A 72089-nucleotide genomic window follows, 5' to 3' on the forward strand; every position below is an offset into this window, starting at 1 on the left:
TGAGATGTTGGGAGCTATGAATCAAACCTTGGCCATGTTAACAGAAACTGCCATATAGCAAGTTAAGTTTCTACTTCCTTACCTAATATTCAACTACCAGAAACAAAGACTGCCATATAGCAAGTTAAGGTTCTACTTCCTTACCTAATATTCAACTACTAGGGGATCATACACTTGGCTGAATTCTCTCCAATGCTGCCGGTAGCTGATGAAGAAACAAAGGCATTGCAGCCCACCACTGAGTAGCAGGCCTCCCCCTCTTTTGTATAAAAGAAGGGAGGAGATGTCGGGAGCCATAGAGCAAAAGCCTCTCCATTTTTTGCCTGGGCCTGCTTATAAACTGACTCATTACTCAGAAAGCTGGTCCATCCAGCTTTCTGTTAGGTACTTCTGGAACCGGTCAGCAGACTACTTACAGAATCTCATCTTTTGCAAAAGGCCAGTTTATGGTCAGGATGTGAAGCCTGATGCAGTCAGGATGTTAAGCCAGTTACGCAAGATTAGATGAACACCTAATTAGATCTCTTCTAGGTTTCCTAATAACTCCTTGCCCTGGCCATGTCTCCTTCCCCCACAACTCATTGCCCTGACCACGTCCCCTTCCCCCTCCAAGCCTATATAAACCTACATGTAAGAATAAACTCTCGAGGCTGTGACAAATGTCTAGCATGGTCTCCTCCTTGTGTCTGTTTGCCTACTTTCATTCAGGTTGATTTTCACCTCGCTTCTTTGTTCGATTCCCTGCTGGCCGGGGCAACAAAGTAAACTTGTCAGTTGGTGTCTTCATTTAATTTAGGTTACATCAAAGTACAGTGCATACTGATAATCTTAATACATTGCAAATATCTTGTCAAAGGTCAAAGTTGCTTCCACACAACTGTCAATACAATTGGAAAACAGCAATACTGACTGAGGCTTTGTGAAGTTAAAAAGTCACTAGCCATGAAATAAACAAATGTCAATTTCTGAATGGAAGAAGTCATTTTACTGAAGCCTCCTTGTTGGGATGTGTTCTGTCTAGTTCTTACAGATTTTCTTGTCAGTTCAATATTTCTACTTCAGGGATTCCCATTAAGCCCTTGAGTTACAGCCTGTGTTTGAGTGCCTGTAATTATGATTGCAAAATGAGCTGTAGCTAACAATGTCATTCAGTTCCCATTAGCATTTCTATCATTGCAGTCAAGTTTGGAATTCCTGCTTTGGTGAGAACCTTTATAGTTTCAAAGTAGATTATAAATTAAGCTCTGATATTTTTCAGGCTGTGTAAATCAACTTGTATTTGTGGATTAAACAAAAGTAGGATTTATGACAATTAAGATTAAATAAAAGAAAGAAAGGAAACAATATCAAGAATAACAAAGTAAACATCCATGTGTACACTATCCAAATTTTTGTAAAATTTTACCCAATTGCTTAGCGATCTTTTTCATAAGATATATACTAAAGGAAGGAATTACATTGAATTTTAATGTTCATTGATCCTGGGGCCACCACCATCAAAACTGTGCTGTAAAGCCTTTGAATCCACTTTGTATTTATGTGGAGCTGGCTAAATACACAAGTATCTACTGTGGGGTTTAACATGAAGTATTTCCATGGGGCTCCTATTCCCATCAATCAGTGTTCTGGGTGTGAACTCTTCCTAACCAGGCAAAAATGCTGACCACATGTGTAAAAGGACTCTTAAAGATATTGAGAGGAACAATATGTTGCCTTAATATGGTAATTCAAACTTTCAGACTTGTAGGATCATTGTAGTTTTATGTAATGGACAAAACTTCAAGCTTGGGTTTATTTTAAAATTTCACCCCAACGCTAGTTTGGTCTAGGTCTAGGTCTACAAAAAGTATCTGAGGTTGAGTTGAGGGAAATACGTTTAACTTCCTTTCTCTATTTGCCTTGAGTTTCTAAAGGGTTTTCTGCAGTTTGTTTCTGAGACTTCCAGGGCTGAAGGAGGTTGCTTTAGCAGAAATTGTAATGAATGGGGAAAGGTCGAAATTAATGATGAATTAAAAGTTCCTGGCAGGAAATAAAACCCAGAGGGATGATTGCCAATAGTTTAATAAAATGAGTGTATTCAGTGGAAAAATAAAACATTTCATGGTAACTTATAGTGAAAAGCCACTGCCATCCCTAAGGTCACCTCTCATCAATGTGAGGGAAAAAAAATATAATAAATACACCCATTTCCTTCAGCCCATCTGCCACTATTTTGGTCATCTTCCTGTGTCTGAAACTAGCCCATGCCTACTTTGTAACATCCATGTAGGTCAATCTGCAGGAAAAGAGCAGATGTAAGCTTGTAAAGATCGTTTTCCTCTGTGAGCTTTGATAGGTATTTTAGTATTTTCCTTTTCTTCCCATCTAACCCATAGGGTCCTGTCCTCTGCGTTTTCGAGAATAGTAAGGATGTATTCAAGTATTTGCTTTTTTTTTTTTTTTTTTTTCTGACAGGTCTATCTCTGTCCAGGTTTTCATTCTGAACATACTTCTTCCTCTAGGATTGCCCTCTCTTTTACCTGGACTCCCCTGGTTCAAAGAAGTCACTAGCATTCTTGGCCATGAACAATGTTGAAAACATCTATCAAAAGGTACTAACACTGTCTGTCACCAGCACACTTTCAGGTTTGAATGGCCTCTTGTCTCATTCTTTTACAGCCCAGAAGTGGATGCCAAAGGTTTTGGATGCAAATGAGTTTCCTTCAGTGTTACTTGAAACATTTCTCTCTGAACTCACAGCGAACATGGAATCATTATCTTGCTGCTCCTTCCTTGCCATATGGTTTCCTTCCCACTTCTGTTAAATTTGCATATTTTAAGCATTCTTAGTCTGAATGTCAATTTTAGAATAACATAGTAATTCTGGTTTAGAATTATCTAGAATTCAGAAGTGGGAGTTTGTTACTTTTTGGATATGAATGAAGTTTCACAGATACTTACTTTCTATAGTAGTATCCAGGCTGAAGGAGTGATTTTAAATAGATGATGTCATGTTTGCCTTTGGTAGGCCTGGTATGCTTTATTGATGACAAAGCTTTAATTTTTAGTCCTTGGGTGTTTGCCTTGAGATTTACTACCACAAGGATTGCATTTGGGCCCAGCAGGGAAGTGCGGCAGGGACCTGATTCACATCTTGGCTGCTTTCTTTATTTTTACCTCTGTCTATAGGCATGTGGCAAAGCTCTTCATTGCATTTAAGAGCTGGCATGTGGAATTTTCCCACTGATTGGAAGAATAGAAAAACAGTTTGAGGTATCCTGCTTTAATCATGTACTACAGAGCCCTACCCCATGGCAAGGGAATGTTACTTAAGCTTATGGGTGCTCTCACCATTAGTTAACAATTCTGTATCTTTCAGTATTTTATTCTTAGCTTCTACACATTTTGTCTTATTTTCTCTGGCATTCCTCTGTTTTTATTATACATATAGCAAGTGACACATTCATAGAAGAGCAGTCATTCTACATTAAAATGATTTATCTGAATGTGAAAAAGTGGGAATATTAACCTTTATCTAATTTTAGTACTCAAAATTTCAATCATGTAGCACAGGTCACCAAATATCATAATTTTAAGAGTAATCCATTATACAATAACCCAAAATTTATACATGTATATCAAGGAAAGAAAATTTCATTTTTATGTTAATATGAATGTAGTCACACATGCCATATTTTTGACATATTGTATTCTACAAATGTAACTATATTCTGTAGTAAATAGTTACTGAAAAATCAATTACTTCCATTATACATAACAATGAAAACATGAGAAAATTTAAGATATTTTTTTATTTCATTTTGTTTTGATGTCAGAATAATAACTTAGTTCTTTCAAGAAATTGAAAAACATAGTAAAACTTTTATGTACAACATTTTTGGTCTTATTTTTATCACTTCTTTGACTGTGTAGTTTGAAATGTATGTGGAGCCACTATCAAAATTAATAAATGGGAAGCCAGTTTGAAATTTAAAAATAAAAGGAGTAGAATATGATATACTGGATGACTACTCATGAAGTACCATCTAATATCCCAAATTGGGAATTAATTACTATGGTTGGAGAAATAATAGGGCAACAGGAGCATTATCTCAACTACAGAAGTGTAGATGACCAGACTTAATCATTAGGGTCATGAATCCCATCACAGACTTTGCACACTTTCTTTCCACCATAAGGATAGTGCTGAATGGAAACCTGGTGACACACACTAAACCTGAGCATGGGTGATTATACTAATTCAGTGGCAAGTCCCATGAATAAAATCTTATAAATGTTTGTGCTTGAGCAAAACAAATATTCATATGTCCAATATAAGGATTGACATCATTTTCTTATCCATGTCTCAACATCTCAGATTTTGAAAAAGTGTAGTAAATTATCAATGAGACTTAGGTCACTACAGAGAGTGTAACATTATTGATCATATGTGTATATATACATATATATGTGTGTGTGTGTGTGTGTGTGTTTATATATGTATATACATATATATGCATTTATATATACATATATACAATTATATATATAACATATATTATGTGTATAGTAATAACATTATTATGTAGTAGTGTACTATTTATAAGAAAGTAGCAAATACTCTTGGTTATCCCATGCAGTTTTCTTTACCTGAAGATTATAGGAAGCTTTATTTGTAAAATATTTTTAATATATAAAATCAATAAACTTTTCTGAAGAATACTCTGTTTTGTCTATGACAATTAGTTTTTGAAATACAAGATAATTTCTAATAATAGCCCATGTTAAAATTATACTCAACTCTCTAAGCCATTTTAGTTTGAAAGATAAGAATGTTCTCTTTAGGTGTGTGTTGAAGAGATAAGTGAGCAGTGTTTAAGTGAGAGTGGTGTTAAGGGAAAGGAGGTGTAATTATCTTGGCACATTTCTCCTTCCCTCTCATGAAACATGTTTCTCTAGGTTAGAAGCCAATACATGCAGATGGTCAAATTTAGATCTTATCATTTCCTTTTAAAGATATTTTATTTAGGGCTAGAGAGATTGCTTGGTGTTTAAGGTGCTTGCCTGCAAAGCCAGAGGATCTCAGTTTAACTCTCCAGGACCCACATTAGCCAGATGCACAAGAGGGCACATGTGTCTGGAGTTTGTTTACAGTGGCTGGAGGACCTGGTATGCTCTCCCCCCGCTTCTTTCTCCCTCTCAAATAAATAAATAAAATATCAAAAATATTTTATTTATTATTTTGTTTCATTTTAAATTTGTTTCCTTTTTTAATGTTCATTTACTTGCAAGCAGAGAGATACAGAGAGTGAAAGAGAGACAGAGGACGGGGGTGTAAGGGCTTCTAGCAACTGGAAATGAATTCCAGATGCATGCACCAGTTTGTGTATCTAACTGACATGAGTACTGGGGAATTGAATTTGAGTTGTTAGGCTTTGCAGGCAAGCACCTTTAACTCTGAACCATCTCTCCAGCCCTTTAAGTTTGTTGATAAATATTTTGTCACCTCAATGAGAAAATTAACTAGTACTCTATACCAACATGGTATGGATAAAAGAATGGTAAGACTTTCTTCTTGGTTCAATAATTCATTTGCGGGCTGGAGAGATGGCTTAGCGGTTAAGCGCTTGCCTGTGAAGTCTAAGGACCCCGGTTCGAGGCTCGGTTCCCCAGGTCCCACGTTAGCCAGATGCACAAGGGGGCGCATGCGTCTGGAGTTCGTTTGCAGAGGCTGGAAGCCCTGGCGCGCCCATTCTCTCTCTCTCTCCCTCTATCTGTCTTTCTCTCTGTGTCTGTTGCTCTCAAATAAATAAATAAAAAATTTTTTAAAAAATAATTCATTTGCATTTAAATATTTGCCCAAAGGCTTTGCTGTGATGGGGAAGAGGGTTGGGCAAAACATGGATATGTCTGGAGACCCAGCTGCTTCTGTTGCATAATCACTGTAACTCAGTTCTGAGATTTTAATAAATCTGTGGGAAGGACAAGGATTGAGTTTTGTATTATGTGATTGGAACAGGTGGCTTCTGATAATGGTAACTTGTTAGTGTACTGTGGATCTTTAAGTCTTGTTATTAGTCCATGTGTAAGGGAGTCATGATTACCTGCTTGTCCTTCCTCAGTACACAGAGCTCTTCAGATTCTCTGACATAGAATTTCCTTACCACTTTTTATCCTCACTCACTGTGGTCATTGAGGAGTTTTGCGACCATACAGCTTAGCTTTAAAAAAATATGTTATTTTTATTTATAGGAGAGAGAGAGAGAGAGAGGGAGGGAGGAAGAGAGAGAGAGAGAGAGAGAGAGAGAGAGGTGCCAGGGCATCAGCCACTGCTAATGAACTGAACTCTGGACACATGTGCCACTTTGTGTATCTAGCTTATGTGGTCTTGGGGAATTGAACCTGGGTCCTTTGGCTCTGCAGACAAGTGCCTTAACCACTAAGCAATCTCTTCAGTCCCAGCTCAGCTTTTATATTTAAATTTAGTTTTATTTTATTATTAGATATGGATGTATTTTATATGTAAACATCACATGTTGGTACCAACCTTTCCCTGCTCCCTGCCTCTTTTCTGAACAGGACTTCCTCATTGGGGATGCAGGTCAACCCCATGGGCATTATGGGTCCTGCATTGTAGGGGGGGGGGTAGAGGTATGTCTCTGTAAAATTTCCCAATTTGTGACTCTAACATTATTTCCTCCCCATCTTCTGCAAAATCCCTGAGATATGCTGGGGGCATTTTAAGTCTACTTCAGTGATGGGTACTTAGGAGCATCTGAATCACTAGTTTGTAGGTGTTGAGTGTCCTCAGTATCTTTCTTCATCACCCTTGGGCTGATATCAGCTTAACTAAGAAAGGAACATTCTTGATCATTTCTCCAATTCCTCTGTTGTTTCAGCTGGGGCCATGATGGAGTGTGCTTGGTCATTTATCTCCTCATGTCCTGTTCCCATGTGGAAAAAGAGAAGCAGGTTCTCCAACAGAAAGTGAAGTCAGTGCTGGTTAAATGAATAACCATTAGTAATTAAGAGAAAGTTTAAAAGGGTTTAGAAACCTTTATAGCCTAAGGTTAGTGGGAGCTTTACAATGGAAAGCAGAATCATCTGAATACAATTCTGACTTGTTTCCCAGTTCCAGGGTGGCCTTGAACTCACAGTGATCCTCTTACCTCTGCCTCCCAAATGCTATGAGTAAAGGTGTGTGCCACCACACCTGGCTTTTAGGGGGAGAATTTGATTAACTTTTTCAGTCTCCATGGATGTGATAGGTTTGTTTAGGAGATTAATCTGCTCTAAGTTTAGTTTTGGTAGGTGGTATGTATCTAGGAATTCATCCATTTTTTTCCAGATTATCCAATTTTGTGGAATAGAAGTTTTGGAAGTATGCCCTTTATGCCCTGATGGTTCTTCCAACTTCATTGATACCTGTAATGATCTCTCCTTTTTCATGTATGATTTTGTTAATTTGAGACTTATTTTTTGTTTAATTTTGCTTGGTCAGTTTAGCCAGGGGTTTGTCAACCTTGTCTATTTTTTCAAAGAACCATCTCTTTGTTTCAATGATTTTTAAATTATTTATTTTCTTAGTTTCCAATTCACTAATTTCTGCTCTAATCTTGATTATTTCTTTCCATCTGGAGCTCTTTGGGTTGGATTCTTCTTGTTTTACCAGTGCCTTTAGGTGGACAGTCAAGTTCTTGATTTGTGATCTCTCTGTCTTTGTAATTAAGGTATTTACGCCTATTAATTTTCTCCTTAGGATTACCTTCATTGTGTCCCACAAGTTTTGGTAGGGTGTGTTTTCATTATCATTCAATTATAGGAATTTTACAATTTCTTTTTTTCCCATGATCCATTCATTATTTAAAAGTGTGTATTATTTAGTCTCCAGGAGTGGATGGATTTCTGGATTTTTTTTCTTGTTGTTAATTTCTAGTTTTAAAGCATTGTGATGTGACATGATGAGGGAAGTTACTTCAGCTTTACTGACTTTATGAAGGCATGCTTTATGGCCTAATATATGGTTGATTTTGATGTAGATTCCATTGGTTGCTGAGAAGAATGTATATTCTGTATAGTTGGTGTGGAAAGTTCTGTAGCTATATGTTAGGTCTCATTGCTCTCTCATGTTGTTGAGGTCTATTATTTCCCTGTTGATTTTCTGCTTGGATTGATGATAGTGGAATATTGAAGTGTCAGACTATGATGGCCTTGGTGTTTATTTATGTTTTATTATTGAGTAGATTTTGTTTTATAAACTGTGGTGCCCCTGTGTTTGGCACGTGTATATTTATGATTGTAATGTGCTCATGGTGGATCATTCCTTTGATGAATAAGAAGTGGCCTTCTTTGTACTTTTAGATTACTTTTGGTTTGAAGTCTGTTTTATCAAGTATTGATATAGCAACACCAGCTTTTTTTTATTTCCAATTGCTTGTAATATCATTTTCCATGCAACTTTTCACCCTGAGGAGGTGCCCAACTTTAGTGGTGAGGTGGGTTTCCCGAAGACAACAGATAGAAGAGTCCAATTTTTTGATCCATCCTGATGACCTGTGTCTTTGATGGGTGAGTTAAGACCATTAATATTTAAGGTTATTACTGTGACGTGTTTTATAAAGTTTGGTGCTTCCTTGTGTTATGTAATGTTTTGAGACTGGTTTGTTTTGGTTACTGTGAAGTTCTTTTTTTTTTAATTTATTTATTTGAGAGCGACAGACATAGAGAGAAAACAGTTAGAGGGAGAGAGAGAGAGAATGGGCGCGCCAGGGCTTCCAGCCTCTGCAAACAAACTCCAGACATGTGCGCCCCCTTGTGCATCTGGCTAACATGGGACCTGGGGAACTGAGCCTTGAACTGGGGTCCTTAGGCTTCACAGGCAAGCGCTTAACCGCTAAGCCATATCTCCAGCCCTACTGTGAAGTTCTTATTGGCTTTTGAGATTGGCTATTTGACTATTCTGCATGGAGTATTCCCTCAAGTATTCTCTGTAGGTTTGGCTTGTGTTCATATAATCATAAAGTTGACTTTTTTCATGGAAAGTGTTTCTTTCACCATTTATTATGAGGGATACTTCTGCTGGGTAAAGTGGCTTGCGTTGGAATCCATAGTTTTTCAGATGTTGAAGTGTTCCATTCCAGGCCCTTCTGGCTTTTAGGGTTTCCATTGAGAAATATGATGTTATTCTAATGGGATTGCCTTGTATGTTGTGAATTGCTTCTCTCTTGCTGTGTTTAACACTCTCTTTTTGTTGTTATTGTTGAGTTTTAAGTATGATATGACTTGGAAAGTTTCTACTTTGGTCGTGCCTGTTTGATTGTTTGATGTTCAGTGTCTTTTCTATCCAGTCAAGTCTCCTTTTTGCAGGATTTGGAATTTTTTCTTCAATAAATTTGTTGAGTATGTTTTCTATTCCTCTGGTCTGATTGCCTCTCCTTCTGGTATACCCATGATCTGGATGTTTGGTCATTTTACTGTGTCCCACAGTTCCCTCATATTCTGCTTAGTACATTTTTTGAACTTAGCAATATTTTTGGCCTCCTGATCGATTTATTCTGTCTTATCTTTCTGGTCAGAGGTTCTGTCTTCCACATGAGTAACTCTGTTGATGAGTGGTTCTAAAGACGTTTTTACAATTTCTATTAGATTTTTGTTTTCTGTGTTACATTATTTTTCATTGTATCCATCTCTTTTTTGAGGTAATATTTCAATTTGAGTTCTGATTTTCTTGATGCTTCCTGTAGTTTATTCATGCATTTGATCAATTCTTCATTAAACTTAATAAACTGGTTGTTGAGGTCTTCCATTTCCTGACTTGCCTTTAATTTATCCATATCTCTTTGGAGGGTTATAAGTTTTCTCCAATCAAGTTGAGCCTACTGTCAAAGGCTGAATGCTCTAGGAGATGATTCTGTTCAATTTTATTGATATGATTGTTGGTTCTTTGATAATTTGCTTCTAGTTCAGTGATTTTTTTTTTTTTAAATCAGGGTCTCATTGGTTGTTTTTTTTTTTTTTTTTTTTTTTTCATTTTGGGAATGGATCTTTGTGGATTTCTCTATGATTTCATTGGAGGCTTCCATAGAGAGACAAGGCATCCTTGGTGGAGATCTCTCAGTTTTTTGACTTTCATTGGCATTTTTGCATTGTTGTCTATCCGTTTTAATAAGACTCCTTATTTTATTGGGGAGGAAGCAAGTTTTTGTACTTTGGTCCATTCACTCAGGGGAACCAGGTTGTTGGTACCTAGTGGACAGTGAGGATACCAGAGCAAAAGACTTGATTACACATCTCACACATGGGGCAGGCCTCCCAGAGTATGGCACAATATGACTTACCCAGGACTGGGGTCTAGGAGGAGTAAGGGAACAGGGATCTGGCCTACTTTGTGCTGTGCCCTCCAGGACACAGACCAGTGCAGGCAACCCAGACTGGGGAGGTAGTAATAGCTCAGATATAGGGGTCTGGCCTACTCATTCCAGACCACCACACTCACCAATTATCTGTACAAGGTACTCTGAAAAGGGAGGTAGGAGGAGTCCATAAATGGGTTCAACATACTCACTCCAGACCACCGTACTTGCCCATACACTGACCATGCAAGAAACTCCTATTTTATTTATTGTTGATTTGTAAGCAGAGAGCTATAGGCAGGAAGGGAAGAATGGGAGGAAGAAAAGGAAGAACAGAGAGAAAGAGAGTGAGAGTATGGGAACTTCAGGGATTCTTGTCATTATATACAAACACCACACACATGTGCCACTTAGTACATCTTGGATTTATGTAGATAATGTGAATTTGAACCCCAGGCCATCATGCTATTCAAACAAGAGCATTTATCCATTGAACCCTTTCTATAGCTCATTTCTTTACTTCTCACAGTACCTACACACGTTAGGTTATTACACAGAACCATGTCAAACTCATTATTTCTAGGTATATCTTCTGTCAGAGAGAAGAGAGAGAGGATCAGTATGCCAGGATCTACAGCCACTGCAAACAAATTCCAGATGCATACCCATCTTGTGCATCTGACATCTGGCTTTATGTTGTTAGTGGGACATATAACCCAGGTCGATAGGCTTCACATGCATGTGCATTAACTGCTGAGCAATCTCCCCAGCCTTTAAATATTATTTTATGTATAGTACAGAAGGTTATAAACTTCCATTTCCTTGGCCTGGACATGCTGTGGGCCTCCCTCGTGTTATCATGGTATCTACTGTGGGGCACAGAGGTCTCAGTCATTGTAGGGTATCTGGGGAACCATGTTTCAGGGTATTCTTTCCCACTCTGTGGCTCTTGCAGTCTTCCCATTCCCTCTCTCAGAATATTCTCTGAGCCATGGAGGGCCTGTTGGCAGTCTGATTTAGAGTTGAATTCTTTGTAGCCTCTGGATTTTTACTTTGATAGGTTTTGATTGATCACCATGCTGGACATCATCAGCCCAGAGCTGGTTGTCAGGATAGTAACTCTATAAGATATAGCCTTCCGTGTTTTATGACTTAGTGAATACATGTTAGTACATTTCTTAGTTGATCATTCATCTTCTTTCAGTGAAATAAACTCACACTCCAATCATGATATCAGTGATTCCACACTGTTTTGAAGTTAGCTTTCTAATTCACATTGAATCCTCATTCTCTATCTTGAATTTTCAATTTCATTATTAATTAAAGACTCAGTCAAAAGTAAAAGAGAAGTATTAATTCTTTTGCAGTTTAATTCCTAACCCTACTAGTCAGCAAAGAACTGTGATTGCTTTAATAGATATGGAAAAATAACTTGATGGGATACAATATTTTAATGAAAATACTAGAAAACTAGGACTACAGGCAATAATCTTTAACTTGTTACTAGAAAACACAGGTTTCCTCTCTTGTAACTGCCAAGCAAACAGTTTTAAAATTAATAAGGATATGGAACAATGCTATCTAATAAAATATAATGTAAACTATATAGGTAATATAAATATATAATTATATGTTGCTCATATGTTGTTTAAAATTTTCCTATGGTAGCAATATTGAAGAAGGGATAATAATTAGGTGAAATGAAAAATGCATTTTAAATGGCACATATATGAAAGGAAAATATTGAGAGAAAGGTCAAATGTTACAAACCTGAATGATAATGAAAATCAGAATATCTGAACCTGTGGCATGCAGCTGGGTGAGTCACAGGAGAAAAGCCTTGGTTATATATTGCCTGTATGCCTCAATTCAGCAAAAAAGTGTATAAATGAATGCTTGGATTTGGTTTAAAATGAGAATTGTTCAAGAACACATAAGTGTACCAAGAAAGTGTCAAGAGCTACAATGTCCAAACGCAATACTCATTCTGGATAGAATCTACTGATCTAGTAGAAAAAACAGGTAGGCAATATGTTGTGAAGTATTCACTTTATAAATATGCAAGAGGGATATTAGATTATATTAGAATGTTTGATATTTGTATATTATAAGCATGGGAAAAATCTCATTTTAAAATATGATTCTTGTTTATTGTCAAATATCTGTGACTTACTTTCAATTGATATTTGTTTGCATGTGTGGAGGGAATGGCAAAAGAGAAAGAAAAACTTGACATGTGTCAGTAATGATCAAATATGGCATCTGATGATGTTATTCCTCTTGCTTCTAACAAATTGTTTATCTAATACAAATTTTATCATATATATTATAATGAATTGTTATAAATATATGATTTAAATACTATATTCCAAATTTATTTTACAATACATTCATAGTAATGAAATCAAAACACATTTATTAAAATTTTAAGATGAAGGTGACTGGGCTGAGGAGATGGCTCTGCAGTTAAAGTCACCGCTTGCAAAGCCTGACCAGTCTAGGTTTAGTCCCTAGTACTTATGTAGATCATGATATAAAAAGTACATATGCATCTGGAATTGCAGTGGCAAGAGTTCCTGGTGTGCCCAGTCTCCTCTCTGCTTAAAAGTACAATATCCAATATATAAAAGATAAAGGTGAGCAAGAAGGACTACTGAGTAACGATGGTAACTTGCAAATTCTTTAGTGCAGGTATTCTTCCATTTGTCGAGGCCCTCTGATGATTTGTTTTGGCTCAAGGTAGGTTGCTTTCAGGAATAATTATTTGGCATTACTAGACTTGGTCCTATAGTGAGCTTAAGTGTCAAAGAATTGTGAGGCAGAACTGGAGAGCTTGACGTTGGTCCAAACATTCAATGCTATGTCATGGTGCTGCCAGGATTAGGCTAGTTCCTCTTCTGCTTTGATATTCGGATTTTTCAACACTCATCTATCACCCATGATGGAGGGTTGATGGCCCAATACTATGCGAGTCTTGTGCAGGTAAGAGCAGCCACTGTGAGGTCATGGATGCCAGAAGCACTTTGTGTCCAGAAGAGAGGATTCCAAAGCGCTCTTCCCCATCCCCTGTCCCTTACATTTTTCTACTCCATCTTCCTCAATATTCTCTGTTCTATGAAGAAAAAGATACAGATGTCTCACTCAGCACTAAATATTCAGTCACTTATTCTAAGCACTTTTGGGAGTTTTGAGTCTCCTCAAAAGTCACTGCCAATGTCAAAATCACACTTCTCTTACTAAAGGTGAGAATGGCAACAATTTATAAAAGCCACATTTCCCACTTACACAGAGCACTTTTGTTCAAAAGTTTTAAAAATGCATTTGCACAGTGGTATGTGTGTGTGTGTGTGTGTGTGTGTGTGTGTGTGTGTGTTGGATGTGGAATGCCATGTGCTCCAGTGGCCTTGCCTGCTATGTCCACATGAAAACATAAGGTGACCCCCTTCATCACTCACCTGCCTGTTTTTCATTGCATCAGAGTTTCTTACTAATTTTAGAACTTGCTGTTTGCAGCAATTCAGTCTTCTTTCCCATAGAACTGAGGTTACACCATTTGTGGTCACTCTCAGCAGCTGTGTGGGATCTGGAAATTGAAACTTGGGCAGTCTCAGTCCCCCGCAGGTCCTCATGCTTGAACAGGAAGCACACTGCTCAGCTGAGCCATCTCTCCAGCCATAAACTATTTTGGTAAGTTATAGTTTTTGAAATATAGGTTTTAAAATGTAGGTTTCTATATAGCTTTTTCACATATCACAAAGAAAACTCTTCCTGCTTGGGTTATTTATTCTGTGGTATGGCAAATGCAGAAGCAGAAATTCCATTTTGATTGTATTTCTAAGGCAGATACTAATGTAAATAAAACTCATCATAACTGTGGAACTAGCTGACACAGATGAGAGAAACCTGACAGTCAACACATACTGAAGCAGAAATCCAGAGGCTCCTAAGAGCTCCTCACTGAAGTAGACTTAAAACACATCCATCAAAGCTCATGGAATTTTGTGTAAGAGGGAGCAGAAAGATTGTAAGAGCCACAGGCTAAGACATCTTGTCCAAAGGCATTGCTTCCCCCTAATAACCAACTGCTGCTCCCACAAGCCCATGAAGAATAACAGCAACTCCACTGAGCAGGGCCCTTGCAGAATAGGGGCATGGAGGAAGGAAAAGATTTTACCAATACATGATGTATCCATACAAAGCATGTTCTTAATAAAAAAAGAAGGAAAAAATATTTAAAGACAAAATGGTAAGGGCTGTTTAGATGAGTCAGAAGTTAAAGTCATTTGCATGCAAAACTGTTGACATAAGAGTCATCTTTCTTGGTGCCCATTTAAGGCCAGATAGAAAGGGGTCCACACTATAATCCTAACATGCCAATGACAATGAGAAACAGGGATATGAATATCTGGAAGCTCATAAGCAGCAGTTGAAGAAAGATGCTCTCAAAATAAGCCGAAAGAAGAGGAGAAACACCCCAAGGTTATCCTGTGACCTCCAGGTTCATGCTATGATATATGTGCATCCATACACACACACACAACACACACAATCACAAAGCCAGATGCTCAAGGTAGCACATCCATATGGAGTTTCTTTGAAATGGGTGGAGGCCCTGGTGTGCCTATTCTCTCTATATACCTACCTTTTACTCTGTGTCTTTCACAAATAAATAAGTTAATTAATCAAAAAATTTTTAAATAAAAAAGAATAAATGTAAAACTTATTAACTATATGTCTTACCTAAGAATGTGAGAAATAGAAAGAACCTTAGATAAATGATCTATATGATTTCTAGCACTATGAAAAATGCTATAATTTCTCCCTAGTTCAACTTTTGTTGGGCTTTTGTTTTTGTTTTTGGACATAGGGTCTCACTCGAGCCCAGGCTGACTTGGAACTCACTATGTAGTCTCAGGGTGGCCTCCAACTCACAGCAATCCTCCTACCTCTGCCTTCTGAGTACTGGGATTAAAGGTGTGCACCACCACACCTGGCCCTTAATTCAATTTTTACCTGTGTAAAGGTGTTAAAATAGAAATAATAACATACTCACAATGCTACTTTTACTCTTTTTCTCAACCATTATGCTAAAACTCTTTTCTGTTAATATTTGTCTGGATTGCTACAGCTTTGTTTCATTGAAAAAAGGCCTATATATTGAGTAAACCCAAATTTAAAAAAATCTAAAATAGCTTATCCCTTAAATCCTTTGTGCTTCTATTGAACATTTTACAAAAAATATCTTCTTGAAATTTTGAGCTGTGTTATACTGAATGTATACATTAATTCATGGCAAACTCATATCTTAATAATTTAAGTTTTTCATCTGTATCAATATGATATAGCTGTACATTAATTTAGAACTTAATTTCTCCCAGCAAAATTTTGTAGTTGACATATACCTTGAAGATAGCAATATTTATTCCTACACATCATGATTTTTGGAGCTATTTTAAAGAAACAATTGTAACTTTCCTTTTCTAGTATGTTACTATGCAGTCTTTGCATTGGATTACCTCTACTACTTCAATTCCTATGGGTGGTTATCATTAGTATTCTTTATTGTCTTATTCTCTGGATAGATCTTTCAGTATTATGCTGAGTGGTTGTGTTTTATAACTAGCATTAAGGGGAAAGTGATCCATATATCTCTGTGCCATATATCAGGTAGCTCTTGGTCAACTTCCATTCTAGCCTCAGTTTTCTGATAGTTTTCATTTTTAAAGCATGGTAATATTTGTCAAATAATCCTTTTTCACCCATTGAGAATAGAAAATATTTTGTCTCAATTATCTTGTCAGTGTAGTAACAAAATATTTTTTTAAAGAAAAGCAGCTTTTTATTCCTGGGATGAATTTGACAAGGTCATGATCTCATATGCATGTTTAACTCTAGGATTTAATTTGCTAATATTTTGAGACTACTGATATACTATAACTTATGATAGAGCTATGTCAAGATAAATTTCTTGTAGACTTCCATTTAAGATGGCGGCGTAGGTACCATGCCAAAGCAGCCTGGGGAGTGGGGGGGGGGAGACCAAAAAACTCAACAAAATATACACTTTTACTAAAAAGTGAAGTGTATAGGAAATTGAAGTGGCAGCGGAGAAGTAGAAGAGATCCAGAGCATCCAGAGCCCGCACAGGCCGGCAAAAGCAGCCCCGGCAGCTCTGCCAACCACAGCAGCTGTGGCAGCACACCAAAAAACCGCCAGGATTGGCTTGAGATGCAGGAAAAGCCAGGTGAGGGGAGCTTCTGCTCACACTGGAGCTCTCCACAACTCAAGAAACGTGAAAGGAGAGTGAGCAACAGAGGAGCAGACCACGAGGTAGAAGAACATGTGGAACAGCGAGAGAACAAGAGCCGCTCTCTCCCCTCCCCCACCGCCTGAGCCCAGCACCAGCAAACAGAGCAGTGGTCCTGGGACCCAGCCACGCCAACTTGAGCTGATAGTGGGACCCAAGCAGGAGCAGAATCTGGCAGCAACATCAACAGTGCTGGCACTGGTAACAACGGCCACAGCAGCAGCAGATCCAGTAGCAGCAGCATTGACAGAGCCAGCAGGAGCAGCTTCAGAAGCAGCAGCAGCAGATCAAGCAACAGCAGCTTCAGTGGCAGCAGCAGCAGTGGACCCAGCAGCAGCATCTTCAGCAGGAGCAGTGGCTCCATCAGTGGCAGCTACAGCAGCAGCAGCAGAGGCAGCAACAGTGGTGGACACAGGGAAGCAGCTTCAGCAGCAGCGGTGACAGACCCAGCAGCGGCAGATTTAGCAGCAGGAGTTCCAACAGCAGGGGTGCTGAACTGCAGGGCGACACTTTCCAGCCTCAGTTTGCCCTGCAGGAAAAGCCATTGCCCAACTCCAGAAATCAGAGCAGCAGCTGACGACCCATGCAGCAACTTAACTGAGACCAAAATCATCCAAGGTAACTGGGATTACACCAGGGAAGGGTCTCACTTGGTCACAAGCTGACTTGGATCCGTCAACAGAACAGAAATCTTAACCAATTTGTTGATAGAGGATCTGGTTGTTATAATAACTACTCTTGCATACATACTTGGTGCTGTTTTTGATTGAATGTGTACAGTGTTTAGATAAATTTTAGAATCTACCTGTATTTTATTCCACTCAGCCTGCTTGAATACTCCCATAGCAGGGAAACTCAACCCCTAGGAACACCTTTGTAGATACTCTGAGAGTCTTAAGAGCCACACCTAACACCATAAGCTCCTACCCTGAAAATATATAACATCAAATCAATTGATACAGCTAAGAATACCCAGCTAGCTAGAAAATCCAAGGATTAACTTAATCCAATATGCAAAAATATATACATTATAACACAACAAACACTAAAAAGCAAGATGATATAAATCCACCTAAAAGTATTAATGCATCAGAAATGTCCTCCAGTGAGAACGAGTTAGAGGAAATGCCTGAAAAGAGTTCAAAAGAATGATTATAAATATGTTCAAAGAGGTCAAAGAACAAATCAAAAGAATCAAAGCAGAAATCAAAGAGGAAATCAAAGGAATCAAAGAAGATGCAGGACACCAATTTAATGAAATAAAGAAGGCAATACAAGACATAAATAAGGAAATAGAAATAATAAAGAAAAACCAGTCAGAATTACTAGCAATGAAGAACACAGTTAATGAACTAAAAAACTCTGTAGAAAATCTCACCAGTAGGATGGATGAGGGAGAGGACAGAATATCTAAGCTAGAAGACCTGGTGGCAGATCTAATACAGGCCAACAAAGATAAAGACAAACTTCTAGAAAAGTATGAGTGGGAATTTCAAGATATTTGGGAAACTATGAAAAGATCAAATATAAGAATTCAGGGCATAGTAGAAGGAGAAGAATTCCACTCCAAGGGCCTAGTAGGCATCTTCAATAAACTCATAGAAGAAAATTTCCCCCAAATTGGGAAAGAGGTGCCAATGCAAATACAGGAAGCCTTTAGAACTCCAGCCAGACAAAACCTAGAAAGAAGCTCTCCTCGCCATATTATAATCAAACTTCCAAACACACAAACCAAAGAAAAAATATTGAAAGAAGTTAGAGAGAAAAATCAAGTTACCTACAGAGGCAAGCCCATCAGGATTACAGCAGACTATTCAACACAAACTTTAAAAGCCAGAAGGTCTTGGAGTGATATATTCCAAGTTCTGAAAGATAACAACTGTCAACCAAGGTTACTATATCCTGCAGAGCTATCCATTCCAATAGATGGAGAAATAAGTACATTCCATGACAAAAGCATCTTAAAGGAGTATTTGAAGACAAAATCAGCTCTACAGAAAATACTTGATAGAATCCTCCATGCAGAAGAAAAGGAAAAGCACACATATAAGGAACCTAGAAAAAACTAGCAATACTCAAATAAAAGTTAACACAAGAGAGCACAGATAGATCCGGAACCACAAAAAATAAATAAATAAATAAAAATACAAAAGGCAAACATAAATACACACCTTTCCCTGGTATCCCTTAATATCAACAGCCTCAATGCCCCAAACAAAAGACATAGGTTTGCAGACTAAGATAAAAACAGGATCCTACAATTTGTTGTCTCCAAGAAACTCACCTTTCTACAAAGCATAGACATTATCTTAGGGTGAAAGTTTGGAAAATGGTGTGAAATAATTCCTTGCATTCTATCTGACCACAATGGAATTAAACTACAAATCAGTAGCAAGAAAGGGTATAGAGCATACACAAAATCATGGAAACTAAACAATACACTACTAAATGATGAATCGGTCATGAAGAAATCAAGAAGGAAATCAAAAAAATTATAGAGTCAAATGATAATGAAAACACAACATATCAAAATCTCTAGGACAAAATGTAAGCAGTTCTAAGAGGTAAATTTATAGCCTTAAGTGCCTATATTAAGAAATTAGACAGGTCGTAAGTAAACGACCTAATGCTTCACCTTAAAGCCTTGGAAAAAGAAGAACAAGGCACACCAGAAATCTGTAGACAAGAAGAAATGATAAAGATTAGGGCACAAATTAATGAACGAGAAACAAAACAAAACAAAAAACATTCCAAAGAATTAATGAAACAAAGAGTTGGTTCTTTGAAAGGATAAACAAGATTGATAAACCCTTAGCAAATCTGACAAAAAGAAAGAGTGAAGAGACACAAATTAATAAAATCAGAGATGAATAAGGTAACATCACAACAGATTCCAGAGAAATTAAAAAAAAAATCATAGGGACATACTATAAAAGCATATACTCCACAAAGTATGAAAATCTGAAAGAAATGGATGATTTCTTTGATTTGTATGACCTACAAAATGAGATTAATCACTTAAATAGACCTTAACAAACATGGAGTTCCACACAGTTATCAATAATCTCCCAACTAAAAAAAGCCGAGACCCAGCTGGATTCACTGCTAAATTTTACCAGACCTTTATGGAAGAGCTAACACCATTGCTTCTTAAGCTTTTCCAGGAAATAGAAAAATAAGGAGTTCTACCAAACTCCTTCTATGAGGCCAGCATCACCCTGATACCAAAACCAGGCAAAGATAAAAAACAAACAAACAAGAAAATTACAGCCCAATCTCGCTCATGAACATAGATGCAAGAATTCTCAACAAAATATTGGCAAACAGAGTACAAGTGTATATCAAAAAGATCATTCACCCTGACCAAATAGGCTTTATCCCAGAGATGCAGGGATGGTTCAACATATGCAAATCTATAAATGTAATACATAATATAAATGGGTTGAAGGACAAAAATCACATGAACATCTCATTAGATGCAGGAAAGCATTTGATAAAATCCAACATCCCTTCATGATAAAAGTCCTACAGAAACTGGGAATAGAAGGACCGTATCTCAATATAATAAAAGCTATTTATGACAAGCCTACAGCCAACATATTACTAAATGGAAAAACTGGAAGCTTTTCTACTAAAATCAGGAACAAGACAAAGGTGTCCACTGTCCCCACTTTTATTTAATATAGGTTTGGAAGTCTTAGCCATAGCAATAAGGCAAGAGACACACATAAAAGGAATACAAATTGGAAAGGAAGAGATCAAGTTTTCATTATTTGCAGATGACATGATACTATACATAAAGGACCCTAAAGACCTTACCAGCAAACTATTAGAGCTGATAAACACCTACAGCCAGGTAACAGGATATAAAATAAATACACAGTAATCAGTAGCCTTCATATATGCTAACAAGAAGCACACAGAGGATGAAATCAGAGAATCACTCCCATTCACAATTGCATCAATGAAAACGAAATACCTTGGAATAAACCTAACCAAGGAAGTAAAGAATCTCTACAATGAGAACTTTAAAACAGTCAAGTGAGAAATTGCAGACGACACTAGAAAGTTCCTGGATTGGAAGAATCAATATTGTGAAAATGGCAATCTTACCTAAAGCAATCTACACATTTAATGCAATCCCTATCAAAATTCCAAAGGCATTCTTCATGGAAATAGAAAAAACAATCCAAAAATTCATTTGGAATCACAAAAAACCTCAAATATCTAAAATAATACTGAGCAACAAAAATAAGGCTGTTGGTATCATCATACCTGATTTTAACCTATACTACAGAGCCATAGTATCAAAAACAGCATGGTGCTGGCACAAAAACACACATGTAGATCAGTGGAACAGAATACAGGTCCCAGATGTAAGTCCAGGTAGCTATAGCCACCTGATATTCCATAAAAATGCCCAAAATACTCATTGGAGAAAAGACAGCCTCATCAGCAAATGGTGTGGGGAAAACTGGATATATATCTGCAAAAGGATGAAAATAGATTCCTCTATCTTGCTATGCATAAGAATTAAGTCCAAATGGATTAAATACCTTAACATCAGACCTTAAACTCTGAAACTGCTAGAGGAAAAAGTAGGGGAAACCCTTCAACATATTGGTCTTGGCCAAGACCTTCTGAATATAACCCCAATTGCTCAGGCAATAAAACCACAGATTAATCGCTGGGACCTCATGAAATTACAGATATTGCACTGCAAAGGACACAGTTAAAAAAAGCAAAGATGCAACCTACAGAATGGGAAAAAATCTTTGTCAGCTATATATCTGATAGAGAATTCATATCTAGGATATACAAAGAACTCAAGAAGTTAAATAATAATGAATTAAACAAGCCAATCAAAAAATGGGGTAAGGAGCTAAATAGAGAGTCTTCAAAGGAAGAAATACAAATGGCTTATAAGCATCTAAAAAATGTTCTATGTCACTAGTCTACAAGGAAATGCAGATTAAAACTACATTGAGAATCCATCTCACTCCTGTCAGAGTGGCCCCCATCATGAAAACAAATGATCATAAATGTTGGCGGGGATGTGAAAAAACAGGAACCCTTCTACACTGCTGGTGGGAATGCAATCTTTTTCAGCCATTGTGGAAATAAGTATGGCCGTTCCTAAAACAGCTAAAGATTGATCTACCATATGACCCAGCTATAGCACTCCTAGGCATATATCTGAGGGACTCATTTCATTTCCTTAGAAGTACATGCTCAACCATGTTTATTGCTGCTCAATTTATAGTAGCTTGGAAATGGAACCAGCCTTGATGTCCCTCGACAGATGAATGGATAATGAAGATGTGGCATTTATACAGTGGAGGTCTATTCAGCATTAAAGGAAAATGATGTTATGAAATTTATAGAAAAATGGATGGACCTGTAAAGGATTATAGTGTGAAGTAACCCACGCCCAGAAAGCCAAGCGCCACATGTTCTTTCTCATATGTGGATCCTAGCTACAGATGATTGGGCTTCTGCATGAGAAAGAAAATACTTAGTAGCAGAGGCCAATAAGTTAAAAAGGAGATATAAAGGGAAGAGAAAGGAAGGGAGGAGGGTACTTAATAGGTTGGTATTGTTTACATGTAAGTACAATGATTAAGATGGGGACGTACTATGATGGAGAATGAAATTTCAAAGGGGAAAGTGTGGGGGTGGGGAGGGAGGGAATTACCATGGGATACTTTTTATAATCATGGAAAATATTAATAAAAATTTAAAAATTAAAAAGTAAAATAAAATAAAATAATATTTTCCCTAAAAAAAAATTCTTATAAAATTCAATACCCTAAACAAAAAAAGCATGTAATACAACTGACCTACTGAACCACACAGATCATAGCCAGTAGTTGGCTTATACTCCTGATCACTGAACATTAGCAAGCAAATAAAGAGCTTTTCAAGTTGCTATTTCTTATTAGTTAATGTTGATATTTTTCTGTTCAAGAAATTTGTCATATGAAGACTATCAAGTTATAACTATAACATTATTTATAATTTTTCCTTTGCTTTTTTAATGCCATCAAAATCTGGAAGAATATTCTTGCTGCTTATTGTTTGGCAGTCTGTATCTTCCCTTTTGTTTATTAACCAGAAATTTTATCAATTTCATTAATTTCTCAAAGAACCATCATTTTTCATGATAGTTATACTATTTGGTTTCATTTTATTGTTCTCATTTTCGGCATTTCCTGTTTTCTATTTGCTTGTATTTGTTATCTCATATTTTTCTAGCTTCTGAATGTATAAATTAATATAATTGGTTTTAGGTTACTTTTCCATTGTCTTTAAAACTACATATTGGATTTTAACATTGGCTTTGGTTTTATTCAACAATTGTGATTCATTTTAAAGAATTCTTGTTTCTTAGCTTTTTGTCTAAGACTAATTATAAAGAATTCTTGTTGAATTATATTTTTTACTATTATGAAATATTTAATCTATGATAAGGCATTTATATATTTAATATTTATATATTGAAATCTTTTTTGGCTGATACCAGTGTATTCATTTGTTATTTCTTGTAATTAGGACACAAAATTTAATTTTAACCCATCAATATCTTTAAGCATTACATTTGTATCATGTATATGTTCTGCATTTTTAGTTTTATTTACTTGACAACTTTTACCATTTAAGATTCTTTATATTTATCATATTCATATTCACCAATAGATGTAAGCTTGATTTGGTTATGATACTATTTATCTTTAATTTATATTTGTACTTTCTTTTTTCTTCCTCTAATATTTATTTTCATATTAAGTATCTGTTATTTAATTTCATAGCTGCAATTAACTGTTTAGTTATACCCTTCATGTCATTTTGAGGCTTATATATACACATTTAATATATCAAAGTTTGATTTTGTAATCACATTTTAGTAATTCATATGTGATTTAATATTCTTATAACAATGTACTTGTTATCTATACCTATGCAAATTTTATGTTATGTATTGTTATCTAGTCCCATGACATTTCTATGTTGTTCTGTGTTGAGATATTAAATTAAATACCCTCCCTCACCCACTTTCCCCTTTGAAACTCCATTCTCCATCATACCCCCTCATCTCAATCAGTCTCTCTTTTAATTTTGATGTCATGATCTTTTCCTCCTCTTATGATGGTCTTGTGCAGGTAGTGTCAGGCACTGTGAGGTCAAAGATATCCAGGCCATTTTGTGTCTGGTGGGAGCACATTGTGAGTTCTACCCTTCCTTTGGCTCTTACATTCTTTCCGCCACCTCTTCAGCATTAGACATTAAACCTTGGAAGGTGTGATAGAGATATTGCAGTACTGAGCACTGCGGTCATTTCTTTCCATCACCATGATACCTCTGCCATATGAAAAGAGAAGATTCTCTACCAAACATGTAGTGGTTTGATTCAGGTGTCCCCCATAAACTTAGGTGTTCTGAATGCTAGGTTTCCAGCCAGTTTTCCTTTGCCAGTGTTTGGCACACCCTCCTGTTGCTGTGGTCCATCTTATGTTGGCCAGGGGGTGATGTCCACCCTTTGCTCATGCCATCGTTTTCCCCTGCCATCGTGAAGCTTCCCTTCGAGCCTGTATTCCAAAATAAAACTCTTTTTCCCAGAAGCTGCTCTTGGTTAGGTGATTTCTACCAGCAATGCGAACCAGACTGCAACAAAATGTGAGAGTAGCATTATTATAAGGGTATGAACATTAAAAGGAGTGCTTACTGGGCAATTTGATAAGCATAGCTTGTACATTTACCCAGACAATATCAGACATTACAATCCTAGGGCTCATGACTATCCCTGTTTTACGTTTTCAGTATCAGGGGTGCATTGCCTCCCATAGAGCAGGCCTCCAGTTCAATTAGAGGGCAGATGGTTCCCCCCATAAGAGACATGCCACTATTGCACCTGTAGGCAAATAAAGAGAGATGAAGAAAAGAGAGAAAGAGAGAATGCGCATGTCAGGGCCTCCAGCTGTTGCAAATGAACTCTAGATGCATGCATTTCTTTGTGCATCTGGCTTATGTGAATACTGGAGAATCAAACCTGGATCATTTGGCTTTGCAGCCCATGCCTTAACTGTTAAACCATCTCTCCAGCCCTGTAGCAATTCTTTATATAGCTGATTTTACAGTTTATTTTTAAATTGATTTTCAGTGATTTAACTTTGGCATGCATATATTCATGAAATGCTTGCTTTTGCTTCATTTCCTTTCTTTCTGAACTTAATCACTAAAAATTAGAACATTTTTCTATTGTGCTTTGATTTTTTTCCATATATAACCTCCTAAATTCTTGTTACACATGCCAGACATAAATTTTGCTCCATTGAATATTTATTTTACCAGTGGTTTTTTTTTTTATGTGTGGCTCAATGTAGTTGGCTTTTGATATGATTTTTGAGTTTCTTAATAATTTTTTCTCTCTTATGTTGACTTAGGTTGAGAATGGTGCATTTTTTATTTATAGTATGCCAACATTTAGTTCTATACATTGGGTTTGATTCTGTCTCATATCTCTTATTTCTTTACTGATTATATTAATAATATAATCATATGATAACATTTTCAAAGATCTCAGGCAATTCAATCATGTTGACAGTTTGATTTTTTTCTATTAGCTTTTATTTTTCCCATTTCTAGATATATCCAGCTTCTTCACATGGGTGACAATTGTTTGTAGATGTTTATTAATAAGAATATCACATGGTTTATATCTCTATTTGCTTATCATTTTAAAGAGGGTTAAATTTTGTGGTGGGTAGTCATTATATACCTGTGGGTCAATTTATATGTTTTGAGAGTTGGCTTTAAATTTTTATATGACAAGTATCTATTTGTTTTTAACAACTATCAAATTTCATGTTATTTTTAAAGCATGATCATTTAGAATCTTCTTGAACTTACTGGATATTTCACAAGATCTATGCATTCTGTCACATAAGAAGTTATGAGTTAGTGCATTACAGCTCTAGCAATTTTCAGTCAGGATTCTCACAGGGAATTGGTTTCTTTGTCATGTGCTCCCATCAGGATGGAATGTGCCCAAGGCCCAATGAGCACATGGTTAAGCTACCATGGAATGACACTCAAGCTAAATAAATATCTCATTACTTTAAGGTGATTTATTATGGTTATTTGTAATACAAAGTAAACAGATAATGTGCCCTTATAATGTATTTTCAGTGCATTGAACAGAATGTAAAATACTAAAGCAGGTTATAAAAGAAGGCTTTACATCTGAGGTCAATAAAAACAAATGTAATTAAGTGAATACACTAGTACAAAGTGTAAAAGTGTTTTTATTAGTGTCAGTGAATAAGTACTGTTAGCAAAGACAAAAAGAGGGAAAACAAATAAAAGATGGTGAGATAAATATGTGAAAATATTTGTAATATGCAGTGGGTATCTTTTTATCCAAGAGCTTTCAGTTTCTGTTGCTTAAATCTTTATTTTCATTCTGGTAAGCATTCCAGTAGACCTGTGAATTTATATCATCTCCAATCTGTTTCCTATAGAAATGTTCCATTTATAAGGAAAATAAACCAAAATGGCTTGGAATTCTGGATGGTAGTCCCCAGTCTCTGAGAGGCCCTAATGACATCCAATTTACATTGTCCATTGATACAAAGAAAGTAGGGCTGAACCTTTCCTAATTTCTCCCTGAGTGACACAGAGGAAGTTTTATGAGACATGATGAAATACTAATGCAGTAAGTTGTAAAACAAACTAGGTACATATGATTAAATTAGAGATCATGATCTGTAGAGGAGTGGGTGTGCCTCACAAACAATGTTTACTAATGGTGATTATGGCCTGGACTCTATCCTAAACACGGCATGTATAAATATTCATTTATCCCTGCAACTACTTAGAAAGCAGTTACTAGTGTACTTTCCTATTCAATATATAGGTAAACAAAATCAGAAAGAAATCAAATAACTTTTTCAAAGCTACTAAGTAGATTTCCATTTAGTTATTATTATTATTATTATTATTATTATTATTATTTTGTGAGAGGTCTCATGTAGCCCAAGCTGGTCTTGAATTCACTATGTACCCAAGGATGATCTTGAACTCCTGACCCACCTGCCTCCACTTCCCAAGTGCAGGGATTATAATGTCTGGCAACATTACAGAATTACATACAATATGTAAAGGAAATTGCTTAGTGCCAAGTCTGATAATTCCATCTTTATTCTCTACAACCAGAGGTTTAAACAAAACACACAAAAAGCAAATATTGCATTCTCCAATTTCACAACCAATTAATAAATTTATTGTGCAAGCAGGAAACCTTGTCCAGTTTGTGGAACATTGCAGTTCAATATTGCCATAGAATTCCTTGCAGAAAACAACCAGCTAAGAAGACTCCAAAAGTTTAAATTGGGTGAAGCAGTAAATATATAGAAATGTTTTCTTTCTTTTTTTTTTTTTTACTTTTGTATATTCATGTAGCAATAACAGAATTACACCTAGAATAATGACAAACACATGGTTTGTGCCAGTTGAATTCCTATAGGACTTGGCATTGGTTGCAAGGAAGATCCTTTCATGGGGCAGCCATATCCAAGGACTGAATGAGTAATAAAACCATTACCTTTGTGCAAGCCAGGGCAAACATGGAGGTCCTTTTTAGGTCAACAGAACCATGCAGAATGGTGGAGGTGCTGCTGGGAATGACTCACAATTAAATTTAATCTGCCTGGGCTTGCTTGTTTCACCATCTCATGCACGTGTGTTAATTTCAAGAAAATACCATTTTAAAAAGAAAAAGATAAACTACTACTGATAAAGGCTAAATATATGAAACATCTATGACTTCTGACAATTTTGAAACAGTGCTTACTCCAAAAATGACATGGGAGGCTGAAACTTGGCATAGAATATGTTTGAAAATAGTGCAGAAGAAGCAGAATCTGATGTGCACTTATTCTTTAAGATTTAACTCATGGCTGCTGATGCTTAAAGGATAAATTAAAGAAAACCCATAGCCTATAATTTATGCAAATGCTTAATATGTTTGGAAGAATGTTTCAGAAAATGTGTCTAAATGAATGTAGTTTGATGAATGAGCTAATATGTTAGACGACTTGGACTTTACTGAAGAAGGCAGTATAAATCTTAATATTTGTGAGGAAGGTAAATTATTCTTACAATTATTCTTACAGAGGTATAGTCAGTTACAAAAAGAACTTCACTGTCAACAAACTCAGGAATTGAAGCTTTACATCTTAGCAAGTGACTTTTTTTAATGCTTGGATGAAATAATGATTGCACAGTTATACTTTCTGTAATCCTGGTGAAATGAACGATGCAGTTGTATCCAGGTCACCTAGGGGAAGGGAGTTCTCCCATCCCAGTGTTTAAGAAGCACACTGATTACAATGCATGTCAGCCTCAAGAACCAGAGATCCATGTTTTCATCCTCTGCCTTACTCTCTATAGACAATCACAGAAACACACATAATCAAGGTCTAGTTTTGCAGTTGTAGCATTTCAGGAAACACAAAATCCTTATGCAACTTCCTAATCAGTAATCAGTTGATGACTGATTTCATTCCCTGAAATTAGCAAAGTAATTTTATGCAGTTGAGAGTAAAATTGCCAATTTTATGTTGGTCATTATTTGTACAAATACTAAATTCCAAGGATTTTGATGCAATAAACCATTTTGTCAATTGACTTCTTTGAAAACATTTTTTAGCCTGACAATTTTTACATGTTTTTAAGTTTTTTGTTGTTTATATGAAAGTGTCTGATGAACAATTTACCTTTACACATGATAAATATAAGAGAAAAATATTGAACAGTGGTAACAGATTTAGTTTCTAGTTTTCTAGTATCTTCCTTCAAAAACTATCCATGCTGTACATGTGGCAGTTGGTATAGTGTTCAGTAAAACTTGTATGTTTAAGAGACATTGGTATCAATTCTTTATTTCGATTATGTTTCATGATGAAGTTCTTAAATTTGCTCTAATCAGAAGTTTCATTATTGTCATACATTTGTTTCTAGTTCCTTCAAATTTAATATGCAGAACTTTTTGAGTGCATTGTTCTGTAATCATTGTATACTGAATGGTATGATATCTGAATTTATACTGAAATGTAATTTCAAATAATTCAAGTTCTAGGATCATTTCATTATTACCTGAGAAAGTGGAATCATTTTTTTTTTTTTAGTGGTTAAACATTTACTCCTTGGAATGTTATGGAAATTAAATAGTGATTTTTGCATAAAAATCCTGCCCAGTGATATTTAGCATGTACTCAACAAAATTTATCTTCATTGTCTACTTTTCTATACTCTTTATCTATTTCTTCAGTTATGAACAAATTTTTCTAGAGACCTATAGGCGATGAATTACTCATTCCTATTTATGGATTCACAAATGTCATAGTAAAAGTAATTGTTCCCACTGCCCCATATGGCCTGATAACAAAAAAATCAGAGAATAATAATAATAATAATAATAATAATAATAATAATAATGAACTGAGAATTCTAACTACAAACACCACTGCCCTCAGGATAGCTTTGGTAAGTCCCTTATAATTCAGTATTTATTTAAGCAAGTGAACTTGCTATTGTACAGTGATTCCCTCACACCTGGAATCTATAAGGTTTCTTCCCTTGTTAAAGTTCAATTGAAACATTGAGGGGTAAATAATTTAAAAATAACAACTTCTTGAGCAGGAAATTTCCTACAGTGTGTATATGTAGCAACTAGAGAACAAGAGGAGCATATAATGTGCTTGTTCAAGCCTGAGAATTATGCTCCATGTATGAAGGAAACAAATGGGTTTCCAGTTGCTTAAAACCTATTAGAAGACTTTGGAGAACCTCCAATGCCAAAACATCAGAATTACTGATTTCTGACAGGAGACAATAGGTGATCTCCATATTTGTTTTGAGGCTTTCTTTCAAGGGCATTCTCACAACTGAGTTGCAGAAGGAAGAAAAAAAAGTTTGCTTGAGAAGACAGACCAGTTTTTTTTTTTTTTTCGAGTTTAAGTGGTGAATTCTAGAAGTACAGCATGAGCTAAATATTAACCTGCATGTGTATATAAAAAAAATCACCAACTACAGCGAAATAGAATGTGGCATCTGGGATGTTGAAAGCAGAACAAGGGGTTTTAGCATGCCTCCTATGTCATGGAAACAGTTTAAGTCCAACAATCTCAAAGATTGAGGGGAGGCCTTTATACACAATAGAGACTTTCTGACAAGATTCTAGAAAGTGGTATACACTGGCTGAAAGTTCCCACAATGAATAACGTCATATTCTAAAAGAGAAATGATCTAAAGAAAGGCTCAGTGTTTGGCCAGGAGATACTTGAACTCTTAACAACGAAGGTTATTTCTATAGGGAGATAACTTGAAGAGCCTTTATGAGTTTTTATGATGCAATCAACAAATGAAATTAGTAAAAATATTATATATATTATGGTTCATTGCTATATTATGCATTTTGAGTTATAGTTACATAACCTGTCATATCCATCACTTCATATGATTTTGTTGGGGGCAAGATCTACACTTATAGAAAATTTCAAGTATAAAACAGAGTATTATTAAATATATTCACTGTGTTATGTATGAAGTCCTGATGATCCAGTTATGTGAATCTTGGTCTACAGATAGATGAAGATCTTTCAATTTCCTTTATGCAATATGCTTCTGACAGCCACCATTCTTTTCTCTGTCCCTGTGATTATAACGTCTGAGATTCCACATGTAAGTCAGGTCAAGTAATAATGTCTTTCTGAGTCTGCATTATTTCACTTGGCCAGTGTCTTGTAGGTTAATCCATGTTGTCTCAAAAGATAGCATTTCCTTCATTCTTAAGAATTAATATAACTCTTCTATATACATACACATCACATTTCTTCCTTCCCTCCCTCCCATTCTCCCTCCTTTCTTTGTTTCCTTCCTTCCCTTCCTTCCTTTCCTTCCCTTTCTTCCCTCCCTCCCTCCCTTCCTTACATCCATCCATCCTTCCTTCCTTCCTTTCTTCCTTCCTCCTTTTCTCCCTCCCTCCTTTCCTTCCTTCCTTAGTACTCCCTTCTATCCTTTCTAAGCACTCATGTTCCTCATATTGCTGCATGATCTTTTCTTGGGGAGATACAAACACATGTTGAATTGTCCCACATAGGGCACCAAACTACAGTATGATTATATCAAAATCCAGCATGGTGCAGCACTGAGTTTATTGGGATCAGTTACAAGAATATGAGTGACTAAAAGGCAGCTGCATAACCACAAAATCTCACCCCATCTTGAATGGTGAGTGCATTTAAGTTGCTTCGTGGAGTCTCTCTTTCAGTTAATTTTATGCTTCCTATAGCTCTAGCATCACCAAGATCACTTGCAGCTGGGGACAGAAAGCAGGAGGGAACAATAGCTTCAATCTCAGCTGAGAGTCTTGTGACTCTCCCTCTTCTTTCCTTCTACTGGCAAGTGTTAATAGCTCTATAACATGTCTATCTCTGTATTTCTCTACTTCAAAGTTGTCATGGCTACCAGGCCAAGATGTGTTCTATTTCAAGATGGCATTCTGTTATCCTGGGAGAAAAAACACCATACAATAAATGCCTCGTGTATTTGTTTTTGTTTTTGTGTTTCTCAATTTTTATTAACATTTTCCATGATTATAAAATATATCTCATGGTAATACCTTCCCTCCCCCCACTTCCCCTTTGAGATTCCATTCTCCATCATATCCCCTTCCCATCTCTTTTTTATTTTGATGTCATGATCTTTTCCTCCTCTTATGATGGTCTTATTTAGGTAGTGTCAGACACTATGAGGTCATGGATATCCAGGCCATTTTATGTCTGGGGGGAGCATGTTGTAAGGAGTCCTACCCTTCTTTTGGTTCTTACATTCTTTCTGCCACCTCTTCCACATTAGACCCTGAGCCTTGGAAGGTGTGATCAAGATGTTACTCAGTACTTCAGAAACTTCTTTTCAGCACTATGATACCATCTGAGTCATCCTAAGGTCACTGCCATATGGAAAGAGAAGATTCTCTTCCCAAAGTGACAGTAGTATTAATATAAGGATATAAATAATAAGAGAAATGCTTACTGGGCAGCTTGATAAGCATAGTATATATGTTTTTCCAGACATCAGCATGCAGATGTTACATGCCTAGGGCTCATGACTATGGCTGTTTTAAGTTTTCAGTATCAGGGATGTATTCCCCCCCATGGAGTGAGCCTCCAGTCCAATGGGAGGGCAGTTGGTTTCCACCATAACAGATGTGCCACTATTGTACCCGTTGGCTCATTTGGCCTGGCTAGCCAACTATAAGGTGTGCAGTGTCCACTGTTGAGTATCTTCCCTGGTGGTATCTCTTTCTCCCATTGAACTACATGTAGAATGGCTTCTTCCAGCTTTCTGTCAGCTGGTCTACATGGAGGAGGTTATCAGCTCAGTTCCAGCATGATTTCTCAGGGGCTTTGCAGCCCAAGTATGTAGAATCTTCAGTAATAGGGTCTAACTATCTATTCCTAGTGGGAAACCAGGGACCTCAGCAATGGCAGATGATGTTTTGGAGGCATCAGAGACCTCCCTGGCCAACAACTCACTAGAGGCATCCTATCCCTGTCACTGCAAATTTTCTAATGATCTATGTCCCCTGAGAGTTCATTGTCCAACACCAGAGATTTCCATATGATTTATTTGCATCCTCTTAGATTTTGATTAGCCCTCCATCCACATTTCCTTTATTCAATCTCTTCCCCTGACCTCATTTTGGGCCTTTACATCCCCATTAATCTATTCTTCTACTTACATATATACAATACCAACCTATTAAGTACCCTCCTCCCTTCCTTTCTCTTGCCTTTGTATCTCTTTTATAGCTTACTGGCCTCTGCTACTGAGTTTTTTTCTTCTCACACAGAAGCCCAAACATCTGTAGCTAGGATCCACATATGAGGGAGAACATGTGGTGCTTGGCTTTCTGGGCCTGGGTTACCTCACACAATATAATCCTTTCCAGATACATCCATTTCCCTGCAAATTTCATAACTTCATTTTTCATCATGGCTGAGTAGAATTCCATTGTATAAATGTGTCACATCTTCATTATCCACTCATCAGTTGAGGGACATATAGGCTGGTTCCATTTTCCAGCTATTATGAATTGAGCAGCAATAAATATGGTTGAGCATGTACTTATAAGGAAATGGGATGAGTCCTTAGTAAATATGCCTAGGATTGCTATAGCTGGGTCATATGGTAGATCAATTTTTAGCTGTCTTAGGAACCTACACACAAATTTCCACAATGGCTGGACCAGATTGCATTCCCACCAACAGTGTAGAAGTGTTCCTGCTTTTCTACAACCCCACCAGCATTTATGATCATTTGTTTTCACGATGGTAGCCAATCTGACAGGAGTGAGATGGAATCTCAATGTACTTTTAATCTGCGTTTCCATGATGATTAGGGACATAGAACATTTTTTTTTAGATGCTTATATGCCATCCATATTTCTTCTTTTGAGAACTCTCTATTTAGCTCCATAGCCCATTTTTTTATTTGGATTGTTTGAATTCTTATTATTTAACTTTTTGAGTTCTTTGTATATCCTAGATATTAATCTTCTATCAGATATATAGCTGGAGAAGATTTTTTACAATTCTATAGATTGCCTCTTTGCTTTATTCACAGTGTTATTGCAATACAAAATCTTTGTAATTTCATGAGGTCTCAGCAGTTAAACTGTGGTTTTATTGCCTGAGCAATTTGGGTTAAATTCAGAAATTCTTTGCCAAGACCAATGTGTTGAAGGATTTCCCCTACTTTTACCGCTAGCAATTTCATAGTTTCAGGTCTGATGTTAAGGTCTTTAGTCCATTTGGATTTAATTCTTTTGTGTGGCTAGAGAGAAGAATCTATTTTCATTATTCTACAGATATATATCCAGTTTTCCCAGCACCATTTCCTGAAGAATCTGTCTTTTCTCCAGTGAGTATTTTTGGCATTTTTATCAAATGTCAGGTGGCTACAGTTACCTGGACTTATGTCTGGGTCCTCTATTCTGTTCCACTGATCTGCAGATCTGCTTTTGTGCTAGTACCATGCTGTTTTTGTTACTATGGTTCTGTAGTATAGGTTACAATCAGGTATGGTGATACCACCCACATTATTTTTGTTGCTCAGTATTATTTTATATATTCGAGAGTTTTTTTGTGATTCCAAATGAATTTTTGGATTGTTTTTTTCTATTTCCATGAAGAATGCCTTTGGAATTTTGATGAAGATTGCATTAAATGTATAGATTGCTTTTGGTAAGATTGCCATTTTCACAATATTGATTTTCCCAATCCAGGAACAAGGGATTTTTTTCCCATTACCTACTGTCTTCTGCAAGTTATCACTTGAATGTTTTATAGTTTTCATTGTAGAGATCCTTTACTTCCTTGGTTAGGTTTATTCCAAGGTACTTCGTTTTCTTTGATGCAATTGTGAATGGGAGTGATTCTCTGATTTAATCCTCTTTGTGTTTGTTGTTAGTATATAGGAATGCTACTGATTTCTGTGTGTTTATTTTGTATCCTGCTACATGACTGTAAGTGTTTATCAGTTCTACCAGTTTTCTCACTTGAATGTTTTATAGTTTTCATTGTAGAGATCCTTTACTTCCTTGGTTAGGTTTATTCCAAGGTATTTCGTTTTCTTTGATGCAATTGTGAATGGGAGTGATTCTCTGATTTAATCCTCTTTGTGTTTGTTGTTAGCATATAGGAATGCTACTGATTTCTGTGTATTTATTTTGTATCCTGCTATATGACTGTAAGTATCAGCTCTACCAGTTTTCTGGTACAGTCCTTAGGGTCCTTTATATATAGAATCATATCATCTGCAAATAATTTGTATCCCCTTTATGTGCGTCTCTTGCCTTATAGCTATGGCTAAGACTTCCAGTACTATATTAAATAAAATTTGGGACAGTGGACTCCCTTGTCTTGTTCCTGATTTTAATGGAAAATCTTCCAGTTTTTCCCCATTTAGTAATACGTTGGCCATTAGGCTTGTCATAAATAGCATTTATTATATTGAGATATGTTCCTTCTATTCCCAGTCTCTGTAGGACTTTTTCATGAAGGGATGCTGGACTTTGTCAAATGCTTTCTATGCATCTAATGAGATGATCATATGATTTTTGTTCTCCAGTCCATTTATATAATGTATTATATTACATTTATTGATTTATGTATGTTGAATCATCCCAGCCTCTCTGGAATAAAGCGTACTTATTCAGGGTGCATGATCTTTCTGATATATTCTCATATTCTGTTTGCCAATATTTTGTTGAAAATTTTTGCATCTCATGTTCATGAGGGAGTTTACTCTGTAATTTTCTGTGTTTGCTCTATCTTTGCCTGGTTCAGAAGGAATTCGGTTGGATTCTTTCTTTTTCTATTTTATGGAAAACCTAAAGAAGCAACGGTGTTAGTTATTCCCTGAAAGTCTGGTAAAATTCAGCACTGAATCCATGTGCGCCTAGACTTTTTTTAGTTAGGAGATTGTTAATAATTCCTTGGATCTCCATTCTTGTTATCTATTTAAGTGATTAATTTCATCTTGATTTAATTTAGGTCAGTCATATAAATCAAGGAAACCATCTATTTCTTTAATATTTTCATACTTTGTGGAGTATATGCTTTTATAGTATGTTCCTACAATTTTTTTTTTAATTTCTCTGTCATCTGTTGTGATGTTACCTTTTTCATCTCTAATTTTATTAATTTGTGTCTCTTCTCTCTTTCTTTTGGCCAGATTTGCTAAGGGTTTATAAATGTTGTTGATACTTTCAAAGAACCAATCTGTTTAATTGAAACTTTGGATTTTTTTTTTTTTGTTTCTCTTTCATTAATTTCTGCTCTAATCTTTATTATTTCTTCCCATCTGCTGATTTTGGGTTTCCCTTGTTCTTCTTTTTCCAAGGCTTTTAGGTGAAGCATTAGGTCATTTAGTTGTGTCCTTTCTAATTTCTTAATATAGGCACTTAAATCTATAAATTTACCCCTTAGGACTGCCTTCATTGTGTCCCAGAGATTTTGGTATGTTGTGTTCTTATTATCATTTGACTATAATTTCTTTCATTTTCTTCTTGATTTCTTCATTGGCCCATTCATCATTTAGTACTGCGTTGTTTAATTTCCATGATTTTGTGTATGCTCTATAGCATTTCTTGCTACTGATGTGCAGTTTGATTCCATTGTGGTCAGACAGAATGCAAGGAATTGTTTCAATTTTCCTGTATTTGTTAAGATTTGCTTTTGTGTTCTAATACATGGTCTATTTTAGAGAATGTTCCATGTGCAGCTGAAAAGAATGTATAGTTTGCAGCATTTGGACAGAATGTCCTGTAGATATCTATTAGGTCCATTCCTTCTATGACCTCATTTAGTCCATATGCCTCTCTGTTTATTTTTTCCCAGGATGACCTGTCAATTGATGAGAGTGGGGTGTTGATGTCACCCACTACCACTGTGTTTGGTGTTATCTGTGAACTTAGTTCTAATAGTGTTTGTTTGATGAATTTGGGGGCCCCCATGTTAGGTGCATATATGTTTAGGATTGTAATGTCCTCCTGTTGGAGGGTGCCTTTAATCAACATAATGTGACCTTCCTTATCTTTCTTGACTAACGTTGGACTGAAGTCTACCTTGTCAGATATTAGTATAGCAACCCCTGTTGCTTTCTTCCATTTGCTTGAAATAGCATTTTCCAATTTTTCACCCTAAAATAGTGTCCATACTTTGTAGAAAGGTGCGTTCCTTGGAGGCAACAAATTGAAGGATCCTGCTTTTTAACCCTGTCTGCAAAATTATGCCTTTTGTTTGGGGCATTGAGGCCGTTGATGTTAAGGGATAATATTGAAAGGTTTGTATTCATTTTTGCCATTTACTTGTGGTTCTTCCAGTTTTATCTTTGCTCTCTTGTGTTAGCTAGTATTTGAGTATTTTTGTTTGTTTGTTTGTTTGTTTTTTTTCCTGGTTCCTTATATGTGTGCCTTTCTTTTTCCTCAGCATGGAGGATTCTTTCAAGTATTTTCTATAGACCTGGTTCGGTCTTCAAATACTCTTTTGCAGTCAGGTTTTACCACTGACCTGTGGTGGGTCTTCAGGTACTCTGACAGAAATCTGTCTTCTTTTGGGAAACCTTGTAGGTCTCTGATCAGTAGCTCATTGTGGATGATAACCATATGCTGATACTGGGAGTTACACATCAGCACCCAAGAAGAGAAGGAAAAATGCGATGTATTTCACTCGCTGTTTTGCATATGTTGAATAATGCTTGCATACTTGAATAAAGCTCATTGGGTCATGGTGAATGATATTTTTGTTATGTGGTTGAATTTCAGTACAGTTTGTTAGTAATTAATTGAGAATATTCTATCTGATCATTGGGGAAATTGACCTATAATTTTCTTCCTGTTTTGTAGTGTTTGTGTCTCAGCATAAAAGTTTTAAAATTTGGTAATATTCTACCCTTTATATAGTATGGAATATTTTGAGAAGTCCAAGTATTAGATCTTTAGAGAGCTATTAAAATGCTGGAGCATTTTTTTTTTTTAGTTATAATACTTTAATACTCTTTTAATCTCATTACTTGTTATAGATCTTTTGAAGTCATTTACATGTTTTGGTAGGTTATATTTCTCTAGAAATGTATCCACTTTTCTTTAATTTTCAAGCTTATTTGAATTTAGTTTTTCCAGCTGTGTTCTAGTGATCCTTTTAATGTTTCACCTTTTAATCCAATTCCATAAATTTGATCATTGAGTTATTTCTTTCAGTTAGTTTGGCTAATGTCTTGTCAACATTTTTCATCTTTTGAGAGAGAAAGAAAAATATTTCAGTAAGTTTTGTACTGTGCTTTTCATTTCCATTACATTAATTTCCACCCTGATCTTTATTCCTTCTCTTTGTTCAATAGTATGGGTTTGGCTTGTTCTTATATTTCTAAATCCTTAAGGTGAATCATCTAGTTATTTATTTGGAATAAATCTCTTGTTTTATAATATTGGCATTTTTAGTTATATGTTTTTATATCAAAACTGATTTTATTTTATTAGTAGCATATGGTATATTCTATTTTCATTTCATTCTATTCTTGGGAGTTTTTAAAAAATAATTTCCCAAAGAAAGACAGTTTCTTCTGTTTAAATTTTCTGTTAATATTTTTAAATATTTTGTTCATTTTTATTTATTAATTTGAGAGCAACAGACAGAGAAAGAAAGAGGGAGATGGAGAGAGAGAGAGAATGGATGCGCCAGGTCCTCCAGCCACTGCAAATAAACTCCAGATGTGTGCTCCCTTGTGCATCTGGCTAACATGGGTTCTGGGGAATAGAGCCTCAATCCAGGGTCAGTAGGCTTCATAGGCAAGTGCCTGTGACATTTTCATCATTCTATATTTCCTACAGTCTTTCTATTTATTTTTAGTTTATTATAGTTACAAAAACAAACAGATTACAAAAAGGTTCTTTCAATTTTCTTGTAGTTGTTAAGATTTGCTTACTTTCTTACAATATTTCCTATTTCAGAGAGATTTCCATGAAATTCTTGGAAGAATGTTTATTCTACAATATTTGCTATAATATGTAGGAATCTGTTATGTCCATTTCACTCTGACATTTCTGTGTTGATTTGTGGTCTGTTAGTGAAAGCAGGGTTGTTGAATACCTTCTATTAATGTGTTGAGGTCAATTTATGACTTTACATCCATTAGAATTTGTTTTATGAAATTAAGAACATTGATATTTGGTATCTGTTTTGATTTATAGACTCTTGATGGATAGTTCCCTTAATGAATATAGAGACACTTTATCTTTCTTCACTCAATTTCCTTTGAAGTCTATTTTGCCAGGTGTTTGTATAACTAGGACTCCTTGCTTTTGAGTATTGCTTGCTTAGACTGCCTTTTACTTCACAACTGTTTTTCACTGTCAGTGACGTGTGCATGAAAATGTTACAGATGAGTCTCATTTTTGTGGTCCAATCTGTCAGTTGGTTTGATTTGGGAAGTTAAGCCATTAACATTTCAAGTTGTTACTAAATGATATATATTAATTTCTGTGATGTCATTGTTATTTTATAATGCTTAACATTTTCCCACTCTCCTTTTGCTTATCTAACTTGTAGCATATTTATTCATTTCCATGACCTTGTGAATGTATGTGCCTTTATTTTAGTGTGCAAAATTTCTTCAAGTATCTTTTGTAATGCTGACTTAGTGGCCAAGGATTGTTTTCATATGTGTTGATAAGAGAATGATATTCATTCTTCTTAAATTCTGAAAGATTCCTTTCAGGATATATTCATCTGAGCTGTCAGTTGTTGTCCTTCAGAGCTTGAAATACATTATTCAGTGGATTGTTCTTTTAGCATTTTGCTTGAGAAATCTGCTGCTTTTCTGATGTGTTTGCCTTTATACATAACTTTGTATGTATATTTCATAGCTTACACTATTCTTTTGTTTTTGGTATACTTAGTGATTTAACTACAAAATGATGTGAGGAGGCTATTTTCTGGTTTTTGCTGTTTGTTATTATAAATGGCTCCATTTATTTACTTATTGAAGTTTTAACTCAAATCTAATTTTTTTGTCAGCATTTCTACATTTGTAATCCTTTTTTTATCTTGTATTGATATTTTAACTTTTTTATTTATTTGAAAGCAGAGAGAAAGAGAGAGAGAGTGAAATTATGGGCACTCTAAGGCCTCTTGCCAGTGCAAACTCTAGACACACACGTCACTTCATGCACCTCTTTCTACATGGGCAATTGAGAATCGAATCCTGCCTGACAGGCTTTGCAAACAAGCACCTTTAACTGCTGATTCATCTCCCCAGCCCCTGTATAAAATTCTTTATTTCATTCATCTATCTATTGTATTTTTATTTTATTCATTAGTTTTTTCATGCCTTTGAATTACTTGAAAAATCTTATGATCATTCTTTTAAATCCTTTATCTAGGGTTTCATCTAATTCACTACCTTTAGAATCTATTACTCTGGAATTTGTAGTTTTTGATGGATTCACATTGTCTGATTTTTCATGTTTCTTGTGTTTCTTTCTTGGGATTTATGCATTTTGGATTATGTCATTGGTTGTATTTTTGTTTAATCATCCATATTCTTTCATTTGGAGTATTTTAGTGTTCAAGTAGAGCTAAGCTGTAGTGTCTAGGTGATGTTTCTTCCCATAGTAGGACTGTAGCTCAGCTACTAAATTTTCATCCTATATATAATCAGCGCACCAGGCTTTATCTCCAACAATACTCTGAGTGTAGAATACTAACTGCAGAAGCAACCACATCTGATTATAAGTCCACTATGAAGATAATGCCCATTTAAAAACAATTGCTTCTCAACTTTAATAACTTTTTAGATTTAAAGGAACAAAGATGATGTGCATATAATAACATATAAATTACTTAGAGTAGAAATGTATGGAAAATATTCAGCATAAGACTACCAATTCTTATTAGACTAATAAAACATGGAGGAGGGAAAAGTAAATAGAGGGAAAGAAAATGAGAAAGGAGGAGACAAGGAATCTCCAGGTAATAGACAGAGTTAAAAAAGAAAGAGGTGAAGAGATACAATCAGAGGACCTACAATAATCTCACAGGTTTTGTGGGGAGACTATGAGACAAAAGCCAACCTACGTCATATAAGAGATCCTGTCTCAAAAGCACGAGGATAGGAAGAGTAAATCAAAACAAAGATGGTTCAAAACTTAGATATTAAATAATAGATGTGTTAAAGTGAAGGAAAGAGACCTGAGTAGACATGGAGATCATACCTCTGCACACAAGTGTTTCAGCACTTGTGCAGGTCTGGAGTTTGTTTCTTTGTTCTCTTGCTTTCCTTTCTCTATTTAGTTCCTGTCTTCTGATGAAAACATTTTGCTTTCTGTATTTATCTTAGTGTTATTTGGCCTCAACCAGTTTATGGGGTTCATGGGTCATGCAGTGGATATTACTACTCTAGGTGTGTTTCAATCTATAAATACTGAATAAAACTGTTGGTAAGCTTTTCATTGTCATGTCTTAGGTATTGGAACCTTTAAGTACCTTGCCATAGCTCATAACACTTCTGGGGATCTTGTGAGTCTCACTACAGTATATGTGAAAGATCAAATTTGTACCATATGAAACTCCTCACACTTTTGACTCACAGATTTCTCCCTCTGGATAGAGGGATTCAGCAAAAGATCTGAGTATCATGACACTGAGTAGAATCACTGGATACATTCCATGGGTTCCCAAGAAAGGAGAGGATTACCCATCACTTATATGGCATTAAAACATGAAGAGTCTCATCTGGTTAGACTGCAAATCTGCTTTGATGAAACCAATTTTGAATGCGTTTTTGAGTATTACCTTTTAACTTTGATTTCTGACTGTCCCTGTGCTTGCTTGGCTATTATTTTTTATCTCTATGTATATCTCTCTCCTTCTGCCTTTCCCTCTCCCTCTATTCTTCTTACTCTCTCCTTCCATAAGCCCTCATTAATTTATCTGGTACTGAAATTACAATCAATATATTCTGCAAATTTTTCTTTGTTTTAAGCTATAGGTCACTTGATTGCAGTTTCCTTGACTTTGTACTTGGAGAAGAACATTCCTGCTTGTGGCTGAACCCTCTGGAACAGATTCTGTATTCTCTTTTTGCTTGTATTTCTAGTTTCTTTCTTTGCCACTGAAACTCCTCTCTTCTGACCATTGCTCTATTCATACAATAGCCTGTGGTTCAATTATCTCTTATTTGTTCCCAGAGATTCTACCAGTTATACATAGGGGTCATCCACAATCTGCCCACCTTATTCAGTCTTTGCACCATTGGAAGTGGCATGAAAACTAAGCCCCCAGTGGGATTTGGTAATGTTTTCTGTGAGTAATAGTCCTCACTCATTGTGCTGTACAATGTATCACTGCTGCTGGGGAAGGGTATTGCTTAACTGCCACAGAACATTTGTAGTATCAGTACTGCACAACCTACTTCCTGGAGAAGCAGCCAGGAATCACCATCTGCTTTCAGCATGTTAAAGGTAGAATATAAGCTTTTCAATTGGTCAGCTGATGCTGTTTGTTCAAGCAGTTGGAGTATTGTCAGGTTAGACCAGATGGAAGATAAATTAGCTCCCCACAAATCACTTGGGGGAATTGGAGATCCCCTGCATGGTTCTGTGGAGATAAGTCTAGTTGACTATAGAATATAGAATCAGTTATTTGTTTACCTGAAGACTTTTTTTTTTTTTTTTTTTTTTTGAGGTAGAGTCTCACTCTGGCTCAGGCTGACCTGGAATTAATAATGTAGCCTCAGGGCTGCCTTGAAGGATCCTCCTACTTTGCCCCCCCACCCTCCACGTGCTGGGATTAAAGGTATGCACCACCACACCTGACTAATTTACCTGAGGTTTTGTAGAATAATACAGTTTGATGTTTGACTAAGGTAGAAGGGTTAGTGTCAAAAAGATAGCATATGTAGGTCAGAGTTTCTGTAACAGGAAGAGAGTCTAGGAAAAAATGGGGCTATTCCACCATGGCTGCATACCAACTTATCATGATATTTTAAAATCTTGTTCTAGAATCAGAGGAAATTATTAACATATATGCTATTAAGCATGTTCCTTTTTGTAAGTTCACTTTTATCTGAATAACTAATTTCTCAAATTACCGAGAGATTTGATAATAAAGACTGAAATTTATCCTGTGGTTTTTCTGACGGGATTAAAAAAAAAAAAATCACATAGTGTCTCTTCCTTGTCCTGATAAGAAAATGATTTATATTGATAGGTTTTAAGATATTAAACTATGCATTTTTTGTAATATAGTACACTTTGTATTTTTATTCTTTCATGTGTTGTTGCATTTGTTATTTTAATATTTACATATTTTGCTTTTGTTGATTCATTAAATTCTTGCATTTATTTCTGGTGTTTATCTAAAATCTCTGTTTTTTAAATTTAACCCCTTTTATTTTATTACTAATTCTCTTTCAAAAATTTCAACCTGATTCTTTTATACATGAATTTTAAAAATTTCAAGAGCCCATATGCTTATTTGATTGTCTTTGGTTTTACTTTTCTTCCATGTACACTGTTGGCTTCAGCACTCTGATTGTATAAAATTTATGCTTGAAAATTTATTATGAAAAGATTTCAAATTAGAATGTTATTATTTCACAAAAGTATGTATATTTGCTTCTGCTAAACATGCTGGGCAATCAAAATCTGATATTACTTGTTGACCCCTATTAATTGAGAGTATTTATAGGGTTTGAGTTATTTGATTTGTTGCTTTTGCCTCAGTGATGAGATCCAGTTCAGTTTAATTATTGTCTCACTCTTTCTAGGTTTCACACCTTTGTTGTACATGAAAACACCAGCGTTGGAGTTAGCAGAATTTCAAATGGATTATAAGGCTAAAGTATAAAGAATTTCATCTCTCGGCTCAGTAGATAACCTACACAAGTGCTTCCAGCGTATTCAACACCAACAGACAGAGAATCACTGCCAAGACTGGATAAACTCTTTGACTTCTATTGTCTTTTGAATATTATTCTAGCAAATATTATTCATCTTATTTGAATTCAAGTATATTATATACCTTTTTGTGTCTATATGTCACCTATCTTGCATCTGTCAACTTAATTGTTCTTGGTGAAAACACTGGCCATATTTTTTTTTTTATTTACTAACAAAATTATAAATGTACAATGTAAATTAAAAAGGAAATGTGAAATTTTACACTAAAATTCAAGTGATTAATAATTCACTGAATATTAATATTAGTGTTTCCTGTTGTGTTTACTTATTTTCACTATATAATGAATAAATATTACACATGTTATAAGAAAAATGTTTAAAAGTATTCAATATAGAACATAAAAATAGGAGATCATGTTTTTATAGTATAGTATAGTTTTTTTATATGACAGACCGTGGGAGAAACTATCCCAAGCAAACCACAGAACCAATAGTACTCACAAATAAATAATAATAATAATAAAAAGATAAAAATAAAAAATAAAAAGTCTCAGAGCCAACCCCACCTCTGTATCCTGAACTGTCCTGGAGGTATTCAATTCAACCCTGTCAATATAGGTCACAGTATATCAATACTGAAATTTGTTGTATTCAAAAGACATGAATTTCCAGTGGCATGAAGGGGAAGTTGGAGGAAGAATGATTATTTAAATGAGATATGATACAGTTTAGAAGAGATATAACTTTCAAAATATTAAAATTTTCTTATGTTGAAGAGTCTTACTTGAATGCATGTGGCTTTGAATAGAAAGCTTAAGTCAAATAGGAAGGGAAATTTTCCAATAACCAAGCAGCGAGAAACATACTATAAAGCAGTATTTTTCCTGTGACAGAGATTAACCAAAAGTTGATTACTTCTTCACAAGTTCCCTTAAATGAGTATATCCTTTGAAAATAGAGAGCACTTGCAAACTTTTATGCTAATTTAATAAGTTTTCTGTAGAAGTATAAGAGATCTTCTTCAGAAGAGAGAGCTTAGACTCAAATGAATCAATCTAAGCATTAAATTATAACCCAGGCATAACTTGCTTACCCTGGGCATGGCAGTATATGTGCACTCTGATTTGTTTTGTTTTCTGAGATACAGACAGTTTTTGTTATTAATTAGTTTTGTATCCAACAAATACAGTCAGCTTGGTACCATTATTAGGCTCATCCATGACTTACCCCCTCCCCTTGGCTGCTCCTTGTTGAGGTATATGGGTCATGCATTGTGGAGTTAGCCCTCAGTCATGTGTAGGATAAATGTCTCTGCATATCATGACCCAACATGTGGCTCTGACATTCTTTCCACCCCCTCTTCTGCAAAATTTCCCTGAGCCATGTAGGATTCACTTTTGGTCTGCTTCAGTGATGACAGGGTTGAGTTGAGTACCTCTGGATCTTTGATTTGGTAGGAGTTGATTGATCTCCTTCACCCTTGTGCTGGTACCCAGTTCACCAAGAAAACAGCACCCTTACTTGTTTTGCCAATTGTTCTTAGTTTCAGCCAGGGCCCTTTTGAGGCAGTTTACAGAGGAAGAAATACAAATGGCAAACACACACTGAAGAAAATGCTCATCATCCCCAATCATCAGGGAAATGAAAATTAAAACAACTATGAGATTACACCTTACCCCAATAAGGATAGCAAACATCAAGAAATCAAATGAAAAATGCTGGCAAGGATGTGGAGAAGTAGGAACACTCATCCGCTGTTGGTGGGAATGTAAGATGGTACAACCACTTTGAAAAGCAATATGGAGACTCCTGAAAAAGCTGACTATAGAGATACCAACAGACCCAGTTATTCCCTTACTGGGCATGTACCCTAAAACCTTCAAACCACAGGCCAGAAAGATTTGTTCAACCATGTTTGTAGCAACTCAATTCGTAATAGCTAAGAGCTGGAATCAACCCAGATGTTCATCACTAGAAGAACAGATAACTAAGATGTGGTATATCTACACAATGGAATTCTATACAGTAGTAAGAAAAAAATGACACAATTAAATTTGAGGAAAAAATGGTTGAACCTGGAACAGATCATTCTCAGTGAATTTACCCAATCACACACACATACACACAAAAATCACCACATAGTCTCACTCATCTACAGACACTTTTATAGTCATGTTTGGGGTCAAAATCATAGTAATCCTCCTGCCTCAAGTGCTGGGATTACAGGTGTGATTAGGACATTAAGAAACAAGAATTTGGGCTGGAGGGATGGCTTAGCTGTCAAGGCGTTTGCCTGCCAAGCCAAAGGACCCAGGTTTGATTCCCCAGGACCCACATTAGCCAGATGCACAAGGGGGTGCATGCATCTGGAGTCTGTTTGCAGTGCAGGAGGCCCCGGTGTGTCCATTCTCTCTTTGTTTCTCTCTTTCTCCCTCTCTCTCTGTCAAATAATAATAATAATAAAAACCAGGAAGTTTTGAGCTGCAGACATAAGAAATGATTTGGTGATTTTCTTGATCTACAAAAAAAAAAAAAAAAACAAAATGAGAATGGCCAACCAAAACTGTGTCCTTTTTCTTTATTTTGAGGTTGGGTCTTACTGTAGCCTAGGCTGACCTGGAACTCACTGTGTAGTTTCCTGCTGGCCTTGAACTCACAGTGATCTGCCCACCTCAGCCTCAGCTGCAATTAAAAGCATGTGCTTCCACACCAAGCAAAAATATGTCCTTTTAATGTTTTGCCTTACTGCTAAAAAGTTCAAGATTACATAGGTGATAAATGTAAGAGTTTACATTATAAAATCATAAAGATTTTTTACATATTTATGATTTCCAAGATTGTTGAGTAAAATTTTAGCCTCAAAATTTTCAAAACTACTTTTGCTAAGAGGCAGAGATTTGTTCTACAAAATTTTATAACTCTCTAATCTGTCCTGCTGAAAAATTATAACAATCCATGTGTGAATAATAGAATTTTCCCATTATTTCTGCCTAATTCAATTTTAGCCTTTGTCCTTTAAGAAAGGTTCAGGCTCATTATCCACAATGGAAAGGTAGATTTTTGCTGATAAAATAGAATTATTTTAGTATGGAATACCTGAAATTGGCATAATACTTTCCACATCTGGTAAGAATTATTTTTTTTCAGGGTGGGTGACATCCAGACCAGGACTGATTTCAGCTTCTGGCTGTAGCTCCTGTAGCAGGTATTTTTAAATTCCCATTGTTGCTAGATGGCTATTGCTGCTGTGTGATCCATGATCTCTTGCTAGGATTGAACAGGGGAGAAATGAGGGAGCAGACAACTCAGTGTTATCTTCATAAAACATTTCCTGAGGAACATTCCCAGACTCTTCAGATATTGTGTCATTGCTCAGAGAACTTCAAATAGTCACTCTACTTTAATGTGGCTTAGACCTAGGTAGTGTTAGCCAGTAAATTATTAGCTTGAACAAATTTGTGGTTCTGTTAGTAAGGAACAGGAGAGTGGGTCAGAACTTATCTCAGCATTTTATATGAATAAACACATGTTATACGAAGTGTAGATGAGAGACTGCTGATGGGGTTGAAATACAATCTTATGCTGTCAAAAAGTAAGTGCGAGACAATGGATGGGAGTGCTAGATGTATTCTATGCAACAATGAGTGAAAGGCATTGAAGTCAGAGAGTTTATTTTCTTCTAAGGGAAATGTTGCTTCATTTGTTCTCAGAGCATTGATCTGGACGAGTATGCATGCTACAACTTCTGTTTATCCAAATACTTTCTTTGCTTCTTAAATATAGAGAAACTCAAAGTATGCCTCTTTAAAATGGGATGCTCTGAATGCTGTAGCGCTGGCTCCCTCTAATTATCTATGACAATCCATGTACTGCCGTTTGTAGTCTATCGGCCTGCTTGGCCTACCACAAAAATGCCACTAAATTGGTAGGTCATAAATTCAAGTTTATTTCTCATATTTCTACAAGTTAGGACACCCAAGATCAAGGTGCTGGCAAATTCAGTTGCTTGTTGTAAACACTAGAATCGCTTGCCACAGCATTAGGATTCTCCTGACCCTTCCATATTGCCATAAGAATATTGGGATTACAGATGTGTGGTACTTTGCTTCGACTCAAGTAATGAATTAGTCTAGGGTCTCAAGAAGAACAGAACCAATAGAATGAATTGTATTAAAAAGGGGATTTACTGGATTAGCTTACAACAGTCCAACAATAGCAGTCTGCAGACCAGAGAGTCAAGGAACCAGATAACTGTTCCATCCATGGGGCTAGATGCTCAGCAGTTGCAATCAAGTGCTGAAGGCCTGAAGGCTTTTCTGGAGAGCCACTGGTCTGCAGTCTATACTGTAAAGCTGAGGAAACTTGGTTCCAATACCAAGGAAAGATAGCTAGATGGGGTAGATGCACATATATGGGACGGCACTCACCAACAAGCAGCACAGTCAGAAGGAGGAAGGGGCTCCTTTCTCTCTGAGCTTCCTTACACGAAGCCCTGCTCTGGGAAGGTGCCCACTTTGGGGGAAGGGCTCACTCTGAAGAAAGGACTTTCTTCTTTAGTCAGTCCCTCTTGGAAGCAACCTCAGAGACCCACCACCCAAGAGAAATAGCACTTCAGTAAGAGAAGTATGGGTTAAAACATGTAAATCAGCTGGGTGCACACCTTTAATCCCAGCACTCGGAGGCAGAGATAGGAGGATGGTTGTGAGTTTGAGGCCACCCTGAGACTACATAGTGAATTTCATGTCAGCCTGAGCTAGAGTAGATCCAACCTTGAAAAACAAAACAAAAAATGCATGTGAATCAGTAAGTCTGTGTCAGATACACCTACAGCCGTTAGGTTTTTCTTGGTCACATTAGCCATTAGGCTGGGAATAAGTTGCTTTTAAGCTTCTAAATTGTGTTAACTTAGTCTACGAAACATAATAAAGTACCTACCTGCCATATTTGTTGTGTTAATTAAATTTGATAATGTGTTGCCAAATGTTAAGTGTTTGGTAAGTCAGTCTTTTCATGTAGATCGGCCCCAGTTTCCATCTCTCTAAGTCACAGGCTCAAATCTCTTCTTCTGTGTAAAATGCCCTTAAGAGAGCAGCTTCTGCCTCAGAGTTCACAGGTCTTCCCCACAAGCCACTGAGCATCTTCCCATCTCTGAGCAGACATCAGGCAAGAGTCTTAACTCCAGAGGCAACCCTCCTGCCTGGCTATGAAATCTTGATCCTCATATCTCAGCTGAGATTATAGGGCCTGGAAAATAAAACATCTGCAGAAATGAACCCCTGCGTCACTGGCAACAACACTACTCAGCCTTCCATGCAGGGTGTGCTCCAGCAGAATGGAGATGGAGTCCCCAGTCCCATTCCTATAGGGGCAGAGAAGTGCTGGCAGGGCACCCCTGGGACCTCCAGAGTGAAGGGGAAGGAGGATTATGCAGGAGCATTTGGCACACACCAGATGAAATCGACAGTGGTGAAGAAGGATGGCCTGACATCCAGATTTGAAAAAGGAACTCCATGTGCCATGAGCTCTTCTGAGGATCCACCTCTGACACTATGTAAGCCTGATGGTTCTGATCTGGAGACTGATGTGGATCCTGAGTTTTACCCAGGGGAGGATGATTCATGTGTATGGAGCAAGTCAGAACTGACACGTTCTGAAGGCCTGCTTGGATCACTTGAATGATGCCCTGTGCCTCCTGAAGAGTTGACTAAGGCATTTGATTTCTGAAGAAACAACTCAGGAAACCAAGAAGCAAATGAAGAACTGGAGGACTGGTGGGCACAATGGCCCATGCTTGTAAGCCAAGCTTCCAGGACGACTGAGGTGGAAGTGTCACTTGCCTCCAAGAGTTTGAGTCAAACCTATCTTGAAGAACTAAGCCTGTTTGATAAAAGACAATAAATTCTCAAATGTAAAAGTTCTTTTATGTAACTCATTTTACATAGTGATGTTGAAAAGGATCCCAATGCTATAATAAAACAGAAATGGATAAAAAAATTAAAAAAAATAAAATGCCCTTAAAATAATCCGTGTTTCCATGAAAATTATTAATAAAAATACCAAGTTGTCAATAGAAAACAACATGGTACTTTACTTACTAGACTCTCATAACTTGTCATTTTATTTATTAAAACTTTATTAATTGTTAGCTCATGTTATTGCATAAGGTAGTTGAAGAGAAATGACATTTTGAACAGGTGTTATCCATGTGGGAGTATTAGGCTCCTTCAAAATTACTTATACTAAGTCTGCCCCAGTAGTTATAATATATTGGAATCTAATGGAATCCAAAGAGAGCTCTTGACCTTATTTTATCTTATAGGTCATTACTGCCATCACCCATTTGGAATGTCAGTTCTGCTTAATAGCACTGCTCCTTAAAAGCAAAAACAACAACAAAAAAATGCTTTCAAATTCAGACCTAGAAAGCCTTTACATTTTCATTTTTATTTTATAGGACAAGTCAAAATTTCACTTGGCTTGAAAAATTGAGAAGATGCTTTCTTATCAACTGCAACTATTGTACTGTAAATCAAGATAATTCCAAGCAAAAGAGCCCCTCTCTCAGTAACTATGGAGATGTTGGAGTGAGAGCAATCTCTTTGCTGAGCCCTCGATCTACAGTGAGCATTGACTCCACCCTTGGGCTGTATAGTATGCTTTCAAACCCACTCAGGAATCTGTTGTCATCTGGAGTCAAGTAGCCCATTGCTATAATGGGTTTCCATGCTCTCCATTCCCTTGACTATTTAAAGAAACCACTGTGAATGTCACTAGGCAATGGAATGGACTTCTTTAACTATATTCAGATGGAAATTGGCAACAGACAAAAAAAAAAAAAAAAGAAAGAAAGAAAGAAAGAGAGAAAGAAGAAAACTTCCCATCAGTAGCTCTGATTGCTTGAGTGCCAAGGGCCCATAGGCTGGATGAATGGTCCAAGAGGTTATGGCTCTGAATCTACCTTAACAGTGGCTAATGTTACAACTCCTAAGCACCAAGTTCTGTCATGGGAAGCATGGGAGTTGTGACACTCCCCACCATCTGCTTCAGTCAGTTCCAGCTACTGTCTACTGCTATAAGCCATGGCTCACTGGTCACTGAGTGCAAGGTAAGTGATAGATAAGGACAGAACAACCTACTTCTGACATTAGCTTCTATAGCTATAGTCAGTGTTTTTCAGTACTATGAGCCACAAGCCTCTAGTACTCAGAAATCATGTTAGTCAGACTTGGCATTCAAGAACTTGGAACAAAATGCTGAAGAAACCTCTCTCTTTCCACTACTGATTCCAGTTGGGTAAAGGAAAAGAACCACTGCCGACAGATGGGTAGCTTTCATTCTTATAAAAGCATAGAAACAAAGCCTAGAACACTTCATGTCAAGGTCCACTTTACTAAATTTCAAAGTTCCCACAAAAGGTGAGTACAGGACCTGGTGGGTCTTTGGTTAAAAAAAAAAAGGCAAACAAGACGCATGAGAAATGAACCCTAATTTTCATATCAGGGCTCCCTGCAGGTGTGATGCCTGCTGTCAAGTCCTGTGGCCCATGGACCTCTGCCTCTATTCTGTCAATGATATGCATGTGGGAAGATCATATGCCTACCAAATTGCTTCAGCATTGATTCACAAGAAGCCTCATGTGACTCCAGGTCCCAGAGTAGTTTTTCAGCATGGCCTTTTTGCTTTCTGATTTAAATTATTCCAATTGCACAAATATTCATTAAGACATCAGAAGTAGAGATCTTTACCAAAGATTGTGAATCATACTGAAGGTGAAGAGAGTATGCTCTTGGCTCCCTTCCTAGGCACTCAGAAAAAGATGAGAGATCAAGCACAGAAAGGTGAAATCCCATGAAATTATATAAACAGTGATCTCTTGTATGTGTAGGTGATACGTATGAGCATGTTTACACATGTTCATATGATTGCGGGCACATGTGTATGGGCATGAATGTGCACATGTACACTCATGAGTGTGGAGGCCAGAGGTTGATGTTGGCATCCATTTTAATTTTAGTACAAGGTCTCTGATTGAACCCAGCACTCATCAATTTGGTAGACAACCTAGCTAGTAAGTTTTGACTGTCCTCTGGTTTCTGCATCCAAGGGGCTGTAATTACAGGTACATGTCATTACCCCTGGAATTTTTAAATGGGTGCTGGGGAACCAAACTTAGATCATCCTGTATACGTGACAAACCAGAAACAATTTTTGAACTATCAACAGACTTCATACTCAAGCTTATTGAATGTCTGAAACTAACAGTTTCTTAATTGAGCCCTGGCTCATGATATATTCCAGACATTTGGCCTCATAGTCTGTTTTACACTTGTCATTGTCTACTCTTTAAGGAAATAATGAAATATCTTTTTTTTTTTTTTTTTTTTTTTTTTGCTTTGTTTAGGAAATGACCTTGTAGCTAAATTGAGGCTAATTTAGTATGACTGTGTATAGTGGAAAACGAAGCTACTTCCTGTCTAATGAAAGTAAACTATAAATTATTGTTTGGGTCATTGGCCTCCTGGAATGACTTTTCCCTTAACATTTTAGGAGACATACTGGCCTGGAGAATGTGTTGCAATCACATAATTAAAACATAATCCTCTAAAAGTAAATTTGACTTATACTTAATCATATGTTGTGATATAACATGATTAGCTAAGAATAAACAAAGAGAATGGTCTTGATAAATGAGACATTGAATTATGATGTTTCTTTTTTTAATTTTTTAAAATTTTTATTTATTTATTTGAGAGTTACAGAGATATATATATGTATCTATATATATATACATATATATATAGTTACAGATATATATATATATACACACATACATATACATACATACATATATATGGAGAGATAGAGAGAGAGAATAGGCATGCCAGGGCCTCCAGCCCCCTTGTGCATCTGGCTAATGCAGGTCCTAGGGAGTTGAGCCTTGAACCAGGGTCCTTAGGCTTCACAGGCAAGCACTTAACCACTAAGCAATCTCTCCAGCCCAGTGTTTCTTGAATGAATAAATGTGAAGGAAGAAGGCAGATTCTTAAAGACAGTTATTAAAGTTCATCTAACGAATCAGCTTAGTTCATCCTAAAAACTACTTTGCCCACTTAAATTTTCAAATTGAAAGTTGACCATTGAGTATTAAGATGATTATATTCCTAAGTATTTCTGGGGAAAATCATGTAGAAAATAGGAACCTAAAAGCTGAACACAAAGCATCAGATGTGTGTCAATGGTTTCAGCCTCGGGAGAGGACAGCCTCTCTGTGTGTGCCCCTTGGCTGTCCCTATCTCCACTAGAGCCTCTGTTACACTCATCAGAGGAGGCAGTTGAATCCAATTATTGCCAACACCTATTTACAATTAAATCAATTTTTGCCAATAAACATAGGGAGCTGCTTGGCAAGGGCTTCCAAAGTGTGACTATTTCCAGAAACAATTTGGAAGAGATTTCATTAAAATAAAAAAGTATTCAAGGGCTGGAGAGATGGCGTAGCGGTTAAGCGCTTGCCTGTGAAGCCTAAGGACCTCGGTTCGAGGCTCGGTTCCCCAGGTCCCACGTTAGCCAGATGCACAAGGGGGCGCACGTGTCTGGAGTTCGTTTGCAGAGGCTGGAAGCCCTGGCGTGCCCATTCTCTCTCTCTCCCTCTATCTGCCTTTCTCTCTGTGTCTGTCGCTCTCAAGTAAATAAAAATTAAAAAAAAAAAAAGTATTCAAGATGCATTGTAGGTCTATTATAATGGAGAAATGATAAACATTTTCCCTTCAGTATTTACACAATTTATACTTCTTTTTATTTTCCTCTTGCAGATTCCCTAATAGCATCTCACTCTCAAACTAACAATGAAGCCCTATGGCTAAAGTATCTAGAATTTTGATAGCCTATACAAAATTCCAAACATCTTGTCTCTGTGACCCTAGGTATGTTATATGGTTGCTGTATACCTCAGTTCCCTCTTTTTTTTTTAAATTTTTTTAAAAATTTTTTTACTTATTTGAAAGCGACGGACAGAGAGAAAGAGGCAGATATATAGAGAGAGACAGAATGGGCGCGCCAGGGCTTCCAGCCTCTGCAAACGAACTCCAGATGCGTGCGCCCCCTTGTGCATCTGGCTAACGTGGGACCTGGGGAACCGAGCCTCGAACCGAGGTCCTTCGGCTTCACAGGCAAGCGCTTAACCGCTAAGCCATCTCTCCAGCCCACCTCAGTTCCCTCTTTTGTGGAAAAATTTAGTAATTTTTACACCTACCTCAGTATAAAAGAAACTTGAGAAGGATTGGCCTAGTGTTGCAGTCAGGTTCGCATTGCTGGCAGAAATCACCTGACCAAGAGCAGCTTTGAGGGAAAGAAAGGTTCATTTTGGCTTACAGACTCAAGGGGATGCTTCATGATGAAAGAGAAAATGATGGCATGAGCAGAGAGGGTGGGCTACACCCCCTGGATAACATAAGTTGGACAACAGCAACAGAAGAGTGTCCTCAACACTGGCAAGGGGATACTGGTTGTAACATCCATAAGCCCACCGCAAATAATACACTACCTCCAGCAGGTGTGAATTCCCAAGTCTCCATCATGTGGGAACCTAGCATTCAGAACACCTAAGTTTATAGGGCAAACTTGAATCAAACAACCATACCTAGTGTCTAACACAAAAAATAAGCACAGAAGTGCTACATATATATATGTTTCTATGTATAGTATCTATGAAAGAATTATTTACCTTCATTTAAAAATCAGTATTTTCTCTTGACGTGGACTGTTTGTTAAAGTAAAACCAGTATCCTGTTGACTACTCAAACTCAAAACTTTAAGCATCATTAATGCCTGAATTTACGCTGCGACAAAACATCTCTTTTCAGGCTCCTCTTCATTCCATCCTCATATACTTAGTTGCTGAATTCTGGCAATTTCTTCTTCTATCATGTCTCTCAACTACCTTTCCTGGAACTCCATCTATCCCCTAAACTATGCATCCTTCCTCATTGAGGCAATTGTGATAAAGGTTTTCTCCTCACTGTAACCCTCCCTGTACAGAGCTTCCTGATTAGTCTTAGTAAACTATTTTTCCTTATTTTTTATAATTTTATTAATTAATTTATTTATTTGCAAAGAGAGAGAAAGAGAGAACACACTAGGGCCTCTAGCTGCTGTAAACAAACTCCCAATGCATGTGATGCATGTGCCACTTTGTGCGTCTGGCTTTATGTGGGAAACTGGAGAACCAAAACTGAATCATCAGGCATTGCAGGCAAGTGCCTTCACTGCTGAGCCATCTCTGAAGCCCATTTTTTTCTCTTTTGAGATAAATGTTTTATGGACAATTTTTATACATTAACAATGTAATTTGATCATAATACTCTTCCATTACCTTCTTTTGTCCATCTTCCCACACCTGTATTGCAGTGAGTCACTTATTCTTTCCAGCTAGTTGCTATCCTACTTTGATGTCTTTTATATCCCTCCTCCATAATCCATGTCAAAATGTTGATTGGCAGTTTAGGGGTAACAGGGATCCCCAAAATAAACTAAAAATAATAAAGATGAGAAATTCCTCAAGCCTGGAAGAGATGAATCTAGTTCTTCTTATCTTTTTTTTTCCTCAGGAGACCTTAAAGTATCCACTTTGTTATACATATAAAGGGGAAATCTCATTTTTACTTTTTTTTTTTTTTTTTTGCATCAAAGAGAAAATTACCCCTTCCAAGAAGCACCTTCATACTTGTCATGAGTGCTGGATGGACCAGCTCAGTGCCATCTAGTAAATACCCATCAAAGATCCCAATCAGGGTCACCAGTAAGTCTTCTCATTTTGTGAGAGCCCCCTTTGGCCTTACAGCATGACATCTGCATTCTTTTCTTCTATTAAAATCTATAGTAAAATCATTCTAAGTATCAACTTCTATGGTCTGTGGACTTCATTCATTGACATTCATAAGACAAGACCCTAGAGGCCATTGACTCATTTGAAGTTTTCTGTGGCCATGAGTATCTGGTACCCTAACTCCTGAGCCCACCAAAGAGCTGAGCAAAGCTCTATCATTCTAAAAGGCATCCAATATTCCCATCTCAATAGGTAAATAGGTTATTTTCACATTTATGGTTGCCTTCCATAACTAAATGTAAGACTCTATTGATAGCCAGGTGTGGTGGCAAATGCCTTTAATATCAGCACTTGGGAGGCAGAGGTAGGAGGTTCGCCATGAGTTCAAGGCCACCCTGAGATTACATAGTGAAATCCAAGTTAGCCTGGGCTAGAGTGAAACTCTACCTTGGTGGTGGGGGGAGTTTCTTTGCATATTCTAGATATTAATCCTCTATTAGATATATAGCTGGCAATTTTTTTTTCCCCATTCTGTAGGTTGCCTCTTTATTGCTTTATTCGAAGTGTCTTTTGCAGAACAAAATCTTTGTAGTTTCATGATGTCTCAGAGGTTAATCTGTGGTTTTATTGCCTGAGCAACTGGGGTTATATTCAGAAAGTCTTTGTCAAGACCAATATGTTGAAGGGTATCCCCTACTTTTTCCTGTAGCAGTTTCAGAGCTTCTGGTCTGATAGTAAGGTCTTTAATCCATTTGGACTTAATTCTTGTACATGGAGAGAGAGAAGAATCTATTTTCATCTTTTTACAAATGCATATGCAGTTTTCCCAACACCATTTGCTGAAGAGGTTGTCATTTCTCCAATGAGTATTTTTGGCATTTTTATTGAATATCAGGTGGCTATAGCTACCTGAACTTACATCTGGGTCCTCTATTCTGTTCCATTTATCTACATGTCTGCTTTTGTGCCAGTACCATGCTGTTTTTGTTACTATGGCTCTGTAGTATAGGTTAAAATCAGGTATGGTGATACCACCAGCCTTACTTGTGTTGCTCAGTATTATTTTAGATATTTGAGGGTTTTTGCAATTCCAAATGAAGTTTTGGATTGTTTTTACTATATTCTTGAAGAATGTCATTGGAATTTTGATGGGGATTGCATTAAATGTATAGATTGCTTTTGGTAAGATTGCCATTTTCACAATATTGATTCTTTCAATCCAGGAACAAGGGATGTCTTTCCATTTCCTAGTGTCCTCTGCAATTTTTCGCTTGAGTGTTTTATAGTTTTCATTGTAGAGATCCTTCACCTCCTTGGTTAGCTTTATTCCAAGGTACTTTATTTTCTTTGATGCAATTGTGAATGGGAGTGATTCTCTGATTTCATCCTCTGTGTGTTTGATGTTAGCATATAAGAAGGCTACTGATTTCTGTGTATTTATGTTGTATCCTGCTACATGGCTATAGTTGTTTATCAGCTCTAACAGTTTGCTGGTAGAGTCTTTAGGGTCCTTTATATATAAAATCATGCCATCTGCAAATAATGATAACTTGATTTCTTCCTTTACAATTTGTATCTTTTCCATGTGTGTCTCTTGCCTTATTGCTATGGCTAAGACTTCCAGTACTATATTAAATAAAAGTGGGGACAGTGGATACCCTTGTTTTGTTCCTGATTTTATGGAAAAGCTTCCAGTTATTCCTCATTTAGTAATATCTTGGCTGAAGTCTTGTCATAAATAGCCTTCATTATATTGAAATATGTTCCTTCTACTCCCAGTCTCTGTAGGACTTTTATCATGAAGGGATGTTGGATTTTGTCAAGTGCTTTCTCTGCATATAATGAGATGATCATATGATTTTTTTTTTGTCCTTCAGTCCATTTATATCGATTTGTGTATGTTGAACCATCCCTGCATCTCTGGGGTAAAGCCTACTTGGTCCATGTGAATGATCTTTCTGATACATTCTTGTATTCTGTTTGCCAATATTTTGCTGAGAATTTTTGCATCTATGTTCATGAGGGAGATTGGTCTGTAATTTTCTTTTTTTGTTCTATCTTTGCCTGGTTTTGGTATCAGGGTGATGCTGGCTTCATAGAATGAGTTTGGTAGGATTCCATCTTTTTTCTATTTTATGGAAAACCTTAAGAAGCAATGGTGTTAGTTCTTCTCTGAAGGTGTGGTATAATTCAGCAATGAATCCATCTGGGCCTGGACTTTTTTTATTTGGAAGATATTTGATAACTGCTTGGAGCTGTATGCTTGTTATATGTCTATTTAAGTCATTAATATCATCTTTATTTAATTTAGGTAGGTCATATAAATCAAAGAAATCATCCATTTCTTTCAGATATTCATAGTTGGTGGAATATATGGTTTTATAGTATGTTGCTGTGAATTTTTGAATTACACTGGTGCCTGCTGTAATGTAACCTGTTTCATCTCTAATTTAATTAATTTGTGTCTCTTCTCTCTTTCTTTTGGTCAGATTTGCTAAGGGTTTATCAATCTTGTTTATCCTTTCAAAGAGCCAACTTTTTATTTCATTGATGCTTTGGATTTTTTTTTTTTTGGTTTCTATTTCAATAATTTCTGCCCTAATCTTTATTATTTCTTCCCATCTATTGATTCTTGGTTTGCCTTGTTCTTCTTTTTCCAAGACTTTAAGGTGAAGCATTAGGTCATTTACTTGCAACCTTCTAATTTCTTAATATAGGCACTTAAAGGTATAAATTTACCTCTTGGGAATGCCTTCATTGTGTCTCAGAGATTTTGGTGTGTTGGGTTGTCATTATCATTTGATTGTATAAATTTTTTGATTTCTTCATTGACCCGTCCATCATTTGTAGTGTGTTGTTTTATTTCCATGATTTTGTGTATGCTCTATAGCATTTCTTGCTATTGATTTGTAGTTTGATTCCATTGTGGTCAGATAGAATGCAAGGAATTATTTCAATTTTCCTGTATTTGTTAAGATCTGCTTTGTGTCCTAATATGTGGTCTATTTAGAAAATATTCTATGTGCTCCTGAAAAGGATGTATAGTTTGCAGCATTTGGATGAAATGTCCTATACATATCTGTTAGGTCCATTCCTTCTATGACCTCATTTAGTCCAGATGCCTCTCAGTTTATTTTTTCCCACAATGACCTGTCAATTGAAGAGAGTGTGGAGTTGAAATCACCCACTACCACTGTGTTTGGTGTTATCTGTGACCTTAGTTCTAATAGCATTCCAGGCAAGGACCAGTTGATTTCAGGAGTCAGAAGCTAATCATACACTAATAAAAGACATATGTAATGTCAATATAACATTCAAAGATTCCATTGCTTACATCAATTGTTTTCTCAAAAGAGCAATGTTGGGGACAGCACTATGCCATCTAGTCGTTTATAATCTATAGACATTTTCCATTAGTTATCCTGCTTCTTCACCTTAGAATGCTTTCATATGGCCTCCTTTCATGTTACCACCCTTGATGGGCTGAGTGGGACTCACGATGCTTTTTCCTCCCACTGGGACTCCTTGCATCTTATCATTCTTGATAAGTTCAGGGGGACACACTCAAGCTGTTTTGGTAACCCCAAGGACAAAGGAGTGTGAGACTGCTTTTCAGCCTGCGTTGGTGCCTAGTTCTGGGTTGGCTTCCCCAACCCCTTAGTCTGAGGGCTTTCAGAGGGTCAGTATTGCCTATTGATTTTACATCAGTGACATCTGGTGGCTGTGAAAGCCTCAGGCTACGTGAATAATTTCCACCCTCTATACATCTTTTGGCAGGGGAGAAATGTACAGAGCTTACTTTGGGGACATAATTGCCCACCCCCGAACACTTAGTCTATTTACCTGCTTTGATCCATCATTTATGCATTCTATGAACTTTAAAGACTCCCAGTGGCTCACTAGCAGAGTGTTTTGCTTTCTTCAACATTTTTTTCCCCCTTTGGAACTCCAACTAGAACAAAAATCTTGCCATGCTTGCCTTTGAGTGACCTGGATCCTTTGCTTCATCCTTCTCTCATTTTCTCAAGATTGTTGCACCCATTTATGGGCCGAATCTGACTGCTGCTCTAAATCTTTCAGATATGTCAAAACTCTTAAAGAGCACAAGCCCACCAAGGACTCAGCAAAGAAACTGAAGCACCACACCAGTCCTGAATGTTAAGGTTCAGGTTAAAGGACTGAGAGCCTAGCTCTTCTAGGTATAGGGAAGTTTATTTTACTAGGGCTTCCAAGTGGCAGGATCTTAAGAGGGGAGGGAGCAGGTTTCCAGCTTCTAGACTCAGCAGTAACCATCCCAGCCCTCACCGTTGGCCCAGTTCTATTACACACACAAAGGTATGATAGGTAGAGGTAGTGTGCATGCTTAGGATGATGGTTCTGAAACCAAGAGATGGAGGGACAAGAGAGAAAGAGAGAGAATTATAGGAAAAGAATATGAGGGATAAAGATAAAAGATAATATAAAGAAGAAGGAAAAAGACAACTATAGGAAGAGAAAGAGAATGAAAGAGAGATGGTGAAAAAGCCAGATATACAGAGCATGCAACTTTAGTTCGTGTTCCAAGGGGAGGAGTACTGCTCTGTAACGAAGGGGTTTTGAGAAATGAATTGAGGCATGGACTGGTGGTAGGGGAAGGAGCCAGACAGGCTAGACCCTTCTGTTGAGCATTTTTGGGAAGTTGAGACCACTGAGGCCTCGAATATAGTGGGTTGCGAGGTTGAGACGGGATTGAGTATAGGACTTTGAGACCTTAACACCAAAGAACCTGTGGATCAACTTCTTTCTTAGCTCCCTTATGAACACAGTTGTAGCCAGACCAGCGAACTGAGCATCAAATACTCTGTCATGCTCAGTTTGCTCCTTAAAGGTTGTCCTTGTATCATTTTCCAGTCTCTGACATTCAAAGGGAACTCGGCCATTGATAAACATGTGTCCCTAATGGTCTATATGAGCCCAGTCCGTCAGGAACAGATTTCTCTCATATGGCCTCAGGTTATGCCGCTTCTGTCTCCAGCAATGATGAGCAGCCACATTCCCAATTTCTCAGTGTACATAGCACTCTGACTGATCCCATCTGCTTCCATGTCCCACAGTATCACAAACCAGAGTATGTAAAGATTTTAGTCTCTTGCTTAAAGGTCTTTCCTAGGCTGGGTATGGTGGTGCATGCCTTTAATCCCAGCACTTGAAAGGCCAAGATAGGAAGATCCCTGTGAGTTTGAGACCACCTGAGACTACATAGTGAATTCCAGGTAAGGTTGGCCTAGAACAATACCCTACCTTGAAAAAAAAATGTCTTTGCTTCATGTGTGTTTTTGGCAACTTTGTATAGAAATGGATTCAGAGCTGGATAATCTGTTCCGATGATCTATATGTCTGTCCTTGTGCTAGCATCATGCTATTTTTATTATGTCTTTGTAATATACTTTGGTATCAGGCATGGATATAACTCCATATCTCTGTGCAGAGGTGCTAGTTATAGTTTTTGCAATCTGAACACATTTATGAAATAATTAATTTTACAATTTTGGGGGAAGAATAATTCTAAAATGTTGACTGATATTGAATTGCATCTGCTGTATGTTTTTGTTATTGTGGAAATTTGAGTGTAAAATGCCCCCCATAAGTTCAAGTGTTTTTGATTAATCTTCTTTTTCCTCAGCTAGTAGAACTGTTTGGAACTGAAACCTTTCTGGAGGAGCTTTCTCACTGGAGGTGGGGTTTCAGGTTGTTTAGCCCCGCTAATGGTTGTTCAAAACCAGCTCACTACTGCTTGCTGCTTGCTTTCCTGCTGATGTATGAATATGTGATCTGGTTGTGATGCTCTCCCCCACCCTTATTAAACTTCCTCTTAAAAGTATAAGCCCGAAATAAGCCTTTTACTTCCATATGCTGCTTTTGGCTAGGCATTATTTTCCAAGCAACAAGAAGGTAACAGCTTTAGAGAGGGTGGACATTTTCGTGACACTGATTCTTCCAGTTCATGAGCATGGGAGATATTTCCATCTTCTCATGTCTTCCTCACTTTCTTCCTTGAGTGTTTTAAAGTTTTCACTGTAGAGGTCTTTTATGTCCCTGGTGGGGACATTTTAATATATTTAATTTTTCATTACTATTGTTATAGATCTGTTTCCTTGTTTTATTTTTCACCTTGTTTTATTTATTGTTTGTTATTGGTATATAAGAAAGCTCAGTTTTTGCAAATTAATTTTGCAGTTTTAACATGGAATATTAAGGGTGTCTAATGTAGAGAATTATATCCTCTGCAAATAAAAATAGTTTGAGTTTTTATTTATAATCTTTATGTCTCTAATTCATTTCTTTTGACTTATTATTCTACTAAGACTTGAAACACTATATAAAATAGCAGTAGTGAGAATGGACACCTATGGCTCATTCTAGATATTAGTGAGAATGCTTCAAGGTCTTCTCCACTTATCATGATTTGGGCTATATGTTCATTATAGATAGCTTTTATTAAGTTGAGGCATATTCCCTATATCAGTATTTTCTCCAGTATTTTTGTCAGGAAGGGATACTGGATATTGTTAAAGGACTTTTTTCCATCTATTGAGAGGATCAGGATCATGTGATTTATGCCCTTGAGCTTATTCATATCACATAATTTCATTTATTGTTTATCATATATTGAACTATCCCTGCATCTTTAGAATAAATCCAACATGATCAATGCAAATGATCTCTTTGATGTTTTGAATTTAGTTTGCAAGTATTTTATTGAGAATCACTTGTCCATGTTCATGTGTAATAATTGATCTATAGAGTTTCCTTTTGCATTATGTCTCTATCTGGTTTTGTTATTAGTTTAATTGTGGATTTCCAAAAGAGTTAGGGAATATATTACTTCCTTTTTTATTTTATGGAATAATTGAGAAACAGTGGTTTCAGTTTTTCAGTTGAGATCTGATAGAATTCTTCTATGAGCCCATCTGGATCTGAATTTTTTTTTTTTTTTTGAATAGGAAAGTTTTACTACTGCTTGTTTCTTTCTTCTTGCTATATATCTGTTCATTTTAAAAAATCCCATTCTCAGTTTAATTGTGCTATGTCATTTGCACTGAGATATTCATCCATTTATTTTAGATTTTCCAATTTAGTGACATACTTGTTGAAGTATGTTCCTATGATTTTCCATATTATTGGTATATGCTGTAATGCCTCCTTCTTTATCTCTAAACTTGTTGATTTGGATGTTTCTCCTTTTATTTTAGTTAATTTGGCTAAGGATTGGCAATCTTGTCCATCTCTTCCAAGAGCCAGTTCTTTGATTTATTCTTCTGTTTTCTTTGTTTGTATATCTCTGTTTTGCTAACCTATGTCCTGATCTTAATTATCTCTTTTCATCTGCTACTTTTTTTTTTTTTTTTTAAATTTAATTTATTAGTTTTCTTTTCAGTAAATACAGGCAGTTTGGTACCATTATTAAGGCTCATCTGTGATCTACCCCCTCCCATTAGACCCTCCTTATTATTGAAAATGGGTCGTGCATTGTGGAGTTAGCCCCCAGTTATTAGTATGATAAATGTCTCTGAAAATCATGACCCAACATGTAACTCTGACATTCTTTCCGCCCCCTCTTCCGCAAGATTTCCCTGAGCCATGTTGGGTTCATTTTTGGTCTGCTTCAGTGCTGAGGTGTTGGGGGCCTCTGAGGCTCTGGCTCTCTGATTTGGTAGGAGTTGATTTTTCTCTGAATTGATCTCCTTCCCCTTTGTGCTGGTATCCAGTTCACAGGAAAACATCACCCTTGCTTATTTCGCCAGTTGTCCTTAGTTTCGGTTGGGCCCCTTCTGAGGTATGTTGGGGCAGCTCTCTTCTTAGGATCTGCATCTATCTGGAAAAGAGAAGCAGATTCTCCAACGGAGAGTGAGTTAGCACCCAGAAAATTGAGATAACACTTACTTTTTTGATAGACAGTTTGATAGGTGTAGGCCCTCTTATACCCCGTGATTGATGGTAGCTTGATATTGTAGAGTGGGCTTGTGTTTGGGTATGGTTCTGACTTGTTTCCCAGCTCCAGCTAAGGGTCTAGTACCACTGAGTGGATCAGTTAGCCAAATCAAGAGCAATTGATTCCTCACCATGGCTGTGTACCACTATTGCACTTGTATGGGTATCACATCCGGTTAATTGTTGCTACTTAGGTTAAACAATGTGTTGCTTGGACAGATCTTGGTCACTTCCCCCAGTCGCCTATGTAGCGCCTTCTGGCACTAGACATGCTGACTGTCTGGGGACTGACTCTCTCCTGGCTTCCAGCCATGTCATTCCATTTTACGTGTCAGCTGCGTATGGAGTCTTCAGTAATAGGGTCTTACCACTGGCCTTTGGTGGGTCATCAATTACTCTGACAGAAGTCTGTCATTGTTTTGGGAAGCCTTGTAGGTTTCTTTGATCAAAAGCTCATTGTGGATTGTAGGCCCAAGCTGGAAGTGGGGGTTACAGGTCAGTGTCCACTAAGAAATTGAGGAAAAAGATAACTAATATACAAGAGTTAGAGAGAAGAGAGATAGAGGGGAGAGGGGGAGAGGGAGGGAGGGAAGATGTAGGAGATTTAGGTCAGTCTTGATCCTACCCTCTCCAGTGTCTTGTGGTTCAGGTGTTTCCTGTAAGGGACTAGTGAAGGTTCAGTCATTTGGTCTGTCTTTTAGGAAGTAGAATTTTATGGTACCATTGCCGTTTGGGTCCGGATTACTGTTTTCCACCCTTTGATTCCCTCCCCGCCCTCCCATCCATCTTATTGTCTAGTCCATGAGGTACTTGCTGGGTATGTAAGGCATCTTGGGCAAATTCAGGTTAGGTGTTGCAGATGCTTTTGAGCCTGGTTTGCTCTTCTTTAGCCAAACGCTTTGGATGCATCATGAAGTTATCTACTTCAAATTTCTCAGTTTTCTTAAAGTACGTATTTAAAGCTAGAATATCCCCCCTTAAAACTGCTATTATATATCTAATTGGGTTGGGTGCATTGTGTTTTCTTTCTTATTCAGTTATAGAAATTTTTATTTTTTTATTTTTTCTGTGACCCATTCATTATTCAATAGTGTGTTGTTCAAGCTCTAAGAGTTTGGTATTTTTTCTAGTTTTCTTGTTAACTTAAAAGTGTTATTGAATTTTAGTCAGATAGACTATAAAGAATTATTTCGATTTTCCCAAATCTGCCAAGTCTTGCTTTGCGTCTTAATATGTGATCTATTCAAGATAAAATATATGTAATACCAAGAACAATTTGTACTCTGTAGTGTTTGGTTCTGTTAATGCATGTTAGGTACATTTGATTTATAGCATCATATAATTCTAATGTTTCTCAATTTACATTCTTTTCAGATGGCCTGTCTATTGGTGAAATTAGGGTATTAAGCTGCCTACCACTATTGCACTGGGATTGATCTCTGAATATGTGTCCAGAATTTGTCTTATATATCCAGGCTCACCTGTGTTTGGTATGTGTATGTTTAGAATCCTGTTGGTGGATTGTTATTCCCTACTGTATCCTCTGTAGAGCTGCCTTAGTTCTCTGTTAGCTTCCTTTTACCCTGGAAAGGTCTTCTTTCTCCTATTGTGAGAGATTATTTCATTTAATGTGGTATTTTTTAGTTGATATTTCAATACTGAAGTAGCATAATTTTTTCTGGCTTTTTGAGTTTCTGTTGAAACATTGGTTGCTAATCAGATAGTTCTGCATTTATGTGTGACTAGATATGTCTCTCCTGCCAGTTTCATTACCCTTCTTCTGTGGTTTTAGTGTTTTGACTATAACATGCCATGAGTAGTTTCTGTTCTGGTCCTATATTCTGTATGCATCTTATACCTAGCTGGGTATCTCTCTAGATTTGGGACATTGTCTTCTGTAACTTTATTTAAAATATTTTCTGTATCATTTACCTGAAATTCCTCCCTTTTTTCTATGTCCATTATTTGGAAATTTGTGTTTTCTTTTGGTATCTGAAATATCTCTCATGTTCTATTCATATACATACATTATTAATACATATATTCCTATCCATACATTATTTAACTTCTCATTGGTTATGACTAATTGTTCCAATCCACCTCCATATCCATTAGGCCTGAGATGCTGTCTTCCACTGCGTCCATTCTACTTGTGAGGATTTCCATGGAGCTTTGTGTCTTTCTTATTGTACTTTCCATTTTCAGATTTCAGTTTGGTTTGTCTTCAGTATTTCTATCTCTTTATTGAGTTTAATTTTCATATCCTGGTGTGACTTCCCTATTTCAGCTAGCTCATTGTGTTCTCTTGGAGTGTGTTTAGGCATTTATTTTTGTCCTATTTAAATGTATTCAGGATTTTATTCATGCACTTATCCATGTTTTCTTTGAGTTTTTAAACATATTTAAAATCATTTTTTTGAGTACTTAGGAATTCTCTTAAATATTTCCAATGTGAGTACTCTGCTTTGGTAGTTCTTGGGGGTGATATATTTGCTTCTTTTTGTGTGTCCTATTTTGTATTGACACTTAACCATCTGGAGATCAAGTACAGGTCAGGTTTTTATGGCACTCCTGTGTTAAGTAAGTACTTGGAACAGTGCTTGTTGTTTCTTTGTATTTGCTTTTCTCTGTTCTGTTTTGTTTTACCTGGAGGTCAGTCATGTGTATACATGCTACTTCATGGATGGAGTAGGTGAGGTCATCTCAATTCCTTTGCAGCTGTGCCCAACTCATGCTTATGTGCTGGCTCTAATAGAAAAAATGTTGGCCTCCTGGGAAATGAAACAAATGGGTTGTGGGGAGGACTAGTTTGCCTGACCTCATGTGTGGCTGTATGATTATAGCTGTATGATAATACATGTATATAATTCCTTGTACATTCTAGAAATTCATAACATTGAATGATAATTTATGGAGGTAGCAACAAAGTAGCCTTGAATGTGCATAGGGCACTGCTTACCAAAATTTTATGGGCCAGTTTTTAATAAAGTTTACAGTCTATAAAAGATTTACAACAATTATGGCTGAATTATGGCAAGTAGAGAGACGAGTTATATTTGATTAGATTTAAAAGGATAGAAAATCTAATATTTGATGATGTTGGGTAGTGGCATAAATCCATTTTTTTTTTTCTTTTTTCACCAGCTTGTTATCCAGGGTCTATTATATGATTTTTCAATGATTTCTTTAAGAGAACTAGTATTCTTTCAGACTTTTGTCTTTTGATGTCCCCTTTAACTAATTCCAGAAGATACAGAAAATGTTGAAATTAAAAAGACAATAAAATATACTTGACTTTTCATAACCTTACCCTATATATTGGTATAATATAAAATAGTGGGAGCTTTTAATTAGCAGCTATCCATGAGGCTGTGAGATAGCATAGCCTTAGATCTGAAATGTCAGCTTCATAAAAAGAGCCTGAGGGAGGCCCAGCAGTATTATCAGGAGGCCTTTCACCTCCTCCAGCTCTGGTGTCTCTCATGGCACCATCAATCCATTTCCAGTGTTTTACTTAGCTAAGAACTTCTCAAACTGACAAGAAGGTGATTCATGATATATAGGAGTGTTACAGGAAGCTTTTTTTCCCCTTAAGCTACAGGGTAAGTGAGTCAGCCCTTGCTTTCTCACAGGAACTACTTATCTTCAATCTTCCAATTAAAGGTCAAAAATGAAAGAAGACACTCTGGTTGTCTATTATGTTGTTTTGTTCCCATTGTCAGAGACTCTGTTCTTTTCAGACTTCTCAACCTGTTGAAGATTTGTGTCCTCCACCTATCTTGTTTCTGATTTAAAATGTGAGAAATTTTCTCAAGAGATCTGGAAATGTTTGTGAATTATTTTTAAAAAGAGAATAAAAAGATAGGAGAAAGGAAAGTGCTTCTCACAGCTAAAATCATTTTAAAACCTTTACCATGAGGTGATTAAAGGCAAAAAATTATGGGAGTCAAATTGCCTTTTGGGTAGTGAAAACAATGCTCTGTCATGTAATGTAGATTTCATAGCTAATGAAGAGAAAGCCTATCAGACAATAACAAAAATAGTGATTATCAAGTGCTTACATTGTGCCAGGTTTGCCAGGAATTAATGTATGTAGTCCTTATTGAAACCCTAAGAGATACATTTTTAAATGGTCCATCCCTAAAGACAATGGTTCTGAACCACAATAAATTGCCTGAGGTTAGAGAGCTAGGAAGGGATAAGCCTGGGCTTGATTCCTTGAGGTCTGATGTTAGAGCCCCTGATCTTCATCATGGTATAGAGCTATTCTATAATGCAGGAAATTGGTAGAATGGCTAAGTGTGGGCTGGAGTTGGAAATATTTTAGTGAATCCTCAATTCTTCAATTGTATGATGATGGAAGCTTTGTCTATTACCATGTTGATCTTAGTCACAAACCCTCTAGAAGCAATCAAATACATATTTTAATCCAAAATCAATTTATATTTATTGAACATCTCATGATCTACTATGAACCTTTGGTGAACACTCTTAGATGAATGTGTGAAATTACTGTTTATGGATGGAACACACATCTGGGTTTCTGACAACCTTGAAGTCCGAAAAGTTCAGCAGCCATCAAGGTACATAAAACATCTTAAAACAAACAAAAATGAAAATTGCCCTAAACTTAAATATACTTTACTCATGATTGCTATAGAGTCTTGGAAGAATTATTTAAGGGAGAGCCTTTCCAATAGCAAAGCACAAGTTTTAGAAAAAAAAAAATAGGAAAAGAGTCATCAATGGATTATGTTAGTGAACTTTTAACTCAAGGATATAGAACCCTGGAACAATCAGTCATAAGTTGCTATGCTTCAAACACTCCTATTTCTAGAGACTTTTAACTTCCCAGAAACCTGAGCCTCAATTGCCTAGCTAATGAGCATCTTAAATACAGCTTTTGTGCAACACAGTTCTTCCCAATATCTCAATTCACATTATTTACACATAAAAATTATGCTCAACTTTGGTAATTCTCAAAGAATTCCATAATTCCTAATGAAAACACAGTATAAGTTAAAAATGTAGGACTGTGGAGGAAGAGAAAATAGAGGTGTTAACTTTTCTATCTATTTTTATTTTTATTTTTCATGGTAGAGTCTCTTTCTAGCCTAGGCTGACCTGTAATTTACTTTGTAGTCTCAGTGTAGTCTTGAACTCATAGTGATGGGTATGATTTCGGGGACTAAAGGTGTGTGCCATCATGCCTGGGCTGAGATGTTAGTTTTTATGTAAGTCATTAATAATAGTAGTATTAGCTGTTTTGAATTTTTGGGGGAAGACACACTTTTTGAGTACCCTAGAATGGCCTGAAACTGCTGATTTTCCTGGCTCACACTTCAATTCTGGGAGATTACAGATTTCAATCACCATGTCTAAATTTTGGGATATGAATATTGTAGTTTTATCTTCAGAGGACTGATATTGTAAAACCCATGGAAAAATACCAGGAGCCAAAAACAGCCCCCAGATGCAGACAGGCAAACAATCTTGTGACCATAGCATGACCATTGACCCTGCCTAATGTACTATAGATAACCCTGACAGGATGTTTCCCAGAAGAAAACAAAAAAAGATCCCCACCGACCCCAAGTCTATTAATAAGTAACCAGTGCTGGGACTGTAACCATGCTTCTGCTTCTGTAAACCTGCTTCTGTTCTCCCTAACCCTATAAAAAGAGACCCTTCCCCTTGCCCGGGGTGGTCAGCCTCTCGAAGGACTGGAGTGCCCTCAGGCGCCTGTGTGAACAATAAAGCTGCCTCTTGCCTTTGCATCCAGTGGCTTGGTCTTGGTTCTTGGGCATGGGTCTCCCACCAAGGAAGATTCCCCCTCCCCCAGGAATCTTACAACTGGGGGCTCGTCTGGGATAGAGAGACCCCTGCCCAACCCAACTACTGCCCACCGGAAGGTAAGCGATTGATTTGGTGCACCATTCTGTCTGTCTACATCTGGTTTCGTTTTTGACTGTTTGTGCTGCGTTAGAAAATCTGCTCGGATCCGATGTCGTTTTGTATCTGGGTGGCCTGAGAAGGAGCTGACGGGCTCGGACTTCTCCCCCGCCACCCTGGAGGATGCTCCAGGGAATCTGGGAGACCGATTTTTTGGGGCTCAACAAGTATCCGAGGGATACGTTAGTCTGTTGGGTGGACGAACAGTCCTCCCGTCTGAATCTGCATTTTCAGTTTGTTACCGAAGCCGCGCTGCGCGTCTCTGTGCCAGCTGTCTCTCTGTTGTCTTAGTCCTTGGTGTTTGTTTAGTGTTGTCTCTTGACAAAATGGGTCAAAAAATGGTGACCCCCCTGAGTTTAACCCTAGATCATTGGAAAGACGTTGGGAAGATCGCCTCCAACCAGTCAGTAGATGTCAAAAAGGAAAAATGGCAAACTTTCTGCTCCGCAGAATGGCCCACTTTCAATGTGGGCTGGCCAAGGGATGGAACTTTTAACCTCTCTACTATTTTACAGGTGAAAGCTAAAGTGTTTGATCGCGGCCCACACGGACATCCAGATCAGGTCCCCTATATAGTTACCTGGGAAAGTCTGACAGTCGACCTGCCACCCTGGGTCATTCCTTTCATTCCTCCTCAACCTACCCCACCGCTGCCTATCCCTGCCCCTACCTCCTCCTCCTCTTGTTGTCCAGTTGATACCAAGAAGCCCCTAAAACCAGTACTTCCTCCAGACCCCAACACCCCCTTTATAGATCTCCTCTCGGAGGAGCCCCCTCCCTATAGATCTCAGACCCAAGATACCCCTAGTCACCAGCCACTGGCCCCTTCCGCCCCACCCGAGCTCCCTTCCCCAGTGGCTGGACGTCTGAGGAGCCACCGAGAGCAGCCACCTAAGAAGGAGACTTCACAAGCCTTTCCCTTGAGGCAGGGGCCAGGGGAACAGGTTCAATATTGGCCCTTCTCTGCCTCAGACTTATATAATTGGCAGACCCACAACCTGCCTTTCTCCAAAGACCCTACTGCCTTGACTAACCTGATTGAATCTATCTTAGTTACCCATCAACCCACTTGGGATGATTGCCAACAACTCTTACAGGCTCTTCTTACGTCAGAAGAAAAGCAGAGAGTCTTTCTGGAAGCCCGAAAAAATGTTCCTGGCGATAACGGGAGACCTACCCAGATACTAGATGAGATTAATGATGCTTTTCCTTTGACCCGCCCCGACTGGGATCACACCTCAGCAGACAGTAGGGGACACCTACGCCTTTATCGCCAGTTGCTCATAGCGGGCCTCCGTGGAGCTGGGCGCCACCCTACTAATTTGGCCAAGGTAAAGAAAGTAATACAAAAACCAGATGAATCCCCTGCTGCCTTTCTAGAGAGAATTAAGGAAGCCTATCGCATGTACACCCCTATGATCCGGAGGATCCTAATCAGGGGGTAAATGTGTCCATGACTTTTATCTGGCAGTCTGCCCCAGATATTAGAAATAAACTTCAAAGATTAGACAATTTACAAGGACAGTCTCTCCAAGATTTATTAAAGGAAGCAGAAAAGATTTTTAATAAGCGAGAGACACCAGAAGAGAGAGAAGACCGCTTACGAAGGGAGGCAGAGGACAGGGAGGACAAACTTAGGAAAGAAGCAGAGGACAGGGAAAATGCAAGAGAACGCAAAAGGAGCAAAGAATTGAGCCGCCTCTTGGCCACTGTAGTACAGAACAATGATAGGACTAATAGGTTGGGAGACCAAGGGAGACCCAGACCCAGAGTGGACCGAGACCAATGTGCATACTGCAAAGAAAAAGGACACTGGGTAAAGGACTGCCCTAAAAGACCCAGGAAACCAACCAATTCCACCCTGAAATCCAACCTGTTTGCCCCAGATGAAGACTAGGGCAGTCAGGGCCAGGAGCCCCCACCTGAGCCTAGGTTAACTCTTACTGTCGGGGGGCACCCTGTCACGTTCCTAGTGGACACCGGCGCCCAACATTCGGTCCTCACCCAATGCCCTGGACCCCTGAGTGGCCAGACTGCCTGGGTACAAGGTGCCACAGGAGGAAAACAATACCACTGGACCACCGAACGGAAGGTACATTTAGCCACCGGTAAGGTCACACATTCTTTTCTACACATACCGGATTGCCCCTACCCATTGTTATGGAGGGACCTTTTAACAAAATTAAAAGCCCAAATTCATTTTGAAGGAACTGGGGCCAAAGTATCTGGTCCTAAGGGAGTTCCCCTACATGTACTGACTCTTAATCTGGAAGATGAATATCGGCTCCATGACAACTCCCCAAGTGAACCTAAAGATATAGATTATTGGCTAAAGGCCTACCCGCTGGCCTGGGCAGAAACTGGAGGGATGGGATTGGCCAGACAACAGGCCCCCCTTATTATAACCTTAAGGACATCGACATCCCCAATATCAGTTAAACAATATCCAATGTCTAATGAGGCCTACCTGGGAATTAGGCCTCACATAAGAAGGCTCTTGGACCAGGGAATTCTGACCACCTGTAGATCCCCATGGAATACTCCACTATTATCTGTCAAGAAGCCTGGTACCGGGGACTATCACCCTGTCCAAGACCTTAGGGAAGTTAACAAAAGGGTGGAAGATATCCACCCCACTGTGCCTAATCCTTATAACCTGCTGAGTTTTTTACCTCCCTCTCATCAGTGGTATTCAATCTTGGACTTAAAGGATGCCTTTTTCTGCCTGAGACTGGCTCCCCAGAGTCAGCCACTGTTTGCATTCGAATGGAAGGACCCTGACTTTGGAATCTCAGGGCAATTAACATGGACAAGACTTCCCCAGGGATTTAAAAACAGTCCCACCCTCTTTGATGAAGCCTTACACTGGGACCTGGCTGACTTTCGAGTCCAGTACCATCTTTAATTCTGCTCCAATATGTGGATGACCTCTTGCTTGCAGCCTCCTCACATCAGGACTGTCATATAGGTACCGGGGCCCTGCTTGAGACTCTGGGACGCTTGGGCTATAGAGCTTTTGCTAAGAAGGCCCAAATCTGTCAACAAGAGGTCACCTACTTGGGGTACAAATTAAGAAATGGCCAACGCTGGTTAACACCAGCCCGCATAGACACTGTAGCTCGCATTCCTGTCCACCAGAACCATAGACAACTCAGAGAGTTCTCGGGGACAGCCGGGTTC

The sequence above is a fragment of the Jaculus jaculus genome, chromosome 8, assembly GCF_020740685.1.
Source record: "Jaculus jaculus isolate mJacJac1 chromosome 8, mJacJac1.mat.Y.cur, whole genome shotgun sequence".
NCBI lineage: Eukaryota > Metazoa > Chordata > Mammalia > Rodentia > Dipodidae > Jaculus > Jaculus jaculus.